We start from the raw sequence: 72,089 nt of genomic DNA, 5'->3' as shown, positions 1-72,089 counted from the left end.
GAAACAAAATTTCAATAAATCTTTCTGGGTGCCTGAAGCTCGCCAAGTCTGTGCAGCATTTGAGCCACGGACCACCATTTGATGACATTCATGTGTGTTCGTGTGCGTTCGTGTGCACGCGTGTGTGAGAGGTGGTCAACTTGACCTTGAATAATTAATAATGTATCATTTCACCTGGGCTACTCTCGAGGAAACGGCAAAATCGAAAACGGAAAAATGCGAAAACGGAAAAATGGCACAATCGAGAAAACGGCAAATTCGAGAAAACGGCACAATCGAGAAAACGGCAAAACGGCACAATCGAGAAAACGGCAAAATCGAGAACGGCAAAACGGCGAAATGCGACAACGGCGAAATGCGATGAGAAATAATGCGATGAGAAATAATGCAATGAGAAATAATGCGATGAGAAATGCGATGAGGAGAAATGCGATGAGAAATAATGCGATGAGAAATGCGATGAGAAATGCGATGAGAAAAGCGATGAGAAATGTGATGAGAAAAGCGATGACAAATAAAGCGATGACAAATAAAGCGATGACAAATGCGATGAGAAATGCGATGAGAAAAAAAGCGATGAGAAATGCGATGAGAAATAAAGCGATGAGAAATGCGATGAGAAAAAAAGCGATGAGAAATAAAGCGATGAGAAATAAAGCGATGAGAAATAATGCGATGAGAAATAATGTGATGAGAAATGCGATGAGAAATAATGCGATGAATAATGCGATGAGAAATAATGTGAGAAATGAGGAAACAAATGGGAAACAAATAAGGAAAAAAATTGGAAACAAATGGGAAAATAAATTGGAAACAAATGGGAAAAAAATTGGAAACAAATGGGAAAAAGAATTGGAAACAAATGGGAAAAGAAATTGGAAAATAATGGGAAAAAAAATTGAAACAAATGGGAAACAAATGGGAAAAAAATTGGAAACAAATGGGAGAAAAAAATGGAAATGAGAAATAATGAGAAATGAGGAAAAAAAGAACAAATCTCAAATTGAACAAAATCTCGAAATGCGATGAGAAATAAAGCGATGAGAAATGCGATGAGAAATAAAGCTATGAGAAATGCGATGAGAAAAGCGATGAGAAATGCGATGAGAAAAGCGATGAGAAATGCGATGAGAAATGCGATCAGAAAAGCGATGAGAAATGCGATGAGAAATGCGATGAGAAAAAAAGCGATGAGAAATGCGATGAGAAATAAAGCGATGAGAAATAAAGCGATGAGAAATAATGCGATGAGAAAAAAAGCAATGAGAAATGCGATGAGCATTAAAAGAAATTGGAAACAAATAGGAAAAGAAATCTCAAATCGAACAAAATCTCAAATCGAACAAATCTCAAATCGAACAAATCTCAAATCGAACAAATCTCAAATCGAACAAAATCTCAAATCGAACAAAATCTCAAATCGAACAAATATCAAATCGAACAAATCTCAAATCGAACAAAATCTCAAATCGAACAAATCTCAAATCGAACAAATCTCAAATCGAACAAATCGAATCGAACAAATCTCAAATCGAACGTCGAACGTGTGTGACAAATCTCACAAATTGAACAAATCTCACAAATTCAAATCGAACAAATCTCAAATCGAACCAAATTCAAATAGGAAATTCAAATAGGAAAAAAATAGGAAAAGAATAAGAAAAAGAAATAGGAAAAAAATAGGAAAAATAATTAAAAAAATCAGAAAAATAATAAGAAAAATAATCATAAATGAGAAATAATAAATGAGAAATGAAATAAAAATAAAAATAATCAGAAATGAGAAATAATAAGAAATGAGAAAAAATAAGAAAAAAATAATCAGAAATAAAATAAGAAAAAAATAAGAATAAAAATGAGAAATGAGAAATAATAAGAAATATCAAATACAAATATAAAAAACAAATATCAAATCGAACAAAATCTCAAATCGAACAAATCTCAAATCGAACAAATCGAATCGAACCTCAAATCGAACGTCGAACGTGTGACAAATCGAACAAATCTCACAAATTCAAATCGAACAAATCTCAAATCGAACAAATCTCAAATCGAACCAAATTCAAATAGGAAAACAATTGAAAAAAAAAGAAGAAAAAGAAATAGGAAAAAAAAAAAAATACAAAAAAAAAAATACAAAATGAGAAATAATAAGAAAAATAACAAGAAAAAAATCAGAAAAGAAATCAGAAATGAGAAATAATAAATGAGAAATGAAAAAAAAAAAGAAAAAAAATCAGAAATGAGAAATGAGAAATAATAAGAAATGAGAAATAATTATAAATGAGAAATGAGAAAAAATCAGAAAAAAATCAGAAAGAAAATCAGAAAAAAATCAGAACAAAATAAGAATAAAAATAAGAAAAGAAATGAGAAATGAGAAATAATAAGAAATGAGAAATGAGAAATAATAAGAAATGAGAAATAATAAGAAATGAGAAATGAGAAATAATAAGAAATGAGAAATAACTAGAAACAAATTTTCAAGACATTTTTCTGGGTGCCTGAAGCTCGCCAAGTCTGTGCAGCATTTGAGCCACGGACCACCATTTGATGAAATTTAGCCTCTCAGAAGGGTCCATTTGGTTACATGTGAGCCAGGTCTCCCCATTGACTTTCAATGGGCTATTTTGTCTAAGTTTATTGCGCATTACGTTGCCACCAACATTCTAATGCTAACATTCTAATACTAACATGCTAGAATGCTAACATTGTAATGCTAACATGCTAATGCTAACATGCTAATACTAACATGCTAATGCTAACATGATATCATGCTAAAATGCTAACATGCTGCTAACATGATAATGCTAACATGCTAATGCTATCATGCTAACATGCCAATGCTAACATGTTAACATGCTAACATGTTAACATGCTAATATGCTAACATGCTAATGCTAACATGCTAAGATGTCTGAGCTGTAAGGGTCCATTTGGTTTCGTTCAGGGGGCGGCCCGGTTCCGGCGAGCCACCCCGCTTCTGAAACGTTCGAGAAATGACAGAGTTACGTGTTTCCCCAATTTTCTCCATTAACTTTCAATGTGTGTGTGTGTGCGTGCACATGTGTGCATGTGCGTGCATGTGCGTTCGTGTGTGCGCGTGTGTGAGAGGTGGTCAACTTCACCTTGAATCATTAACAAAATCATTTTCACCTGGGATATTCTATGCGAATGCAACCACTATTGAAAGTTAAAAGCACACTGACTCAGTGAGCGACATTATGTCCGAACAAATTGCTCTATCGCAAAAAGTAAAAGTCGAATGCGATTTCTGTTTTCGCCGTGAGTGACCCGAGACATTAAGGTACGCCGTGTGCGATCATGGTATTGGTACGATAAAAAATGTGGTTATAAGAGTGAGTTAAGAAATTGTGTTTGTGATGAAAAAAATGCTGACTCATTCAGGCAGTTAACATGGAGTTTTATGACACATTATGATGGTACACCTGTCGCTTTCAGGGCTGTGGTTGTGACATTGGGTGAAAGAGACCCAATATTTTGGCCGTGAGGACAATTTGTTCTGAGATTTTCGGTACAGTCTTCACAGTGGCTTCTCACTCTGAGCCGGTCTCTCTCTGGGCGTGCGACACTCTGCGTAGAGATTTTTGCTCAGACCACACACACTTTGAACTGCGATAGCGGGCAAACCGTGCAACGTATTCGAATTTCTACGTAACGGTATGCCAGAGTAATGTGGCTCCAAAGTAACGTGTCGTTTTCTGTTTTTCCACGCGTTTCCCCATTGACTTTGAATGGGGCATTTTTCGCGTAGTTTATTGCGAATTACGTCGGCACGGTAACCCGAAATGGAAAGAAAATCACAAGCACACCATTCCCAGCCGAGCCGCACGTTTTGATGTATATATTGCGGGGCTTTGGTAAACCGTGCGGCCGGCTATAGAGGTCAAAGTTTCGGAACATATATTAGTACGATAATAATTAAGTATGTGTTGCGGATTTCAACCTGTGTTTCTGCCATTGCATGGCAGGCACCCAGAATTATAAAGTGAAGGGGACCCCCTGCAATTCAAGGGACTTATCCCCTAGTGAAATTTCTAAATAAATACACTTGCAGCACACGATCAAAAAGGAAAGGTCGCACACAAAGTATGTATTTTCATAATTTATATCACCACCCCTGATAGATGTTACATTTTCAATGCCAATGGAATGTAGAGATGGGGGTGGTGGGTATTCTGTGTAACTTCTGTGTAATCATAGGTCATTGCATAGTCAATATTGCGCATAGTCAACTGTTCTTAGTTTTATATTCACCTGAGATCTGAAAATTAAAGTGGCATTTTGGTTTGTGCAACTGTACTTGTACAACTGTAACTGTATGTAGGACTTTTCCACAATTTTACCATAGATTACCAATGATTTGACCAATACATTGTCCAAAGTGCAAAACTTTCAAAACAATTGTGTCTGTGCTTTGGCATTTGTGCTCATACATGTGAATGATATTAGGTGTGCAGGAAATTAAGTCTTTCCCACAGCTATAATGCCAATGTCTTTGTGATTGTGTGTATGTCAGGTAGTGCAGATCCACCCAGAGCGAGGCACTCTGTGTCCAGGGGAGGGCGCTCTGTTTGTCCTCACACTGACTGCCTCTGGTAGCCCAGCCATCTACCAGCAAGATCTCACCTGCCAGGTAACACATGCACACACACACACACACACACACACACACGCGACACACATGCACATGCACACGCACAATACATTCACATTCTTCCCTCCCCTCTACTCCAGATTACCCAGAAGGAAGCTCTAACTCGGTACCAGGATGCTTTGCAGCGCTGGGAGGAAGAGCAGGAGAGACAGCGGAATGAGTTTACCATCACAGAGAAAGACCTGAACGATGCTTCAGGGACTCCAGTAAACAAGGTTCTGCTGTACAGATTTGGTAGATCCTGTAACTGCCAAATGGCCCCTAATGATTCCTTGTTCACTCATTTCTCATCTTCTTTCAGGAACATCCAGTAGTCGTGAGGAGTGAGCTGCCAGTCAGGAAATTCAAGGTGACTCATTTTCATGCATTCATTTAGTTAGTAATTAAAATGCATATATATGCAGACAAATTACTTGAATATGTGTAGGGGAATCTGCATGCATATTGAAGACATGTGGCTCATCGCTAGATGACCTCAGTGTCCATGTTCATTTGGTTTATCTGGTAGTGTAGTGTTTCAAACTTAAGCCCATCACACACCGTCTGCGACCGCCGCGCGTCAAAACAGCCGCCTCCATTATTTTTAATGAACCTATCGCACCCCGGCGGCGTCCGACGCGCGCTGGCGCCGGTGTGTGTGTTGGGCTTTAGACATCATATTGACAATGAATAGAGCAAAGTATGAAAAATATAACTCGGCTTCTTGACCTTGACCACCAAATAGCACCATATATCAGATAACTGAGTTAGAGATCCAATAAATATAATAAATATGTTGTGATTTGACAATGATACTATTGAATCATTGTGGACAGAGTAACATACACAGACAGATAGCCTCATTACAATACTTTCACATTCGCTTCGTCACTCGACCAATAAACACTGTGTAGATGTTGTGTGTATGGCATAATAGCACTGTTTCCCAACACTTCGTAACACTTTTCCCCCCTCTTTTCCTACATTTGTTTTTAAGTATTATTTCTAAAATAACAAGCGTTCCCAAAATCATGAATTAAAAACTGATTTCAATTATAATTTTTTGGAAGAAATTCCCTAAATCAGAAAACAAGCTCACAATGCGACGAGAAGCTTGTAGATCTGGTATTTTTACTAGTTTGGGTCCTGGGCGAACGTCTAATTTCTCGTTTGGGTCTCCCAAAACATTGGGAAGCACTGTTCCTGCCGCGGCCTCTATCGTTCTCTCTCTCAATCCCAATCTCTCTCTCTCACCCCTCAGACTCTTCCCCCTATCCGTTCCAGCAGCAGCAGTGGCATACTGGCGGGTATGTGTGCCAGGCCAACGCGGGCAGAGCGGCGGGCACAGAGAGAAGCGGCAGCAGTATGGCAGCGTCCTGAACCCCCTCGTCCTTCTCTGCTGCATCTGGGGGTGGCGGCACGCTCCCATAGTCTACTGGAGTACCAGAAACTCTTTCCTGACCAGCTCAATAAGCACTATGTCTATAGGTCAGTGGTTCCCAAACTTTTTCATGTCAAGGACCCTTATTTTCATGACACTAATTACCCTGCTGACCTTCATTTGAAGAGATATGTCAGGGACCCCCATGAGAGAAGATATGTACAGCTCTAGCAGTGATTCTCAACCCGTTTCATTTCAAGGACCACTAGTTTTGACATGCATTATTAGTCTACGGACCCCCCATTTAATGGCATTTCTATCTCTGGGACCCACATTTATATTGTTAATATAATAGGTCCTCACAAAAAAAAATGGCAAAAACAATTTCTACTCAGTCTATGTCTCATTGGAGGGCTGTGGGCAGTTTAGAAACCGTCCTCCAGTGACCTCATTAGGCAAACCTCTTAAACCCCCAGGAGGGAAAATCTAAAATATCTGAGTTGGAACCTGAGACCTTGACCAGCCCCATTTACCCGCTGAGAGCTGTTCATGAGGTTATAGATTTTCGTGAGAACGATGGCTTCCATTTTCGCATTGCAACTTTTCAGGACTAGAAAGCCTGCAGTTTCTATTAGCTTGTATCCCCCAATGATGTGCTCATCCCGGCATAGCTCAAAAAGTGTTTGACCTTTTTTTTTAAACTAAAAGTTCAGGCTCTAATAGAGATGGTATTAACTAGTTGGATTAATGTTTCTTCATCAGACCGCCCCAGGATACGTCTCCCTGTAGCACACCTCTCCACACTGCTGAACTGCCCCCACTCACACACGGCCCTCAGAGACAAATCGTCACACAGATACTTGGCTCTCTGCTCAGGTAAACACTAATGCAGACACAGGTAAGTGCGTTGGTGGCCAAAGTTCAGGTTTGACATGTATTTCTGAGGCCTGGGATTAGGTATGGCATCTAACTCAAATTGTAGTAATTTGAATCGAAATGGCCATTGTGATTGGCTGGAAGTATGTGCCATTCTGCACTGCGATTGACTGAGCATCGCAAAACGGGTTATATATAAGTGGCAGATATTCCGAGCTCAAAATTTTAGGCTGGAATGTTCAAGTATAGGTTAATGTATCTACGGTAATAACGTACTCAAGTACGTTTTACTGACAGAGGAAAGACGATAGAGGACAGATCCCGGATCCTCCTTCACATTGGTGAAATGTACCGCATTCAGCAAAAGAAAGTAAAAGAATATCATATCCCCAAACGGTATGGACTAGTTTATATAAACTGAATATCACACCGCATCTCGATTTGCGTGTCCGTCTCTCCTCCAGGAGCGTTCTGGACGACCCGTCCTTCGCTCAGGCTCTAGTGGACGGAGTGTCGGAACCCATCCCTTACTTCAGCCAGCTCAGAGAAATTTCTCTGCCCCACGCCTCAATCTCTTCACCCCCCTCCCTCAGACAAACAACTCCTCCCCCTGCCTTCCCGTCAATCTCTTCACCCCCCTCCCTCAGAGAAACTCCTCCTCCCCCTGCCTCTCCGTCAATCTCCTCGCCCCCCTCCCGTGCCTCCTCCTGTCCCCCATCCGCCTACATTCATCCAACTCCCCCACCTCACTGTGCACCAGAGGGAACAGGGTTTGGGCGGAGGGAGCGGCGCCACACGGTGGCCGGTGGTGTGGGCGTTAAAGGAGGACCGTCGGGGAAGAGGCAGCAGACAAAGAGCATGCCACACATGCAACGTGCACAGAATACACATCACGTGCACGGTCAGCAGAACATAGTACACGTGGAGAATATGCAACACTCACAGTGTACAGAACAGCCGTCACAGTCGATGCAGGAAGACCCTGTGCAGGACAGCATGCGCAAGTAAGCAGGCTCTTTACATTGTTATAATAATCACTATATTTCGTTTGAACAATATGAATCATCCTATCCATAGTCACACCATTTGTATAGTGTGTTGTCACACTGACTGTGTGTGTGTGTGTGTGTGTGTGTGTGTGTGTGTGTGTGTGTGTGTGTGCTCCCCCAGGTCTCGTGAATTCTCTGACCTGTGTGAGGACATCCTCTTGAACACTGTACAGAACATAATGATGGAAGCTTTCCATGGAGAGCTGATCCTTACAGCACGACCCCGCATTATCACCCTGCCGCCTGTTTCTACCAGGTATACACGCACACACACACACACACCTACTTACCTGGAGAGTCAACAACGAATACAGTAGAAACTCAGGAAGAACGGGAGAGTTGCGATGTGTCCATGCAGGTACACGGTTACACATGAATTACGCTGACATCTAAGCTAGGCTGACGATACATTCATGGATTCAAGTTCTCAGTCGCTACGACTGATTTCATTCATTTGGATTCCATAGAAGCGAGCATGTCTTAAATGAAAGCAGTATTGCGCGGTGAAAATATCCGATCTACAAGCAGCAGAGCGACACATTGAGAGTGTGTTGGGCTATTCTTGCTTATTATTTTAAGATTAGAGCATTTTAAGTGGTCAAACTAGCAATATGTTTAGATGCATGTTCCATAAAACTCTGATGGTCTCAAAGCAAGCCTCAATCTGTGATTTCTTCACTTGGTTGGCAATATTTAATACAGCAGGAATAATATTACTATAACGAAATTTTACATAATAGTGCTAATTGTTTACGAAGCAGCCCTAGTGTCGGGGGGGGGGGGGTCCTTTTCACACCGTTTCACAAATCGCACATTAGGACTTGGGCATACGAGGTGTTTCAGTTGTGTGATTCTTTAGCTTTAATCCATGTACATTTCATGTTGTCTACTGCTATGTTGGTTCAGGAGACCACCAGGAGGATTTCCAGAGGAGTGGCTGAGTCAGAGAAGCACCTAGACCCAGCTAGAGTGAACAGTAGGAACCAGCAGGGACTGGACCTCCAGTCTCACCACATATCCAGCCTTCCATAGAGTTCTTAAAGGGCCACTTCACCGCCTTTTCAACCAGATTTAAGTGATGTTTAGGACACAAGAAACACTTTCCTGGGGGTTTTTTTATCTGTGTAATATCCGTTTTTTTGTTTGTTTTTTTACTTTGTTTTTATTTCAGTTTAGGCAACTTCACAGAATTAAAAGCATACATTTTTCTTACAACTGCTTTTTTTCACAATCTCAGCTGCTTCATACTTTCACAGAATATATATATACATTATACACTCATACACACAAAAACTTCACATACATTTACAAGTATTCACCATAAAACAAGGAAATAAAAAGTAGCGAGACAAAAACAACAGAGCGTCGACAACAATGGGAAGTGAACAATACTGAGGACAGCCATGACTGGAGACAGAGGAAAGCTTATGAGGAGCACACCAGAAGGTCTGGGGAGAAGTGTATTTGGTGAGTTGTTACTCGGGATTCCGAAACCTGCTACCTCATTAGTAGAGGCAGTACAGGACTCCATCTTTTACTAAATATGTTTGGTTGAACCTCAGGGCATAAGTAATTTGTTCCATCTGGTAAATGTCCCATATTTTCTCCACCCACATACTGTTTGGTGGAGCTGGTTTTTAATAATATGCGTGTTCATGACGAAAACATTTAGTCCTTCCTGGACTACATGTTGTCTCAGTAAGACAGCCCACATGGGGTGTCTCCCCTCCACAAGTGAACCAAAGCTAATATGGTCATTGTAGGAATTAAAAAATCCAGTCAAACCCACAGACTTATTCTTATTTTTCTGGCCATAGAGTGCACATTTCAAATTGTGCTATACTGTTATCTACTACAAATACTATTAACATTGAGTGATTGCAGTTTCTTCCAGCGGTGAAATGGCCCTTTAGAGCTAGACCAACAGGGAGCTGCTTGTCTTCTGTGAGGACTGGGGAGAATCTCTGGTCAATAAAAGCTGTTCACTGTTCAGCAAATAAAAATACATTACACAGACAATGGTCTATTTCTAGTTCATCCAGTGTACCATTTACCTCGCATTCTCTTTTACTTGCAGATACCTGACATACCTGATACAATAATTGTGTGAATATAAATCTTTCTGTGTACTGTATGTAGTACAGTACCATCTATTTTGTATGTGTACAATCAAAGGGTCAGACGCTATACAGTCTGTGTGTGGGATGTATTTAAATAATATTGTCACACCCCTGTCTTGGGTGAGGGTAGTATGTGACCTTTTGTACCCTTAAGCCCAAACCACACCATTGGGTCACTATGCAACTCCTTGCAACCAACGGTTGTGAACTTGCGAGGAGTTGCATGGCGTCCCATTGGTGTGGTTTGGGCCGTTGAATCACTTGGGTCGACGTGCAACAGGCAAGGCACACAGTTGGGCAGTGTTTTAATTTCCCAAGTTTAAAAAAAACAAGAGGGTTGCTCACACCCAGTTCCTGGCTGGTGCTGGACAAAGGTAGATACAGTGTAAAAGACAAAGAAGTCTGCACAAACAGCTCTGCTCCACAGTGTTTAAACTTAAAAACACTGTCGAGCAGAGCTGTTTGTGCGGACTTCTTTGCTTTTAATTTCCCAATTGACAACGTGAAAGTGCTTCGTGGTTGGACAAAAGTCCTTTCTCTCCATCCACTACCATTAAAATAAGGTGTTTTTCATTTGCTTCGTATTGATATTCTGTGCGTTCAATTCTTATTTTAAACTTGGTGTCAGTAAAAAGGAACATCACAGGTACAGTGTGGTGACTGGGCATATCAAGTTTGTTTTTAGTTTTTTCCAAAAAAACAACAACATAAACTACTGTAGGTGGAACTGTGAGTGAGTGATTATGCACACGCTCACACTCACGCGTCTGTTTTGTGTGTAGTAGTAGGTAGACAGACAACTGTAGCACCTGGCTAGGGTGATTGGGGTCCTTGATAAATAATTGAATACTTATTGTATTGTAACATACATGAAAACACAATGTTTACTGTTGTTTATGTGTTGCCACTATGTGTCACACTATGTACTGCATGGAAAATTTTGATTTCTTGGTTTATTGAATATTATTCAAGACAGTATTTCCTTAATCCTTTTCACAGACCCTTACTGGTTGAAAAGGCAGTGCATTACAACATGGACGACCAATCCAACCGTATGAAGATCTACACAGCAAATTACAAAGAATGAAAACAATAGGTAAGTGGACCTAAGTGGTGCTTATTTTGGTCATGTATGGCTTCTTATCTCACATTCAGTATCAGTATTACAGTACATCAGGGCTCCATGTTATGGTGAAACAATATGTTTATTATGAAATTTCCTTCTATTTCATTCTACTCTTCCATCTGTGTATAGACCATAAGATTGGAACAGTATGTACTTTGCTATGTAACATGGTGTCTATATCCAGTACAAACACAAACAACACAATAATGACTAATGAAGTGCTGCTTAGTTACAAAATAATACTTTGACTTTAATCAATTCAAAATGTAAAAGGAATCTTAAAAAAAGAAAGGGGTAAAAAAAACACAAACAGCATTGGATATAAAGTGCACAGGGACCAAAACATGCCTGCTGTCCTTTAAAATGTTAGAATGATAGAACTAGCTGGACACATAGTGTTCCACAAGATGGTGCTATATACTAACAAACTCCCCTGCATGCCCAGTTCTGTATAAGCAGAACCTTTTCATATTATAGAAACGAGAGTTACATATTATTACAGTCCAAATCAATTATATTTTTCTGTTGCATCCCTGAATGGGAAGAAGCACATACACACATTGAAATCTTTCATTTTCTTCATAAGAAAACCTTCAATTTTCTTAAATGATAAATTTACTTGTGGTACGGTAAGTGATATTTTATGGTTAAAAGAAGAAGATGTTTGTAAAAAGGTTAAATCAGGTTTGTTCAGTAACAGTGATCTCCCTAGCTCTGGGCCATAGCCTTGCTGCCGTGCGATGCCATTAGAGCTATGGACCAGAGATAGGGTCTCCCTGAATCTGCCGTGCAATGCCATTAGAGCTATGGACCAGAGATAGGGTCTCCCTGACTCTGCCGTGCGATGCCATTAGAGCTATGGACCAGAGATAGGGTCTCCCTGACTCGTGTATCCCGACCTGACATGCATTTTCTGTTTAATAAACGCTGGAGAGACATGGACTCCTGTTACTGAACAAACATTCTATAGTAATGAGTACTATCACAATATATCACAATATATAATAAAGAAAATCACGTACCCTACCTTTAACTCCACCAGTCAAAGCATTTACACTGCTCTCGTTAACTACAATCCAATTCAGAACGTTGATACATGATTTGGGTCAAGTTCCTCAAAACGGAACAAATGTCTAGAGAGAGAGAGAGAGAGAGAGAGAGAGAGCAGTAACTCAAGGGTTTTACTTCCCTGTCTGTCTGTCTGCCTGTCGTATATGCTCTCCTAGTCTCGCGTAACTATTCCACAATCTCCGAATGGACTCTGGAACTACACCTCCCGAAATCCAAGTAAGGAAGCTGCAATTTCCGTTTACATTTTATTTTTGAGGGGCACTAGCGCCTCCTATGCCCAGCTTTGTCTGTTTTGTCACACCCCATAGAGATGATTTGATTGGCTGAGCAAAGTACATATTGAGGATAAACGGTGAGGGCAGAAAAGTGAAGAAGGCAAAAGTGATTGGCCGGAATGACATTTGTGAGGATTTGATTGGCTGAAATGTGATGTATGTTAAGAGCGCCCCTCACTTTTTTTAATGATGAATGTGCGTGACTGTAGGAGTCTCCACTTCCGCTTTATCGCTTACTCATGATAGAGACTAATGCTCACCATTGGGCGAACTCATTACCAATCACGGAGTCAATTTTCATTTCTATGCTGATGATACCCAACTATATCTCTCTGTGGCTCCTGATGATCCCTGTGCTTTAGACCCGCTGTTGACCTGTCTGTCTAGCATCAAATGTTGGATGAGTGAGAACTTTCTCAAGCTAAATGAGGATAAGACAGAAGTTCTCATAATCGGTTCTAGTGAGCAGAAAGAATCAATAATAAGCAGACTTGGCAACCTGACTGTAGAAAGTAGCAGTACAGTAAAGAACCTGGGGGTTATTATTGATTCTGAATTGAATTTTAATTCACACATTAATCATGTTACCAAGATTGCCTTTTTTCACCTTAGAAATATTGCACGAATCAGAGCCTATTTGTCCTTGGACGATGCAAAAACGCTAATCCACGCCTTTGTTTTTTCTCGGCTTGATTACTGCAATGCACTTTTTTCAGGACTGCCTAAGAAAACAACTGACAGATTACAACTTGTCCAAAATGCAGCAGCCAGAGTTTTAACTAGAACTAAGATGAGAGAACATATTACTCTAGTTTTGGCATCACTGCACTGGCTTCCGGTTGTTTTTAGGATTGATTTTAAAATTATTTTACTTGTCTATAAAGCTCTCAATGGTCTCGCACCTTCCTACCTACATGACTGCCTGCCTAAATATGTCCCAAACCGCCCCCTAAGGTCTTCCACTGCTGGCCTGCTCGCTTTGCCTAAAAAAATGGCAACTAAAAAATACGGGGAAGCAGCTTTTTGCTTCTACGGGCCGTCGGCATGGAACAAGCTCCCACTGTACATTCGTCAGGCAGCCTCTGTAGACATTTTTAAAGCTCAGCTCAAGACCCACTTCTACAACATTGCTTTTAATTGATCTTTTCTTTTCTTTTTTTATTTTATTCATGTCCTCACTGTATTGCATTACTGCTTGTTTTTTAATGTCGTTGCCTTGCTTTTCTTTTATTCTCCATTGTTCTGTAAAGCACTTTGAGCTGCATTTCATGTCATGAAAGGTGCTATACAAATAAAGTTTTATTATTATTATTACCACTGAGGTGGTGGAAAATAATACAAATATACGGTATCGGTATGATACAAGAGAACTGCCTGTAACTTGTACGTTTTATTTTTGTAGAAGAGGGCAAACTAATATTGTTTATGCCTTTTACTTTGATTGAATAATTGAATGAACATGCACGCCGTAATGTGATTTGATTTGGGTGTGTTCTAAATAAAGTGTTTGTGTTGATTATTGTGTATTTTATTTGTATGTGAAACAATTATTATTGTACTGTAAAAAGGTCTCTTTTCCCTTCACCTTTATCCTTTTTAGTATAATACAGTAGTATTACATTAATACACGATAATCAACACTAACACTTTATTTAGAAGTACACACCCTAATCAAATCATAGTACATCGTACATGTGTGTTGAATCAATTATTCAATCAAAGCATAAATAATATTAATTTGTCTCTTGTACAAAAATAAAACAAGTTAGTTACAAGGCTGCATTCTGTCGCACGTGCCAAGCCATCATTCTCTTGTATTATTTATTTCCCACCACGGAGTAACCTCGCATCTCGGAGGACAGTGTCGGTAGGCCAATTAGAGGCATTAGATATATGCAGTTATAAATAATAGAGACGGCACCGGAATTCTCCTCCCATCCACTTGCATGGAGTTGCTCACTCAGCGCATGAGGTGTGGAAAAGTGGTGGGCTCTGCCCATTTTGGCCCTATCTACGTCATAGAATTACATTCAATTCAACAGAGCTTTCATGAACGCGCCGGGCCGAAAGCATGAACGAGCACCGCGAGTTGTGCGTGCATGCGTCACGTACGACTACGCACCCATAGTGACATAGATGGGCCCAGTGCCCCTCAAGCTGCAGTACCTACTTTCGGCCACCAATGTCCATTTCGTTTCAATCTTTCCTCTGGGTGGCCGCGGCATGGCACCAACATTGGTGCCATGAAGTATGCACAGTAGTGTCCTCCATGTGCTAAGCATGCAATACCAGATCTGGCCACTAGTCCAGGCTTCAATAATCCACCACGCTCCTAGGGGCTTGGTTCTATCTGTGTTCTACACGTCATAATGGATCCTGCAGCAAAAGAACAAGGAGGCGGCTACTTTGTAGTAAAGAAATGCATTGGCGGCGTGAGTGTGGAAGGGAGGCGGCTTTGGTGGCAGTGCAATGACCATTGTTCCGCGGGTGGTGTTGAGTCTCGGCGTGCGGCGCGACATGAGGAGATAGATCTGTAACGACGCGGAGGGTAAGTGTGTGACGTCACTGTCGTGTGAGGGCAGTGTGTGTGTATGGCAGTGTTGTCATGACGTAGCAGTCGTAGCTGTTGACTTTGGCTCCCTTATCCGTGTGTTGGGGACAACTTCTCAATTGTATATACTAGTCCTTACCCGTTGTGAGATATTTGCCCCCCCTTGTGGCCGTGAAGAGTACTGCGCCTGGGTGCGTTTGTAATTGACTAATAAATTAATTATTTGACATTAATGTTTCAAATCGAAAAAAGGGCTTTGTTACGCCCTCCATATTCATATGGTCAATGCCTGTGTGAAAAGTGGGAGTGATTGGTGCAGGCAGTAAGGAGTTACGGCAATGTTTCTGACAGACAGACACACGGACACACAGACATTCGGTTAATTATAGTATGATGATGATGATATACAGAGAGAGAGAGAGAGAGATTGAGATATGATTTATGGATGTAGTGAAAGATGACATGAAGTTAGTTGGTGTGAGAGAAGAGGACGCAGAGGACAGGGTGAGATGGAGGCAGATGATTCACTGTGGCGACCCCTGAAGGGAAAAGCTGAAAGGAAAAGAAGAAATTACTAGTTACTTTGTAGTATAAAACGTACATTAACCACTTCAGCCCTATACCTTTCGGCCATTTGAAAATAGCCGATCTACAAGCTCACAATGCGTTGAAATGGGACATTCTGCATAATGAGTACTTTTGGTACTTTATGTACGTTTTAATACTCTATTGTGCTGATTTTTATTTCCAATGGAAACCTCATAAAAAACGGGGTCGTATTATAATCGGGCTATCGGGGACTAGACTATTTGACATTCAACATTGTTTCCACAAATGGGGGTCATCTTATAATCAGAGTCGTCTTATAATACGGAAATAATAAATATTATTTGTTACGCACTTTATATTTGAAGCCAAATTGAGTGCAAAATTTGAATTCCGGACTTTTACTTGTAACAGAGTATTTCTACATTGCAGTATTGTTACTTGTACTTAAGTAAAACATTTGGTTACTTTTTCCACCACTGCGTAGTAGTATAATAGGTAAGGTTGCTCTGAGTTCATCATGAGGACCATCTGCAACCACTATCACCAGACCATCTCCCTGTGTGTTCTAACCATCTGCATGCTTCGCTGCTACACTTTAAAATCCCCAGCGTTCATTCAACTCAGAGAGTGTACAAATGGACCATTTGTACACTCGGGAGTTGCATGAACTCTCAGGTTTGTGACAGTGTACCTCTTTATGTTTATTGATTTTAACACAGAGACATTCAACATACACATAATATAAACAAACAAGAAAACAGCTCAGACACAAAATTATAAAAATGAAAAAACTGACACATACAAATACATAGTAAGAATAAGAATAAAGGAATTGTCTTCTGGCCATCGATAGTCTCTTAATAAACTGTGTACCTCTTTGCAAATGAGCAGTGTCACCACAAGCCCTCTAGACACACATTGGACAAGGAAGAAAGCTGAGAAAGCCAGAGTTTTCAAACGGTGAGCGGGTCTGACCAGATAAGATCAGTTCTAACAAAGTTACTGCTCTGCCGGTAATGATAATGAATCAGACTGCACAGTCAGCGTGCATGTGGTGTGCGTTAAGTTCCATTTATGATTCGTTGAATGACCTTGTTGCGGGCTATAAAAAGCCAATCTATAAACTCACAACGCATTGCAAATGCAACGCTTGTGAGCTTATAGGTCTTATTTTTGGTCATATGACTGTGTGCACACACACTTGTGTGCACACACAGTGTGTGTGTGTGTGTGTGTGTGTGTGTGTGTGTGTGTGTGTGTGTGTGCGCGCGCACAATGTATACCACACCCACACAATGTATACCACACCCACACAGAAAATATACACCACACCACGATTGGGCCAAATCTAATCTAATAACCCCACGTTCGGCAGCGTTGTTATCATTATGCATTATTGGATGTGATGCATTTGGAAGTTATGTCTGTCTCTGTCCGCTACGAGCTATTGCTGCTGTCAGATAAGTTAAACAAAAAAACAAGAAATATATCTCCCAGGAGTCAGCTTCTCAGCACAATCAAGAAAGGAGGGGGGGGAAAAGAGTTGCCATTCCCAATTGATTCACATACTGTATATTTGTGAAACTTAACAATGGGTTCCCTGGCAGCTAGTGCTATGAAACTCATACCCCCACACATAAAGCCACAATCCAAACTTTGAATTTGAATGCAAAAAACTTTTACAAACATCAATATTGGATTTATGAGGTTTTCACACAAGCCATTTCCAATAGCTGTGCCTCTGTTTGAGGAGGGTTATTAGCTGCAGAGGGGCTGATCTCAGAATCATTTAAAACTTTTAACACGTCGTTATGGTCTGAATGCGTAATCTGCACTGGAAACACTCGACTGTGCCACAGAGGACTGCAATCTTGGACAGCAGCGGAGTGTGTGTGTGTGTGTGTGTTTGTGTGCGTGTGTGTGTGTGTGTGTGTGTGTGTGTGTGTGTGTGTGTGTGTGCGCGTGCGTATACGTGTGTGTGTGTTCACGAAATGTGCACGTGTGCGCACACATCTGTGTGAACAGGAAGCCTGTCATGGAAGCAAGCCTGAAGCATAACGTGAATTCAGAATGGTAACTCATGAGAGTATTTGGTTGATCTGATGAACTAAAGATATACCATAGGCCTATTTAACCTATTAAGAAAGTTGTATGGAAAGTTAATAAGCTTATACATTCTGTAACTCAAAATAAGTCTAGAGTCCACACTAAATAGAACTTCATCAACAATACCTTCATAAACGAACAGCTTCAAAATATAAAACCACAATTCGAACTGGAGATGTCCTATTTGAGGACACGTACGACAGGATCTCTTAAGGTCACCTCCAGGTCAGCCCAGGTCAGAGAGAGAGAGAGCATATGTACTATACATTATACCATAATCTATTCTTTCTGGGTTGAACAGCCACAGCTAAATCCGCAGTGTTAATTTGTGTAAATTTTTACGCATGCAGACTTTACATTAGCGCAGAAGATTTTACTGTGTAGCTGGCAGTTGTCTGGATGAAGTTTGTCTTCATTGCTTGCTGTAACAAGACCATCACTTTACATAACTTCATTTTCTTCTTCCTTTCCCCACAACAGACTTTCCGTTTCTGGACATGTAAAATCATGTGGCAGCGGGCGGTATCAATATGTTATAATAGAATCTCTCTCTCTCTCTCTCTCTCTCTCTCTCTGCCAGTTATGGAGGAATTCCATGAACATTTCTCCTGGGGATTCCAGACATGACTGTGGTTTGTTTTAAAAAGGTTAGGGTCGTCATGTGTTTTTGATTTAGACCTAATTCAAACTCTGCATATAAAATATTACGTCTGATGGGATTTCTAATCATTTTCGCTGATAATCGCCCGGGAATGCATTTCATGGACTTTTCGCGGCACAACAGGCGGAGGCACTTTTCTCGGATTGAAGGAGCGCTTTTTCACTGAAAGCAAAGTCAGCCCATGTGTGGCACAGAGAATATGTGTGTTATGTGAGAGAGGAGGGGAAAGTTAGAGTGAAAAAGAAAAGTAGAGAGATAGAGAGTCAATCTGAGAGGTGCATTCTGGCAGACAGTAGGAATTCATTTCACGCCCAGATGAAAGCAGCGTAAAGTGTGTGTCTAGTGCGTGTATATAGGTGTGGTAGCACATTGGGGTCTAATGTATACTTTGTTGAAAAGATTGTATCTTTGCTTGAATATCAGTTATTATAACTTATAAGTGGCCGTAGCAAATATTCATGTCAAAAGCTTGTCATCCTTCATCAGCAGCAAAATTTCCCACATGCTTTCTTGACCTGAGGTCAAACACGGTCCTCATTCCAGCTGTTTGCTATTTGAGGAAATCCTGATTTGAAGAGCATACCTGCTTACAAGAAGTACACATACTGTAGGTGTGCTAGACAGCGCCCAGGTGTGAATGTGTGTAACTGTACACACAGGTGTCAACCCAGGCACTGGTGGGAAAAAAATGACTTGTGGGTACACAGCCAACTTAACTTAGGTAAACAGAGATTAGATAAATGTCTTTGATTCAACATGCCCAAATGTTAACATTGTCTCACTCCAGGGATGCCAGAGGAAACATCGTAACTATTCGAAAGTTCTGTTGTGCTGTTGTGACTAATTTGTCATGTTTTGAGTTCATGCCCAATTCTTCATCTGTCAGATGTAATTTCCCTATTTCACTACACAATATGCCCTCTCTGTCTACAGTATACTATCATATTGTATAAAGCAGAGGGGGGAAATCCACTGGTGTGGTTTAGACCATCCCAGCCAACATCCCATCAGAGTACTGGGTTTTGGACCCATTTGGCAGAATGCCTTATGAATCCATACAAGCCAAATGCTGGGTCTCGTCAGGGTTGTCTCCATATAGTGCAATGAACCAAAGCCTCGGCATAGAATGAGATAGAAACCCACTGAAGATGCATGTTTACATATCTCGGGCTTGAGCTCTATGATTGAGGTGCCAAAGTAATCTTTTGAGTCATTTTACTTCTATTACTTCACAGTGCTGATCTTAGAGAACTGTTAAGACGTGGCCATTGAGAGAAGGGACTCGACCCAATGAAAACATACGGTGTGGTATAAGGTAATACTCTATCAGACAAGAGCTGGCCTGCTGTTTCTGGCACATCACCAGGCACCTCAGGGTAGAAAGTAACTAAGTACATTTACTTAAATACAGTACTTAGGTACAAATTTGAGGTATTTGTACTTTACTTATATAGTATTTCCATTTTCCAATACTTTTACTTCTACTTTAGTTACTAGTTACTTTGTAGATTTGGATTATTATTACAAAACATACATCAACCACAACATTTCCGACATTTGAAAATTGCCGATCTACAAGCTCACAATGCATCGCATTGCATTTTTACTTTTGGTACTTTTAAGTACATTTTGATGCCAACGCTTTTGTACTTTTACTAAGTAGTAAATGTTGAATAGTGGACTTACTTACTTCTACATTACAGTATTGATACTTTTACTTAAGTAAAAAGAAATTAGTACTTTTTCTTTCTATCTACACATAAAGGTGAAAAACTTGGCATGGGCTGGGCTTTGAACCCATGACTATTTGTGCATATCTGTCCTCACAGGGGACAGTCACCTGAAGGACATCGTTTGTCCCGTCAGTGTCTATTCCCAGCAGACATGTGGCCAGATTATTATAGACAACACATATTCACTTTTTCTAGGTTGGAAGTCAATTGTAGAACGTTTCTGTTCATGAGGGAGGCGTGGAGCTTTCATGGGCTAAGCATACACGTTGAGCAGAACAGTGGTTCTCAAAGTGGGGTCTGAGGACCCCCAGGGGTCCTTAATTGGTTCCAGGGAGTCCCCCAGCTAAATGTGTTAATATTTCATCAAAATCTCTCACTTTAACTCCGGCTATTTCAACAGATTTATAAGCTCTCAATGCATCACCATGTGATCTGTGGAACATTTTTTGAAACATTTTAACAGGGAAAATCTTGTATGGGGGGGTCCCTGGCAAGACATATTTCCAAATACGTATCAATTTGGGGGTCCTCCTTGACATGAAAACATTTGAGAACCGCCATAGAATATGATGTATCCACTGTGTTCAGGCTGATGGCCATCTGGATAGGGGCTGTGTGTGGAGTATCTCTTCCCAGCAGGCAGCTATAGCTGTGAGCCAAGGCCCCAGGCCCAACACCCTGCCGGACTTTGAAATCAGATCTTTATTGTCCATAAAGCCCCAGCCAAGTATGAAGAAGAATCAGACCTCCCTAACTAAACACACTCACCCCAATGGACAGAACCAGGGATAGAGATGGAGAGAGAGAGAGAGAGAGAGAGGGGGGGGGGGGAGAGAGGGGGAGAGAGAGAGGGAGAGAGAGAGGGGGAGGGAGGGGGAGGGGGAGGGAGATGGAGCGAGTGGCAGTGGTGTAAAGTAACTATGTACCTTTACTTAAGTACTGTACTTTACTCCAGTATTTTCGATTTTACTTTTACTCCTACTCCACTACATCTCAGAGGCAAATATTGTACTTTTACTCCATTATACATTTATTTGAAAAATTGTATTACTATTTATTTTGTAGATTTTGATTATTATTACAAACATTACCCACATCAGCTCTATACACATTTTGGACATTTAAAAATAGTCGATCTACAAGCTCACAATGCGTCACATCGCGCTATTTTTGTACATTTGATAAATTGTGAAATGGGACATTCTGCATAATGAGTACTTTTACTTTTGTGCTTTAAGTATATTTTGATACCAATAGCCTACTTTTGTACTTTTACTCTAGTACATTTTGTCCGGACTTTTACTTGTAACCTTTTTTACTGTACTTTTCCCACCCCTGGTGAGCAGATAGTACTAGTACAAAGAGTTGTAGTGTCCTGGTGGTCATGTTCACAACTATGCTCTCCAGTTATATATAGATCAGCAGTGATAACTCAATTTTCATAACTTTCTAACTTTGTTACGGATGCTCCCGTACAGTTCACATAATTACAGTATTATCGGATCATTCTGACCCTCTGAGAGTCTGAGGAATAGAAATGTCTCTGAAAGAAGAGAGGGGGGAAAAAAGATTGGTATGTATTTAATGTGCGTTAATGCTAACTAATTTGTCACTTCTGTTCGCTTCCAAACAACTGGGAGAATGTGGCCAAGGAGAGAGAGAGAAAAATACCCCGTCAATACATGAAAGAGAACAATGCAAACAATGTCACGGATTCCCAAACTTTTCCATGGTAAGGACCCCAGATCTCCATTACCATATATGGACCCCAATAGTTAAATGTGTCATGATTTGATACGGTTTGAGCTTGTAGATCATAATTTTAATTTTTTTTACATCTTTGACAATAACGATAATGAGCAAAATAGGGACATCAGGTCAAACTGGCACAATAATCGTATGAATTGGATTAAAAATGTTCTCTGTATAATTTCTTATAATTTTTTCCATCGTTAGACACAAATAAATATCGCTTTTGATCATAATAAGATAATCAGTTTAAGATGAATGCTGGGCCTGATGTGGGCCAGTAATAGGCCTCTGGTGAAATGTCCCGCGTCGCCCTCCCTCCCCCCTTCCTGGTACCCTACAGCCTACAGCAGCCTCCACTCTGAAACCACTGAGATAAGTAACTGAAAAGGATGCTTGAAATGGAGATGCTTAAAGTGCACATTGGACCAATATGTCAGACTTGACTTTGGTGCTTTGTTACATTGCTCCATTCACATTCTCATCCCCATGCTCTGCGAGATAGAGATTTCCCAGTGATAAAAAGCGTTTAAAAAAATAAAGAAATATTGTAGGCATAAAAGTGGAAATATATTCTACATCCCAGCTCGGCTCATCTCAGTGTAGCCTCGGCAGTTGAACCGAGGTAGCCTGAATGCACCTGGAGCACGAGAAAAGCCTCCATATTTCATCTTTGAAGTTTATTGTTGCAAGCTGAATTACAGCGGGGTACAGTATGTATGGAAGAACGTACTGACCACAACATAACCAGAGGCCCACATCAGGCCCAGCACTGATCTTAAACTGATTATCTGATTAAGATCATAAGCGATATTTATTTGTATCTAACGATAAGCTACCCAGTCAGTTCTGTTGATGAGTGTTTGCAAGTATTTTTGTCTTCTGCAGCATCATATGATGGAGTATTATACATTAGACATGGCAGTGTTTGTCTCAACAAAAGTTAAGGTTTCAGTTCACAGGTCAAATCAATTTAATATAGAAAACATGAATGGGTAAAATACTGCAGGCTAAGAAAAAATAACAAGCCAAATAGTTCATAAGCTATACAGAAATCTAACTTGAAATGTTGAATTGTATGGAAAATACTAAAGACATATTTACAAATTGTAGAGTTTAGTAACAGCATGACCTCGTCCAAACTTCGCTACGGATACTTGGGTAAGTAAATAGAATGTGCATTGTGTGTATGAAGCAGCTGTGTATGATAATATTTGTACAGACAGCATACCCACTTTGAAAGCATATATTTAGCCGAAGATTGTCATACTCAATCAGCGTTGTCCCAGCTGTTGTTAGACCACCAACTCGGTAGAAAATATACAGCGTAGTCCCTCTGGGTTATGGGATATAAGCAGCTGAGAGGCTTGTCCCTCCCAGTGATGGGAACAATTATGTAATTTAAGTATGGTTTATTTGATAGAGTATACAGACAGACTGAAAGGCTAGAAGGGCTTTTGTGAAAATAAGATATTTAAAAACAATGAGGTGCGTGACAGTACCCTGTAAATATGTGACAGTATTTCCAGATATGTTATCAATATATTTTATTTTTGTGTTTCTAAACGCTACATGGATTAAATGTGTTGTGATTGCCATTTGGGACCTCTCTTCTTCTCACTTTGGACCCCTGCGGGGTATGGCAACATGCAAACAGATAAAACAGATAAACGGAGACAAATGTCTGAGGCGTAGTGTTGAAGAACATCGAGTCCTGTATACATATTTATACGATGGCCGCTGGATAATCAATACAGTATTGTGAAAAATATTATCGTGATTCACAAGAGTCACAAGAACAATGTTGGATTATTTTACATGCATAGATGTTCAACTATGGCAGAACATTCATGGTCTTAAGTTTGACTTTTCCTTCACTACTAGCCAGTAGCTAGTAGTAAGTAAGCCAAGAATCATTTAGAACATCCGTCTAACAGTAGAATATCAGGTACACTATAGAGTGCTATGTCTACACAATATGCTATCTAAATGACATAAGTGTAGCCTTTGCATATACGCCTGCAAGGTCGTCGAGGCTAGGGCAAGTGCTACGGTCGGCAAGTGCTGCGGGGTAAGGTGTAGTTCGGGTAGCAACGGGAAGTTCATTCCATAGTTTTGGAGCCAGAAGGGAGAAGAGTCTGGGATGTGTGAAGGTTCTGCCAGCCTCCCGGTTGCTTTGTAGGCCAACAGTGTTTTGTACTCTGTGCGGGCAGTATACACTATACACACACACACCCCCCCACACACACGCGCACATACACACACACACACACACACAGAGATGGATTGGACTGCAGCCTCATGGTAAAAAGCCAATTAATTTGTCTCATTCACAAGCTTTGAATACTGTAAGAAGACACACTGTCTATTCACAGCTTAGTCCATATATCATACATAGATAAATGGTACATAGACCATGTTTCCATATTTTTACAGAACATTACAATATTACAGTTTTAAAATTTTAATTGCATTAGCCTAGCTATTTATTTTCCTCCATAGTCATTACAACATTTCCAAATTGAGCAGTTGATAAGTCAAGGATGTTTGCGTTTAGTTTGTAAATCAATCTTTTCATCAGAGAACATTACAAATATGTGTGTAAAAAGCAATGAAAATTTAACTTTTACAAAGAATTGCGGCACGGTGATATTTAGTGTGTTGGATTATCTATGTCAAAGCAAGTGCACCATACTGAAATTAATGGAAGCCAGTGGCAGACAAACTACTGTACGGTATGCTATGGAAAATGGTTTGCAGCTAAGTATATTAAAAAGTGAGAATTAATGGGCTAAACTTGCCAGACCACCTGTATGGTCCTTGAAATTTTGCTGGGACACGCTAGATCCCCCTCAAGGACCCTGGGGGGTCCCTGGACCCCACCTTGAGAACCACCACTGGCAGAGGCTGCTCTGTGACCTTGTGCTACTTGTGTTACCGCACTGGCACGTTGTGAGGGCGTATGAAGGGGCCCACCAGGGCCACCACCTAACCGTGATTAGGTTCAGGAGCGGAGTGTACTGGGACTGGGGAGGTTTAAGGTGAGGATTTGGAGGTAGGGTGGCATATCTGAATGCCTCCATGATTATAGTGGAACATGACTGTGTTCTTTTGCCTTGTGTGTTACAGTTGTGATTGATTGCATCACTGTGTAGGAACGAAGTGGGATGTCATGCAGAGCTTTTATGGGCGACAGCAGAGCAGAGGTGTTAGATTTCAATGGATGTGCCCTTGGCCAGATAGGTGATAATAATACTACCCACCAGGCTATGTGTGCGTGCGCGCGCGTGCGTGCTCGCACACACACACATACACACACACATGCACGCACAATTGTCTGCGCACATGCATTGGCTTGCATACAAGCGTACACAAATGCATGCGTCCTAGCAACAGTGCAGGCCTATTGTTTATGTGTTGTGTTTCTACCTGTAACAGCCCTATGAGATGATGTTGGTTCTCTTAATGGTGGTGGGTGGTGGCTGCAGACACAATAGTAGTCTCCCTACTGACATCAGTGCAGTGCTGCACACTTTTTTCCAAACAATTCCTCTCGAGGGAGGAGGTGCAGCACGGTGTGCAAAGGGTACAACATGTAATGACTACAGTATGTGTACATTTTTAGACAACTGGCATTAATCAAATTTAAAGAAAAACAAACTAACCCTAACCCCCATTTTTCATCATTGTCCTGAATAAAAGGATGTACCTTGGTGACAACAAGCAGCCTGTAGCCAGAATAGAGCAGATGAAAAGGGATCCAGTGTTTCTTTCATTCCAGCATACCACTTATCATCCGATAGACTATTGGAACATCTCAGAAATGTGTTATCACACACCTGTGCTGATCTCACCTCATTCCATAATCTCTGATTTCGGCTATGGCAGTGTCTGAACCCTGAGTCTGACAAACAAACGCACACACACACAAACACACACATAGGCGCACACACACACACACACACACACACACACACACACACAGTCACACACACACACTCTCTCTCTCTCTCTCTCTCCCCACCCCGCGTGTGTGATATGCGCGCGCACGCGTGTGTATGGGTTTGACTCGCCGTCACCCCTGAAAGCCTAACTTTTCTGCTCCCAGCAGGTCCTCTTCTAAAAACTAATTGCAGTTTCTTTCTCTTTCTGAGTGACAGCGAGGATTTCGCTTTGCCCGAAGCGACGTCACCCCAAGGTGGAAGATGAGTGCATTTTTCCTCCCTCTATGATCCAAGGAAAATACACTCTCGCACAGTGAGTCGCACTGCAGAGACTGTAGTACAGACAGACGCGCGTTTTGACGCCCGGGCTATAGCCTACCTGTGGCCGGTGAGTGTGAAGTTGTGAACCAGAGCGCGTATTATGGACTTCCAACCCCCAGCCAGCGCCAGTATAGACCAACATCTCCCGTGACATTTGTACAGTGCACGTCAACATTAATACAGAACTTTGGTCTCTGTGGAGTCTTTGATTTGTTTTCACTTTTTTTGCCCAAAAGTCTGGCTTCATTCCATCAGCCGCGGGGCTCTAAGTGTCCTCACTGCCAGATCTAAATCTCTGCGCTCTTGGAATTTGGGTAGGCTATTTTGCAGTCAGGAGGGTTTATACTTGCTTTGCGTCACCTCTATTTCTCTCTCAGGACTTCTTCAAAATTCAGCGGTGTGCTCCGATAGTACAGCTTTTAAGGACAATGAACTCGTTAACTACGCATTCGGTCACAGCTTTCTCTCTAGTAACCTCTTGACCGAGTTGACTGATTGATAAGTAGGATGCGCCTGGAAGAAACGGAGTTGGGCACTTGGGTGATTGACTTCTTGCGCACTTGCAGACAGAGCATTATGACTTGGCCGAGTGCTGGATCGTGCAGTTAAGAACCCACCACACACGGATGTCCCATGTTTTTCCACACAAAAATCACCGCATTCGGCGTTGTCTGGGCTGTTAATTTAAAACTTTTTTGGCGAGTCATTCTCCCCTGAGGATTTGCTACGTTCACCGCATCATGACGATTCCACTATCACGAATCCAACTTGCCCTGTTCTTCATCTTGCTCTGCCCCGTAAATATCATTGGACTCTGGTGGTAAGTGGTTTATGTGTATTTACCACGTGTTGGAGGATAGTCCATAATCATAATAATGTCAAATGTGTCGGTTGTCGAAAATGAAAGATTGAATGAATGTTCGGTTAGCAGACGTCCTCTCTCACCGGTCACCGCTTATACTTTAATCACGTTCCCATTGCTTGACCAGACGTTACCTTACCGACATATTTTAATAGTTTAATTTCACCCATATGTGTTGTGGTTATTGTCATTTTGTGTATGTCAAATATTTTTGCTGTCTGTTCAGATTCAAATTCTCCAATGCCATGCATTGGAGAATATTGTACCACTGAGGCAAATGTTTCAAAAAGTAGGCTATATATTGGGATAAAATAAATGAAGTATAGGCTATATGGGCTAAAGAACACTATATTTAAACTGTTTAAGATTAGAAATAGCTTTCACATATGTATTATTGGCTACAGCAGATTCATTTAACAGCAATTAGGCTAAGTAGAAATACAAATAATATTATATTAATATTTTATTATTAATTATTAGTAGCTGTATTAATAATAATAATAATAATAGGGTAATAAAATATATAATATATTGAATATACTGAAAAGTTATTCATAGAATAGAAAATGTATATAAAAATAATAATTCTTATAATTCTCATTATTTATTAGATAAATTTTCTATTCTATGAGTTACTTTTCAATATTGGACAGGATCCATGAAGTGTCACAATTTTATTCCTCATATGTGAGAGAGTGAGAGAACCACATTTTATTGAGTCTGGTTCCCAGGGCGAGAGAGTAAATGATGAGAATTCGGTGTCCCGCCTCTGGTTGAAAAAGTAGAAAAAGTAAAAGTCCCGATCTGGTTACACTGTGTCTGGTCAGTGAGGAGCTGCTGATCTGCATCTCCTGGAGAGAGATGGAGGAACAGACAGACAGACATACAGACAGACACAGAGAGGGAGAGGGAGAGAGAGGGAAGAATTTTAAGTAAAGCCAGGGAACGGAGAGGTTATGAGAGGGGTGAGTCTGAGGAAGAGACTGAGGGAAATAGACAGAGGTGAGACAGAAGTGCAAGAAGGAGAGGAGGAGAGGAGAGATATGAGGAGGGTCAGAGTGAGGAATGTCAGGTGGCCCTGGAGGCACTGTGGATATGTCATCATAAAACAATCCGTTGGGCTGAGCACCGCAAGGTGTGTGACAGTCCGACAGACAGACACCAGATCTGTTGATAACACCCCCCCTTCCTCTTCCTCTCTCTCTCTCTCTCTCTCTCTCTCTCTCTCTCTCTCTCTCTCTCTCTTTCTCATCATCTTCTTTTAACTTTTGTCTTGAAAGATTTCAAGAACGAGCCCTCTCTCTCCCCTGCCCATTTCTGAAAAGTAATGACGTTTGAATATAAGCTTTGTATTATTATTTTTTACACCAGTGAATCGTCGTCCTACTGTTCATTCATAACCCAGTCGAGGTCAGTGGGGGTAGCGGTGTCACTGAGGTTGTGTGGGTCTACTTGTATGCTCTAGCACGCATCGCAAATGCTCAAATTATTAGTATTACTGTAAGTACTGCATGTCTCAAATGGGTTGAGTTAACAGACTTAAATGAAATCATTCGTTTGTTGCTTTGTGCAAGCAATAGTGTTGTGGTTGTACCAGGCCTGTATTCATGCCATTCTACAATTCCTTTGTGCTCCAGTTGGTGATTTATGCTGATTTTGTAATCCAAGGAAAATTGTTAAAATACAAAAAAAATGTATGACCATTGTAACAATATGTTTCAATATCACCACCTTAATCCTATATTCATCAGGTACATACAATGACATTTAGGCAACTTGATTTAACCAATTTAAACCTGGCATCCCTATTTTGGCCATGTCAAAGGCAAACATTTTCAAAATGGTTAAATCTCAATAATAATAATAATAGGTCCCTAGGATAGAATCATTTGACATGGGGAGGGGGTAATGGGTCAATATGGAGGACTGCAATATTTACCTATTATCTTACCTGTGTTTCCGTATGCGACAGACGATCAATCATTTGCATTAATTGTTTTCAAAAAGCCAAAAAAGTTGTAGTGTAGGAAGGGAGAGGGAATCAGAATGGAGAGAAAAGGAACTGCAGTGGTACATCTGGTACCACAGATGCACATCATTATTAGGGGTGGGTATTATGGGTGTAACTCTATAACAGCGATACGATAACGATACGATACATGGTTACCTTGATTATATTTAAACACACCTTGACATGAACACAGAGAATACACACATTCTTCGATAGACATGCAATATGGAATGGAGTAAAAGTAAATATTTTCCTTTTTTCTTCTTAAAATTGCTAAATACAACTCACAAGTATACTTGATACTATGATTCAATACCAATTATTTGCATTGCAAAACGATACAAAGTCAAACCACTGGTCAAACGATACGATTCTTGCTGTTTAATATTGATAATATACTTCTAATTCTTGAAATTAAAATCGACATGTTCATTTTAGTTACATCTATTCACCGTCCAGGGAAATAGTACTTAAACGCTATATTTAGTTGAGCGCAAGGGCCCTATACTAGCCGCCCTCCTGTTTCACTATACACTAAATATCCTTGCCAAAAATAAGCGATCTACAAGCTCACAGTGCATCACAATGCAGATCTGCTATGTTCACTGAAGTCTGCCTCAGAATAGGGATGCTAGGGGTTCAAGTGGGTAAAAACAAAATGGTACAGGAGAGTGACATCAGTCTTGGTAAAATAATTCCTTCCTTTGGAAGGGATAGATTCTATAGGGAAGATTTATGTGCTCATCATCATCTCTCCTTGTTAAATTCCCAGTTTGACACCATCACTTAAGTTGTCCCACAGGGCAACGTTATCCGATATGGTTATAGTCTGTAAAAGCTGAGTTTACACTGCCTGTTTCTATGGAATCACATCAAACACCTTCAAGGATTTGGTCTACTCAGCCTGGCTGGCTCGCTGGCGGACTGATTTGTCTGCCTGACTGACTGACTGACTGACTGACTCACTAACTAAATGATTGACTGGCTGGCTGGCTGGCTGACTGACTGGCTCACTCAGTTATTCTCTTATATGCTGTTGCTTACGTACGCACGCACCATGCACGCACGCACGCACACACACACACCCGCACGCACGCACACACACACCTCACACACACACACACACACACTCACAGACACACCCCACGTCAGACTCTGGTGCAGCTGGGGTAAAGCCACACCTGTAGGTCAGTCCCCAGTCTGCCAGGACAATGATGCTCTCTGTTGAAAGCTGCTGGTCATACCATCATACATCTCTCTCTCTCTCTCTCTCTCTCTCTCTCTCTCTCTCTCTCTCTCTCTCTCTCTCCCTGCCTCTCCATTCTCTCTGTCTGATATACACTGAATACTTATCATCTAAAGACACATTGTCATTGAGAGGAGAGAGTGAGCAGGGGAGAGAGGGGGGGGGGGGGGGGGGGGAGATGAAACACTGGTAGATACTGTCCTTTCAAAGCCTTTGCTGATTAGGGACTTCTAATCACTTGGCCTGGGAGTAGAGAGGAGAGCACCTCACTGGAGGGTGGAATGCCTTTGCTCTCGTATACAACTTGTCACCACGGCACTCAGGAGGGCCATCTTCACGGTGTGTGTGTGTGTGTGGTATAGTGCAGACTTGGCTGGCAGCCTACTTGGAGTGTGCCACAAGCCCACAGGTGTACTGATCTCTCCCTCTGTAGTGTGTGTGTGTGTGTGTGTGTGTGTGTGTGTGCGTGCGTGCACGTGTGTGTGTGCACGTGTGTCTGTGAGTGCGTGAACACATTTACTCATATATGCATGCAAGCAAGCGTAGGAGATTGCAGATTAACCATGAGCCATTCATGCCAGATGAGTTTGAATTGACACACACACACGCACGCACGCACACACGCACTCACAGAGCCAGGATTGCCGTCGTTACCAGCAGAACATCACTTGGATATAACAGATCTTATCCGCTCAGCTTCACTAGAAAAGCATGTGAAGTTACATTTCTAATCTTTCTCCACGCTGACTCCCCAGCCTCCCCGTTCCATTATTTCTTCTTTGTGTCATTTTAGCCACTCTGTTTCTGTTGTGTTTAAGTATGTTTCTGTTGTGTTTAAGTATGTTCCTGTTGTGTTTAAGTATGTTTCTGTTGTGTTTAAGTATGTTTCTGTTGTGTTTAAGTATGTTCCTGTTGTGTTTAAGTATGTTTCGGTTGTGTTTAAGTATGTTTCGGAATGTTTTGCAGCCGTTCTTAGGTTTGAACAAAGCATCATGCGTAACGATATTGAATAGTGTGCTTTTGGAGTTATGATGTTTAGCGAGGCATGTCATTAAACAAAGTTTTTATGACAGGTTGAAAGTGGTTAAGTCTAAATAACACTTAAGACTAATAACCACATTAGATGAAATCATCCAGGTTCTTTCTGCCATTTCCTGAAAAGTTACGGTTTTGGACAAAGCCAGAAGGTCCCCCCCCCCCCCCCCGACATTGGATATAGCCCAAACTGGTCAAATCCAGAGAACAGAGTGAACAAACAGAGAAGGGTAGGGCGAGAGAGAGATATAAGAATAGAAAAAAAGAGGGAAGAGTAGAGGCACACGAGAAAAGAAGGGGAAAGGAGAGAGGAGCGGGGGGGAGACAGTCTAATCAAGACCAGAGAGATGGGAACAGATAAAGATTAAATAACAATGTGGTTTTGGCACTAGCCAGGGAACTGAATTAAATGTTTGTGTACGTGTGTGTGTGTGTGTGTGTTGTGTGACACAGACCGCTAAATGGCCATCATAGTGCAAAGTTGCAAACCGTGTACATGTGTGTTGTCGTTGTGCGTCGTCGCAAGTACATTATTCTTTGTTTATGTGCAAGAGTGACTATGTGTGTTGGTTTATGCATGTGTATGTTGTACAATGTCACGCAGCAGTCATTGTATTAAGTGTGAGTATAGCAGCATATGTTCGTGTGTCGCACAGCAGTCATTGTATTAAGTGTGAGTATAGCAGCATATGTTCGTGTGTCGCACAGCAGTCATTGTATTAAGTGAGTACAGCAGCATACAGCATGTGCAGACTATACAGTGCATGTGTCATTGTATTCAGTGGTGCAAACTACTGCAAAGTAACTAAGTACTGTACTCATTTTGAGGTATTTGTAACTTCCAAATATTGTACTTTAAATACTCCACTAAATTTATTTGACAACTTATAGTTACTATAGTTATATTTTTATTATAATTACAAAATATACAGTAACCACTTCAGCCCTATATACATTTCGGCCATTTGAAAATGGCACATCTACAAGCTCACAATTGAGTACTTTTTCCACCACTGATTAAACGTTGAGTCCTGGTAGAGACCGCAGCTCTGTGCCAGTGCACTGCGATCCAGAAATCACCACACTACTTAACAGTATGTTCTTTATGTTTCCTCTCCTCCCCAAAGAATTGCTCCTATTTGTAAGTAGTTTGTCTTGTTTTTTGCTTTGATCTTCATATTTATGTATCCTGTTTTCCTCATTTTCTCTCTCCATCTCTCTTCCCTATCCATGTACAGTATGTTTCATTTCAATATGGGGGGGGCGACGACGACGACACACTGTACAACGAGTCCCAAGTTAAACCCCCGACCCTGTGGTTCCCCCCCCCGGGAACTTTTCAGAAACAAAAGAGCGAGCCCACAATTATTTTCTTGTCTAAGAAACATTCATAATACAAAAAGATCTGACTATAACAAATCATTGAAGCGCAAAAAAGTATCACTGTATTGTTTGATTTGATTTATTCAAATGTGCGAAATCTGTACGAAACTACAGAAATACCAAAACAACATGTAATGGTCGGGGCCCATTCATGGGTCACAGACCAATTTTCAAGGGTTTACGACACGAGTAAAAATACCATATTATTTTCATACAATAAAAAAATAATAATTAATAAGTAGTAATTATTTCACTTATATTTGTTATTCTTTTTATTTATTTTTATATATATATATAATTGTGTTATGTTAAAACAAACAAATTCCATAAATTAAAAAAAACAACTATATATTAAGAACTAGTGAAAATAGCCGATCTACAAGCTCGCAAAGTTGTGCACTTGTAAATCTGCTATTTTGACTAATTTTGGTCCCGGGGAGAGATAAAAAGTTTCTTTTTTGTGCCTCAGTCCAACCCTGTGATTCCACTCACTCCACTGAGCTGACTGCCTCAGCTCTGGAATCATGAAAAATCGGCTTCTCTGTTGAAAAAGTGATTATCCAATCAGCACCTTGGGTGGGACTAATGCTCTTGTCAAACAATGTCAAGCTGTGCACTGGAACCAAGGATAACAAGACACAGCTATCAAGTCTGTCCTAAGTCGAGTAAAAATCACCAGCACTCTGCTTTGAAAGTATTTATTCAAAGGGGAGATAATTTTGTGTTGTCAACTTGGCATGGCGAATGGTGATGCATCAGTGTCTACTTAAAATGACGTCAGATTAAGCTGGTCTCTAGTGATTGGTTATGGACAATCAAATCCCCCTCCCACATGGAAATTGATTAGACTAGATAATAATAATTAATATATATATATATATAATTTTTTCCAGGTGAATTATAGTGTGTGATATGAAATGTGAGCTTTCCACAGTAATCCTTAATCATATTCCATCATATTCAAGGGGGTTTGTATAGGGACTGTGACCAGCTGATGGTTGTTATGTTGCTGCACTGTCAGGTCTACATCTATTCATGGGTGTCAAATGTATTCCTACACCTGCCATGTTGGGGACTAACACTGGTGTTTCAATTTGTCTGATTGGTGTAGAACGAATTAATTTGTTTGCAACATCTGTCCCCATGGCAGGTGTGGGACTACATTTGAAACCCAATGAATTCTAAGATATCCTACTATAAATGCGCTACGTCTCTGTCTGTCTGCGTTGCACGTCTCTGTCTGTCTGCGTTGCACGTAACTCGAGAACCGTTTGCCCCACCGACTTTGACACACGCGTTCCACAGGGAGTGCAGTGCCCGGTATCAGCCAATTGATTGCCATGGCAACCCCACACCTGCCAATTGATTAATTAACCAGTCCACTTTTAACAGTCAGTTTGCACTCTTCACACACAGGCAGACAGACAATACAGAGATCTCCATGTGGGACACAGACAAACAGTTAAAATGGGTGCTATGACAATGGGTATTGATACTACAGAGATCTCCATATAGAGTATGGGCACAAAAGGGACACAGACAGATAGTTTAAACGGGTGACAACGGGTAGTGTGTGTGTGTGTGTGTGTGTGTGTGTGTGTGTGTGTGTGTGTGTGTGTGTGTGTGTGTGTGTGTGTGTGTGTGTGTGTGTGTGTGTGTAAAACCAATTAAGGTATTGTGAATTAATAATCTCCACTGTCCCTCCTGGCTAGGGGATACGTCACGTGTCCACAAGTCTATGGAGTGGAACTAGCCAATCGACTGCATGCAAGCTATCCATCTGGCATATATGGGATCTACTAATTACACTCCTGTCCTTACGGCACAAGCCGGCCTGACAGGGAAATGCCAAAACGTTAAAATTAAAAAAGAAAAACACTACCGTCTACCACATACTGTAGCCCTATTGACTCACTCACACACAGACAGAGAGAGAGAGGAAGGGAGAGGGAGAGAGAGACCATTCAGTTATACTGTAGCTCACATCTGAATCAGGCCAAGATATAAACATGACAACATACCCTGTGCACCTACTGTATGTCACACGTCCACGCACAGTTGTGGCTTATTCCAAACGTGTAACCACGGTTCATACGGTTGGAGGTTTACATTAATTAGTCAACTACTACTGACTACATGCACACACCAGACAGATAGTCATAGAGAGTGAGACACAGAGAGGGAGAAAAGAATATTTACACACAAAAAGTGTCATTATTTGGGCCCTGCCTTTCTGCCAGAGATTTGCAATCCACTGAGTGCGCCATTGTAGTATTGAGTCAGCAGGGGTGCATACATTGGTTAGACATACTAACAGTCTGACAAGCATTAGTCCGACAACACCGTCGCTACCAACATGCGTGGCCGGTTACAACTAACATGTGGCAGGTTAAACCTAACCGTGAGGTTAGGTTTAGGGTTTGGGTTTTTTTTTTGGGTAGGGTGTCGGACTGTTGAGGTGTCCGTGAGCAACACACTGAACCCCTAACTAACTGCTCCAGGTGAGCATGTTGCTGCGATGCATGGTGTCCTCCACCATTGGTCTGTGAATGTGCTTGTGAATGGGCAAAATGCATTGTATAGCCCTGCATTGTGTCATGTGTAGTCCATTTACCATTTACTCTGTGATCCTGCGTGGAGAATGACCTGCTGAATACTACACTCATAATGATCTCATATGATATGAGATATGAGCGCTCCTCTTCACCTCTGCATTATGGAAGTGTGGAGGAGTGCTATATGGGGAGTGTTGGATCTACAGGTGGCTTTTTAAATTCGATATTATGTAATACCATATTATCGTGTGTTAGGGTTAGGGTGTGTGTGTGTGTATGTGTGTGCGTGCGTGCGCGTGCGAGAGAGAGAGAGAGAGAGAGAGAGAGAGAGAGAGAGAGAGTGTGTGACAGACTGCTGAGAGGATCAAACAACAATACATCCATGTGAGCATGTGTGTACTGTTGTGTGTTGTATATGAAAGACATGCATTGTTGTGAGTTTATTATTGTTTGTTTACATGCTGAGAGTAAAGTGGTATTTTATTTGTGTTTGCCGTAATCCAAAAGTATTCACACTGGGGTTAAAAAACGTACGACGCAGTGTATAAAGTAGGCTATAATACGAGGTAATTATACAAAGCAGAAAGTAATGAGTTTGACTATACTAATTACGAAACTTGCCATGTAATGAGTAGACAATTCAGTAGCTGGCTACATTTTAAAGTAATCTGACCAACCCTGAATATCAAGGAGGCCATATTGCTTCCAGTATAGCTACCTGGCACCCATACAATATAACAGTTTCTCTATCCGCCTGGCGCAGTTTCAGTAGTTTTGATCTGTCACTGCGTGCGGTCAAGTTCATCCATTGCTGGAGAGTTATATCTTTATAAAACTGTTGCTTTGTTTGTGAATGTCAGAAACAGTATTACTATGGATGGAGTGAATCATATTATTTATAAATTAATCATTACAAAATTGGCTCATGTAGCCACAGCTGACAAGGACACACATCAGATTTAGAATGAGTTTTGGGTTACAGTGTGCTGCTGATAAAACTAGCTACATAAGGTCCCTGCCGAGACTTCATGGTTGGTCACTTCTGTGATTGTTCGATGGTGTTGTAGAAAGACGCTTCTTTTTTATTTTATTTTTATTTTTTATCCCGTGATTTGTGTAACCCTTTTTTTTCACTCAGTGTCAGTGTCGACCTTCTAGCTGTGAGACTAGAAGGTCCTGTAGAAAGACGCTTCTGACATGATCTTTGTGGGGGTTAATGCCATAAGCACATTGTTCACCAATGCATCAATGTGGTCTGCACCTAATTAATGCAACATCATATTGACGTTGCGAGTCATATTGGGATCAGTTTTGATATGTGTCCGATACTGACGCCATTGTAAAGCTGCAATGCGTACCTTTTACAACCCACCCGGGATTCGAACCCATGGTCTCCTGTCTGTGTGAGGGACTGAACATCCTACTGTGGCAATCCCTGCTCGTACAGGCCCACGGGAGATATTGCACTTAGGAGCTTCAGGCAGTACTACTTGTCAACCACGTGACACACAGGGTATAAATGTCTCAACGGAAGAGTAGGGAGAGCACCTCTACCCACTGCAGATGTACTACTTAGGCTATATTGTATTATAATTTTAGCATGAACATTAGTGAAGACCAATTATATGAAGATAGGTTGAAAAGTGGTGAAGTGGTCCTTTAACACAGTGGTTCCCGAACTTTTTCATGTCAAGGACCCCCAAATTGACACTAAATAGCCCACGGACCCCCCATTTCAAAAGATATGCCAGGGAACCCAATAAGAGAAGACTTTTATGGTGGCAGTGATTTTGAACCAGTTTAATTTCAAGGACCCCCAGTTTGACATGCATTAGTCTACGGAATAGCATTTCTATCTCTGGGACCCCAATTTATATTGTGAAATCAATGCTAATTTAACTCTGAGAGCGTACAAATGGAACCATATGGACCCGTTAGGGTCCATTTGGTTCCATTTGTACACTCTCAGAGTTACAGACCCATAAAGGTCCATTTGGTTCCAAATTATCATTTAGCTGGGTCCCCCCTGGAACTCCCTCAAGTACCCCTGGGGGTCCCCGGACCCCACTTTGGGATCCACTCTACCATACAAATTGGTTAAAAATATCATTTATTTAATTAAATAAATGATTACCAATATATCGTGCATCCCTAATACATTACAACCATGTCTTATTCTCTCAGTGCCCAGTGTCAGATGAAAATCCAAACACTTGATGATCATTACATGCCACAAATTCCTGCGAGATTACCTCTTTCTGTGTAACTGATCGAGTTTGTCTTGGTGCACATGCATGGCAGACAGCAGCATTGCTGTGTCCTTTTCTTTTGTGCCATTGTGGACCATGGCCATGTTTTCAGTCTTGGAAACAGGAACCACTAGCATGAACCTGAGAGCTTCCATCTGAGGAAATAATCCCTACACTTCTTAATTTCTTTGTCAGTGGTTCTCAAACATTGTCTTTGTGTACGCTAGGCCGGCCCGGGCCAGAACCACTGCTTCTGGTTGTAACCTGGACTAACAGGCAGTTGGCTATTTCATTCACAATTGTGAATTTAACAAACAAATTCATAGATTCAATGATATCATACAGATGGTTAATCTAAATAGTTTGACTTATTTTCTTACGCAATTTTACATTAGAGGGGGCATGTCTGCGGAATGTTCTCCTTTTTTCCTATCCCTCTCTCTCCCTCTAGCCTCCCTCTCACTCTGGTGTCCCAGACTAGCTCTTGTCGTGACTGTTTTCATCTCTAGCATACTTTAGGGATTAAGGACGAATTAAATTCACTCGTTTCGTGGGTGGACAAAAAAAAGACAGACCCAGGGCAGCGCAGTGCTGTATCTGTGGCATCATGTGACTTATAATGAAAGCGGAGGTCGTGCTGGGCAAACACTTTCAATCTGTCTTGGCTCTGCACCCTTGTGTCCTACACAGTAAAGTCCTGAGGATTATATATTATATATATATATATATATATATATATATATATTATATATGTGGTGCAGTTTTTGAAGGGAACTGCACCTGGAAAGGTGTCTAGATGTGTCCAAATAAGGGGGAAATTGTGGAAAAATAAAAACCATCATCTACTCAATGCAAGTGCAATAGTTTTAATACGAGCCAAGAGTGCATTTGTTTTATATATAATCTATCTAGTTTTATATCTTTTTGTGCTGCTTTTTGAGCATGTTAATAATGTTTGTCAGTATGTTTGTCTTCATTCTTACATAAAGGCCTACTGTAGTTTGGTAGAAATCACAGTGTAGCCTATTTGTCTGTCTCTTGGTGTTTGCACACTGATACATTTTTTCGGCCGATTATATCCGTTTTTTCGCAGCTGTCTGTCTAGTGGAGTCTAGGGTGTTGGTGACAGGCTGCCAGCTAGTGATAGCCTACTACTTTCAGATACGCAAAACGCAGCGAAAAAAGAACGCAACCGTGTGCAACCACCTTAAGAGTCATCTACAGTTCCAGCGTTAGATTATGTCAGTGAAATCAGCAATGTCTCAACGCTTCATAACTCTGCCTTCTGTATAGAGATGCAGGTGAAGTAAACAGAACTTACAGCAAGCAACATTGCAATAATGAGTACCATAACCACTTAAACCCTATTAGACTTCTTTGACCGGAGTCCCCCAGGGGTTTATCCTTGGTCCACTCATTTATTTCCCTCCTACATCAAAGGTTTTCAATTTTCATCAAGGTCCATTATTTATTCTGCATTTGATGACATTTAGCCTCTCACAATCCAAGTTGTTGTTGTTTTTTTCCAAAATTCCATGTTGTATGGATGTGGTACCACATAATAGAAATAACAGGCAAACTAGACTTCTTATAAATTAAGTAATGCAGATGTTTAACAATATTGAACTCTTAATTTCAAGAGTTTACATTTCACGCTCTATAAAATGGACCAAATGGACCCGTTTTAGTGTTAAAAGATCTACATTATAAGTGTCCATTTGGTTAACAACTCTCCATCATTTAGCTGGGGACCACCTGGAACCCCCTCAATGACCACTGGTGGTTGAAAACCACTGTTCTAGTACACATGAACACATCTCTTTGATGAAAATAGCCAATCTACAAGCTCACAACATGACGCATTTTCAAGTGCCATTTTGCAAAATGTTCGCCTTGCACAGAACAGGGATGCCAAGTGATTAACAAAGTAAAACTAGATTTTGTTTAAGATAACCAAATACACATTAGCAATATTGAATGCATTTAAATCAATAACTTAAAGGTGTACAAAACAGTAAAGCAGCAATAATATATTCCTTACAATTATTTGTACGAATACAGAATTTTAACTACAGTATCTGAGCTGTCATCTGACTGGTTGACACAGAGTCTCTGCGAACAATTACTATTTGTATAATATTGCCCCTTTATCTAATTGTATCCACGCCTATCTCTCTCTCTGTCTATTTTGGGACTTTTATCTTCAGGATTAGTTCATGCGAGACAGTGTTTTGGTAAGGCTCTCGGTCATATCGGTGGCTTTACAGTAGATCCCGCTTGGTGTTTTGGTTGGAGACTGTTTAACCACACTGATCACGATGGAGAGTTTTGACTGAGAGACTTTGCATGAAATGGCTAAACAATATCTTTATAGTGTGTGTGTGTGTGTGTGTGTGTGTGTGTGTGTGTGTGTGTGTGTGTGTGTGTGTGTGTGTGTGTGTGTGTGTGTGTGTGCGTGTGTGTGTGTGTGTGTGTGTGTGTGTGTGTGTGTGTGTGTGTGTGTGTGTGCGTACGAGCGTGCCTGTGCGTGGCTGAGATGAATGAGAGCTTTAGTGTCAATTATTGTGAAACAGGAAGACTAACTTAACCACTGCATGATTCCTATCTAAATGGTGTGTGTGTGTGTGTGTGCATGTATGCGTGCGTGCGTGCGTGAACTGTACAGCACCGAACCAAAGACACATTATATTGTGCAGTTGTTATTGAATTGTATTTTGTACTGCTATTTCCATTGTTATTTTCTTGCTTTTCCTCCGGCCATTTGTCTTATATACTAGAATTTCGCCGCCCTTCGGGTGGCTCATCCTAGTTACGTTGCAGCGCAATGTGAAGAAGGAAATTGCGGGATTTGTCAGCCTCCACATGTAGTAACGGATGGCTACACGTCGTAGACACGCACGCGCACACCCTGGGTAAATAGTATGTGTACTGTTTTTTGATTGATTGAAATATTTATTAACAGTTTGTAGAATTTACAGTACATTTTAAGCACAAACTCAATACAAAGACTGTTAACTGTGAGTGGACGACCCAATTAAGCATTACACTTGTTTACAACAGGGTCCACATTGTTCAATTCATCAAAACATTTAGAGACATACAAACATTTAGAGACATACAAATAGACATTTCTATGTAGCTAAAGAACAGAACAGGAATTCATCATATAGGAAGCAAAAAAGGGAAAAGATACATTATACAGTGAGGGGAAATGGGGGGGGGGGGGGGGGTGGGGTGTGGGGATTCAGATTTTACAGAGGCCAGTTTCGAATTGCAGCCATCCGTAGGTGCCCTTTGAGAGCGGTTTTGAAGGAGTCAAGGGATTCACATGTCTTAATGACTGTTGGTAGGGCGTTCCACATTTTGGTGGCATAGGAGCGAAAATAATTTAGTCCCTTGTTTGTGCCGAATCTGGGTTGTACATGGTTTGTTGCACTCCCTCTGGTGTTGTGGGTGTGGACTTCGTTTACATTAAGGAAGTATTTAGACAGGTACATGGGTATCTTGGTGGTGTATCGAATCTTGTGGACCAGACCCATTGCAAGATGCTGTACTCTGTCGTCGACCCTAAGCCATCCCAGCCTGTCAAAGTGGGCAGGGGTGAGGTGGGTTCGGGGGGTGAGGCCAAGTAGGAGCCTGACCAGTTTGTTTTGGGAGGTCTGGAGCCTTGTTTTAAGGGCCTTTGAGGTGCTGTGGTACCAAGAGGTGGATGCATAGTCAAAGAAACCTTGTACGAGGGCTCCTGTTAAGGTCTTCAAGGTGTTTTTGCTGACCAGTGAGGAGATCCTGTAAAGGAATCTTGTTCTTTGATTGACTTTTTTGATTACGTTGGTGGCCATTTTATCACCGGAAAGATTGGCCTCCAGGATGGAACCTAGGTAGGTAATTTGATCTTTTCGTGTGATAATATTGTCACCCACTCTATCCAAGAAGCCATCTGCCTTGCTGAGATTACTATTTGATCCGAAGAGGATGGATTCAGTTTTTCCCAGGTGTAAGGATAGTTTGTTATCAGCGAGCCAGGTGCAGATTCTACCGAGTTCAGAGCTGAGGGTCTTTTCAACCTGCAGTTTGTTCCTGTCCGAGACCAGCAGTGCTGAGTCATCTGCGAACAGGAACAAGTTGCAGTCACAAGCTGAAGTCATGTCGTTAACATATATTAGGAACAGTAAAGGCCCCTGTATGCTTCTTTGTGGGACGCCACAGCTCACTGGGAGGGGAGGGGACAGTGTTCCGTTCACCTCCACCATCTGTTCTCTCCCCTCCAGGTAGGATTGCATCCAGCTCACTGATGTGCTATCAAAACCAATAGCTTTAAGCTTGTTAACCAGTATGGAGTGGTTCACGGTGTCAAAAGCCTTTTGGAGGTCCAGCATGACCATGCCGCAGTATTTTCCAGCGTCCACCTCGTGTTTGATGTGGTCGCTCAAATAGAGGAGGCATGTGTCAGTGGAGTGGGATGTTCTGAACCCAGATTGGAACTCGTACAGTAATGTATTAGTGGCAAGATACTTTTCAACCTGTTCATAGACTATTTTTTCCATCACTTTCGAGATGGAGCTTAGAATAGAAATAGGGCGGTAATTTACTCCCTTTTTTGTACAGGGGGGTTACTTTGGCCAGTTTAAAATCTTGGGGGACCTGTCCCCTGAGTCTCTGAGAAATTTGGAGGGAATATTGTCATGGCCAGTGGCCTTGTGGGGTTGGAGGGCACTCAGTTTTTTAAGTACCTCCTCAGTTGTTACCATTGCCATTTTAAAATCATCTTTACAAACACCTAGGTTTTTGTAGAAGGCTTTGATGTGCTCTACACCAAAACGCCCCGAGTGGGAGGGCAGTTTGTTAACCAGCATTGTTGCAATGTTTGTAAAGAAGATGTTCAAGTGGTTTGCTACGTCAAGCTTGTCAGTGATGAGGGTGTTATTCGATTTGATGTTTATGTTAGTAAACCTGGTTTTTAGTTTCTGACCACAGCCTAGTTGGTTGTTTAGTAGCTTCCAAAGCTCCCGAGGGTTGTTTTTAATTTCCTCGGCTTTATCATTGATAAAGTTACTTTTTGCTGATTTGGTCATGGCAATAACACCGTTTCTTAGCTTGTTACATTGGGTTTTTAGGATGTACAGTTTAGTTTGGAGATCACTGTCGAAGCGCTTGGCTAGCATGGACTTGCATTTAAGAAGTTCAGAGCATTTGTTGTCTCTGGTTTTCATTGCAGTCAGTATGTCCGAATTCATCCATGGCTCCGAGCGGGTTTTGACCCTGACGGTTCTCAAAGGAGCCATGATGTTTAGTACTGATGTAAATTTGGTTTTAAAGCCAAGCCATGCTTCTTCGACTAGTGAGCTCCTGAGCACACCGGACCAATCCAGACTCTCCAGTTCAAGGTTAAAGGCCTCCCTAGAGTAGGTTTTGAGGTCCCTAGATATAACTGTTTTGTGACAGTCAAACTTTTGTTTTTGTTTTTTGCGGGTACAGAAAATCATAAAATTATCGCTAAGCCCACATGCAATAACCCCTTTATTACCCCCTGTACTCGCGCACACACACACACAGTCACACACACACACACACACAGTCACTCACTCACTCACTCACTCACTCACAGTTCAAGTCCCCCGCCCCCGTTACGTCCACTCTGTGAACCCATGTGTCTGCAATGACACTGATGCAAGGTTACTATGAGTCCGTGGTGGGACTGGGAAATAATGCTCGGAAGAACTTGGCATCCGATTATGCGTGTTGTGCCCGTTTTGTGCCGATGAGATGTACTGTAGTGTGTGTGTGGCTGGCCAATCACAGCTGTGTTGAGCGGCTAGCTAATAAGGGCTCTGTGTTGCGCGTGGAGAATTGTATAGGTTAGTGTGTGTGTCTGTGGTGTAGCTGAAATAGGTGGTGAGAACATGACGGGGATGTTGCACAGCAATCGGTGACCCCTACATTAAGCTGTGTCCCTCCCAGCATGCAGTGCGGGGGCTATGGCGGGGCTAGGTGTGTGTTTTGGGGGAAATGTATTACATTTGGGTATTACACGCAAGTCTTTGATGCAGGTCAGCCACGCACATTGGTGCGGGAGCCGAGGGTGTTTTTTCACGAGGTCCCGGGAGGCTGGCCGTGCTCCGTGGCGTGTGGTCGCGTCCGCCGAAGTGTGCAGCATTGTTGCAATCCTGCCCTGAGCGGGTTTAGGATTGTAAAAGGGATGACATACAGTACATACATAATCTTGAATTCGAATCTTGTACGAGAGTTTGTGGGTCCAGAATGATGCAGTACAACTGTGGTGGTTTGAAGCCAAGCCCTTATGATTATCTATTTGCCCTGAGCTTGAGGTGCACCACTGTGATTCACTGTGTATGTGGTGGAAAACTTGTATGTCCAAAACTGTTAACAAAACTTTCCCGGAAAATATACTAAAAAGCTGTGTTCTAATGGATCCAATGTTGTTATTACTAGGTCTTGTTGACACTTTCAATATGTATATAAAAAAATCAATCACCTTGCACTTTCACTTCAAAAATAGCAAAAGAAATATAGCAGATCTACAAGCATGACATTGACATTTGGAGATACAAGGTTTCTGCCCGACGGCAGCAATTTGCTGGAGACGTTCCACAACTCCCCTCTGTGGTTTTATTTTATTGTCTTCAGTGAGATGGCAACAAGGACGAGAGGGCAGGAGATCATGGGAGAGGCAGGGGAGAAGGTACGTACGGCTGGGTTTTGAACGCAGGCCAACAGGAGTACAGAGTACATCTATCTCCAAAGTTACATCAGAGCTCATCTATCACCATTATCAGGGAGAATAGAAGAAATTTGAATCATAGTTTTCTTTCTTTTTTTTGCTATCTTACAATGAGAGAGAGAGAGGGAGAGAGAGAGAGAGAGAGAGAGAGAGAGTCTTAATTAATTGGGGTTGCTGATGGCAGGATCTTTGACATACAGTACAGTGATGCAATGAAGTTATATCACGGAGTGATCTTATCCAGAGTTCTTCTGGCCCTTGTCTTCTATCAAAATGACAAAACATATCTTATCATTGCCACAGATGCATCTAGAAGAAATGGGATAAGCAAATCAGAGAAAGGCACAATTTAGCTCTTGACTCTTATTAGAGTTGAATTGAGTAAATCCTGATTTATACTTCGTCGTACGATGGTGTCACTTAATAACAAGAGCTCCTCACATAGGAACAGTGAGATTTAGGTTGAAAATCGGTCAAGGTTGCCATTCATCATCTGGCCTAAGTGGGTTTGTTGTAGCCTGGCTAATAAGTCAGACACAAATCTGCCGTTTATCCAGGCTAGGTTTGTTGAGCACACTTTCACCTGCTTGAGCATTACGTTGACTATATATTCAGAGCTGTGGAAGATAGAAGGTGTTGTTTGGGTTAATATCTATCTATCTAATATCCAAATTTTCCACACAGTTTCACAGTGGGTGCAGGCATGCTTGTTGACTAAAGTCACAGAGTACCATTATTGAAGCTTTATGCTTAACTGTCTTAGCTACAAGAATAAAAGTCCTGCATGTGTGACAGTTTGTCTTTTAAAAATCCAAAGCATATGTCAAATATATTTTGATCTCAGATGTCTGTGTCTGACTGGTACTCTGTCTCACTTTATGACGGGATCCAACACTGTGTCTCTCTCTCTCTCTCTCTCTCTCTCTCTCTCTCTCTCTCTCTCTCTTTCTCCTCTCCTTGCGGAACAAAACTTGATACTGAATGCTCAGTTATTTTATGTCTCTGCACCTCCCATTGTTAAAAAAACACTCTGTGTGTGTGCACGCACGCACGCACGCACACACACACACACACACACACACACACACACACACACACACACACACACACACACACACACACACACACACACACACACACACACACACACACACACACACTTTGTCTCTCATTCACAGATCGCAGTATTCCATTTTTATCACTGTCTCTCACTCACACACGCACACACTCACACACACGCCCATCCTTGATGACAGTGGTGGATAATCAGTGGTTGTCATGTGGGAGTGTGTGTGTTGTTAAGTACCGTAGGCTACCTGTACCTGCTAATTTAGCAGAGATTGCTAGGAACAAAAATTACATCTAACACATGGCAACTGTCTGCTGTTGCTATACCACACACACATACACACGCACTCACGCACGCATGCATGCACGCACGCACGCACGCACGCACACACATACATACACACAGAACATCCACTTCTGGCTGCTTCTGGGGCTGTTTCCATAGAGACGCTGTCAATACACTGTCAATAACCAGTATACAGAGGCTGATATGCTGTAAAGCCCAGAGTGTTCATTCAACTGTGAGTGTCCACTCACATACTGTAGGTACAAATAGATACATGATCTCTAGGATTTGTGTGTGTGTGTGTGTGTGTGTGTGTGTGTGTGTGTGTGTGTGTGTGTGTGTGTGTGTGTGTGTGTGTGTGTGTGTGTGTGTGTGTGTGTGTGTGTGTGTGTGTGTGTGTGTGTGTGTGTGTGTGTGTGTGTGTGTGTGTGTGACGTAACTAAGTACATTTACTTAAGTACGGTTTTGAGGTACTTTTCTTGAGTATTTCCAATTTCTACTCCACTACATCTCAGAGCCTAATATTGTACATTTACTCCACTACAATTATTTTGAAAACTTTAGTCACAAGTTACTTTGTAGATCCTATCCCGTTTGTGATTTTCATGGACAGGATCTCGAGGCGAAGTCGTGGTGGAGGGGGTATACGCCTCGGTGAGCTAAAGGTTGCTTCACTGCTTTTTGCAGATGATGTGGTCCTGATGGCACCAACGGAGGTCAATCAAGACCTTCAGCTCTCACTGGACCAGTTCGCAGTCGAGTGTACGGCGGCTGGGATGAGGATCAGCATCTCCAAATCTGAGGCCATGGTTCTCAGCAGGAAACCGATGGATTGTGCAGTCCGGGTAGGGAATGAGACAGTACCCCAGGTGAAGGAGTTTAAGTATCTCGGGGTCTTGTTCACGAGTGAGGGGAGGACGGAGAAGGAGATCAGCCGGGGAATCAGAGCAGCAGGGCGGTATTGCAGTCGCTGTACCACACTGTTGTGACGAAAAGAGAGCTGAGCCAGAAGGTAAAGCTCTCTGTCTACCGAGCAATCTTTGTTCCTACTCTCACCTATAGTCATGACGTGTGGGTCATGACCGAAATAATAAGGTTTTGAATACAAGCGGCCGAAATGAGTTTTCGACGGGTGACTCGCATCTCCCTTAGAGATAGAGTGAGAAGTTCAGTCACACGAGAGAGACTCGGAGTAGAGCCGCTGCTTCTTTGCCTGGAAAGGAGCCAGCTTAGGTGGTTTGGGCATCTGGTTAGGATGCCGCTCGGGCGTCTCCCTAGGGAGGTCCTCGAGGCGCGTCCCACTGGGAGGAGACCCTGGGGCAGACCAAGACGCAGTTGGAGGAAACACATTGACTCACTGGCCTTGGAACGTCTCGGGATCCCCCAGGAGGAAGTCACTAATGTTGCTCTGGAACACAGCTGTTGCCCCCACGACCCGACTACGGACAAACAGTTGAAGATGGATGGAAGGATAAATCAATGCTATTGAACCACCTTTACATCTGTGACGGGTAAAAAAAATATTTAACCAATGAAAAAAACCCCCGCTTCAGACAAAACCTCTTAACTCCATTGGACCATCAAACTGTCTGCTAAAACAGCTAACTCCACCACCTCTCCCCCTCTTATGCAACTAATTGACAATATATAAAGTCAAATACCAACTTTGATGAGGCAGTATTGCATCGTTTTAATTTCCTGAAAAATTTATATTTTTCATTTCCTGAAGATTGAACATTTTGGACTTAAGGTGGTTTCTTCCCAACAGCAGAGATATCATGGTTCATGTCATGGGATGATTTGCACCCCACTCCTCCTAATCTTCAAGACAAGATGAATTTATTAGAATGGATTACAGGAAATCCATAACGGTAATCCACGCCGCCCGCTATTATCATAATGTTGCGCAGACAGTGATAGCAGTACTTGGACAGAAGGATCAGCCGTTTCCATGACGTACTTGGCCTGGTGTTAGGGTTGTAATTAATGGTGTTTTGATTCAATCATAGATAATGCTGACATGTTATCCTCCATATGAATGTCGTTAGCTTTATTAAAGCAATTGACGATGTGTGTGTGTGTGTGTGTGTGTGTGTGTGTGTGTGTGTGTGTGTGTGCGTGTGCGTGTGCGTGCGTGCGTGGGTGTCTCTTTGTGTGGGTACAATTTATTTTATTCTTGTGTATTAAAAATCACACCCGTGTGAAGTGAGGGGCGCTCTAATCATCGTACCGTACATCATCATCAAGATTGGTGGTCCCTTATTGGCCAAGTGTTCCCACCGACATACATACGCCTTTGCTCAGACACATTCTCTGTTCATACATACGCCTTTGCTCAGACACATTCTCTGTTCATACATACGCCTTTGCTCAGACACATTCTCTGTTCATACATACGCCTTTGCTCAGACACATTCTCTGTTCATACATACGCCTTTGCTCAGACACATTCTCTGTTCATTGTCAATGGCATTTTTTACGTTTGTTCAGATAACACAAACATTAAAGCTGTATATAGGAAAATTGTAAATTGTGGTGTACAACAATAATGTAGCTATAAGATAGCAAATCTACAAGCTTACAGCACGCTGCAGCGTGAGTCGTTGTGAGCTTGTAGATCTGCTTTGTTACAATAAATAGAATAAATAGTAATAGTGTGTTAATTGTAATAGAGGCAATAGTTTGACATAATGGTGATATTGATTTGAAGTCCTATTGCCTGGCCCTGGGCAGGACTTTCCAGTGAAAGAGCCAAGGTCCTCTTTCCCCATTAAGAGCTGAAGTAAACAATTTATCCCAATGGTATACACTCATCCATCAGAGCTGTTGAAGAGGTTATGGGCCCTTGTTCATCAAACCCCAGAGAGAAAAGCCTTTTATTCCATTATGTTAATATTTGAACTACTTAAGGTTTATGTGATTTGTCTCTCCACATTAATCACCTTTAAAATTGGCCCATCATAATACATTATACGTATTGTTGCTGTCGGGCAGAAAAACGGACGAAGAAGACACTTTTTCAACAAATTCAAATCCACCATCTTTGAACTTCCAGTCGGGACTCGGTAGGCCAATCAGACAGGCACTGTAAACGTTTGTTTACTCATGCCAATAAAGCTCATTTGGATTTAATTGGTAAGTGCCGCTTAAAAAAAAGAAAATTGATCTTCTGTTTTTACCTCCGGAGACTCCTGTCCAGGACAGGCTTCAGATGCGGCCTCCTCAGGAGACTTGGCTCAGATCTGAACCCATTTTACCAAATATCAACATTGAGGATATTTAGTCAAAATTGTCTCTTTGTCCTTAAGCTTTCCTCTTCTCTTCTAACGAGCTACCATTGTCTCTTCTGTTGTAGGGCAGTGGGCAGCCCACTGGTCATGGATCCTAACAGTATTTGCAGGAAGACAAAGCGCCTGGCGGGGAAGCAGGCGGAGCTTTGCCAGACTCAGCCGGAGATCGTCAGCGAGGTGGCCAAAGGTGCCAGGTTGGGCGTCAGAGAGTGTCAGTACCAGTTCAGGTACCGCCGGTGGAACTGCACCAGCCATAACAAGTACTTTGGCAAAATACTGCAGCAAGGTGAGCGTGTGAGCGAGTACTGGCAATGCTAATGCCATGTTGTGATGAATACACAGTATAATCCTCAGTTTTCATTTCAACTACTTAAACCTTACTTACTTCATTGACCGCGGGAACCTTTCAGGGGTCTATACTCGGTCCCTATCCCCCCACATCAATTCACTTCACACAACACATTGCGAGCTTGTACATCTGTTATTTTTTGGTTTATTTAATTGTGATTAAATAAACCATAGGCTTGTTGCCCCATCTAGAAACCGCAAATATCCCACTTCGCCATAGGATTGATTGGCGTAATAGAGAACATATTTCTAGCATCAAGAATATGGCTCTTGTCAGCACTCTTTCCTAAATCTACTGCTGTGGTTATATAAACCTCCACTCTTTTTAAAGAGAGTGTCATCTCCCATTCTTCGCCGACGTGTGCTTTTGGATCTGAACCCATGACCTCGGGACCACAGGCTGCCGGCCTTACGTCAACTTGAGGTCGGTTCCCTGTCTGGTCACGGTACGACAGACAAGGGCAGCTGTTGTATTTCAGAGCAGACATATTCACACTCGACTGACTCCCTCCTCTTCATCAGATGGCCCGCGTGCGCTCCGAATGATCTTCTGAAATTGCCCTCTCCCTTACCATCTCCCCCTAAGATCTCTTTAACATCATCCTCCAGCTCTTTGAAGTCTGTAATATAGCTAATGTCGGGTCATGGCTCGGTCTTCTGCAATTACTGTGTTGGCTTTTCTCTCTGGTATGAGAATGTTCATAGAAGAAGCTGTCTGTCGGTTCCATGAGCAGAATCACAGAGGACCAGTTCACTGTGTCCATATAGCAATGTGTTTTGTCAACAAGCAGAGAAGGTCCAGCATTCAGTGGTGGAAAAAGTACTCAAATGCTTTACTTAAGTAAAAGTTTCAATACTGTAATATAGAAATACTACGTTACAAGTAAAAGTCAGCAGTTCAAAAAGTACAAAGGTATTGGCATCAAAATGTACTTAAAGTATAAGTAAAAGTACTCGTGCAGAATATCTCATTTGACGTTTTAAAATATTTTTGAAATGAGCAATTCAGTCAGGATGGAATATAGAATACAGAATGGAATATATATTGATTGTCTCCACCAGGCCGAAGGCATGGGGAGAGAGTATGTTTTATTGTCTCCACCAGGCCGAAGGCATGGGGAGAGAGTATGTTTTATTGTCTCCACCAGGCCGAAGGCATAGGGAGAGAGTATGTTTTATTGTCTCCACCAGGCCGAAGGCATAGGGAGAGAGTATGTTTTATTGTCTCCACCAGGCCGAAGGCATGGGGAGAGAGTATGTTTTGCACTCCGTCCGTGTGTGTGAGTCCGTGTGTGTCTGTCCGTCCGTCCGTTACCAGCTAATCTCCGGCACCGTTAACCCGGTCGGTCCAAATCTTGCATGTACACTCCCTGGATGACAACGATGAACCTCTGCCCCACATTTTCCAGAACGGCCTGTTATAGCGCCACCAGGAGGCCGACATTTGAATTTTTTTATTTTATATTACTCCTCCAGATTCTGTCCACAAATCCCACAAATCGTTACACACTATCTCTATAGTCATGTGTTCAAGACGGATCTGTCCGATATTTAATATTCCATCCTAATTGGCTAACATTGGCTTTCAAAGTTAGCAGGATTGGCCCGTTTTGAACAAAAAGCCTCAAATCATGAACGCAGCGTGCAATTTACGTGAAATCTTTCCTACTAGGCTGAGGCACCTCTGCCCTAGGTTAGGTACCCTCACAAAAACATGCAGTAATCCTGGTCTCTAAACTACCTCCCCCTGGCCAGCCGGGGCGCCTGATGGAGGGGAAAGGAACTGGTCAGAATAACGTGCTACGTCCGGCCGGGGAAACTCCCCCCTGTCAGGTGAAAAGAAGCAGCTTGGACTCCTCATGCATAGAAGGAAGCATGAGGTCAGTCCGCTTCCCCCCAGGTTGGCAGAGGAAGTGTAGCGCCCAGGATTACATTAGATAATTGACACTGGGTAAAAAAATTGGTTGTAAAATTGTGGGATAAAAAAAATGTAATTAAAAAAAAGAAAAGACGCAGCTTAGACTCCTAATCACCATTGAAGGAAGCATGAGCTCAGTTCGGGGCTCTCCCTATGTTGGCAGAGGGAGAGTAGTGCCCAGGATTACAGATTAGACAATTGGCAGCGGGTGAATAATGAGTGAATAATTGTGGGACAAAAATATAATGGTAAAAAAAATGTTATTGAATACCTGGTGCATGTATGTTGCATCCATCGCGTCTGCAATTGGTTTTACCAGAAGGTGAAAGGTGGCAGTGCTGTTGTTGATAATATCCAATCCTGGGACAGAAACGGTTTGCAATATACAGACATTTGGGCTCAAGCTCATATTGTATGTCATGACTTACATTTGTGGCCGGTCTTTCTGGATCAAAAGTACTCACATTTTGTGCTTGAGTAACAGTAACAATACTGCAATATAGAAATACAAGTAAATACTATAATTCTGACAATGTCTGAATGTCTGAATGTGTGTCTGTCTGTGTGTCACTGTGACTGCCGTAGCTCCTCACTGCATGCACCAATCACTCCCACTTTTCACACAGGCATTGACCATAATAATATGGAGGTCCCTTTTTCCAATTTAACACACTAAATTAATAATGAATTTATTAGTGAATAAAAAATGTGAAAACGCACCCAGGGCGCAGTATACAAGTATTTCACTACAGGTAAGGGCTACTACAAGTTAAAGTCCGGAATTAATTTTTTTTTTTTTTTTGCGGCTTACGCCTTTATTGATTTTTTAAGGGATAGAAAGTAGGCTGACAGGAAACGGGAGAGAGATGGGGGGATGACATGCGGTAAAGGCCGTGTCGGGTCCGGGAGTCGAACCCGCGGCACACCGCGACTGGATCACCAGTCCGGTGCCCAGACCGTTAGAAAGTACTCTTTATGCAGAATGTTTCATTTCAAGTTTTCAAATGTTTAAAAAGTCTTTTGACAATAGCCGTTGTGAGCTTGTAGATCGGCTTTTTTTAAATGGCCAAAATATAAATATATGCTGTAGGGCTGAAGATAATGTATGTTTTGTAATAATAATCAAAATCTACAAAGTAATTAAGTATTGGAAATTGGAAATAATCAAGTAAAGTAAAAATAGCTCAACATTGTACTTACGTAGTACAGAAGTTTAATGTACTTACGTATAGTTACTTTACACCATTGGCCATAGCCACGCTGTAACCCATACCAGAGGAGAGCTGTAATCCCCTGTGGTTCTGTGGTAGCATGACGTGCTCTGTCTGGCCGAGGGGCCAGAAATATTGATGTCGATATACCTTATAAAACTGGTAATTTTATAAAGGTTGTCCCAAGAATGTTGATTACAGTATCCATTCTTTCAACTGTCCTATAGCAGCCATATACTGTATCACATTGTGAAATGGCGTTTAGGATTGTAACGTGTCCATTCCACAACCACTATATATACCTGGAAGTCCATTATTTCCTTTATAATCCCAGTTTGCCAATTTGACCAGTTTCCATGGGTCACTTTTATTTCCCTGTTTATTGACTAAGGAAGGCTGACCACAGCCTAACTTGTGTAAACGGTTGTCCACCAACGACCAATCACATGATAGCGTGGGTAGATTTACCAGTTCTCGCTACAACATCATTGGCTCTGTAGCTCGCAGTCATTTAAACTCAAATCAACGAACCCCCAGTTACAATGTGGTTGTTGGCGCTCTGGGTGCAGAGTGAGGAAAAAGGTTAGGGAAAAATACGAGTATGGAAAACAACGCTTCTTTCACAGTGATTTTTAAGTGAGTGGAGTTTCACAATACATTATTTTCTTCCACTAACGTAAAATAAAAACCTACGCTGCAATGAAAACAGGACCACTACACAGTACACACTAGGTTGGGTTCTACTGACTATCTGCAGCAGTGACAAGATAACACCTGGCCATCCAGTTGAGGCTTCTTAGTTCAACGAATAGATATAGATAGACAACAAATTGATAGGAAGACAAGACATTTATGCATACAGAGAGGGAGAGAGACATACCAGAGCAACACACACAGACACTCACACATGCCCAAACACACACACACACACAGCGCACACACACACACACACACACACACACACACACACACACACACGGCAACAATCTGCCAGTAGAAGACAGAGAAGCAATTAATCATAAATTCCTGCCTGTCTATAAGAAGCCAAAGTGCAGTTTTGTTTTTGAAACCTTCGCCCTCAATTACCTGGATCTCTCACTTAATGGCCGTTTGTCATTAATACAGTTGACGGCCAAAATAAAGAAGTGCCAACATAAAGTGTTTTTAATAGCACGTGTAAAGACTTCACCTGAGAACGAGAACGATCGCTCACGATGGCTTTGTATGTACTGGCATTGACCTTGCTCAGTAAGGGGTTGAGTGGACCTAAGCCATGCCAGGCAAATGCAGGCCGTCAACCTCAATATTCTTTATGTTATTTTGCCTATACTTTAGGCAATGATGGAAAGTAACTAAGTACATATACTAAGTACTGTAGTTAAGTACAATTTTGATGTATTTGTACTTTACTCAAGTTGAGTATTTCCAATTTCAAATAGACTACACTACATCTCAGAGGCAAATATTGTACTTTTACTACTTAACTGATTTAACTGGTTTAGTTACTAGTTAATGTGTCGCAATGCAATGCATTTTACATTTTGAACTTGTGAAATGGGACACTCTGCATAATAACTACTTTTACTTTTAGTCATTTAAGTACATTTTGACACCAATAGTACATTTTTGACTTTTACTTCTAACGAGGTAGTTCTATATTGCAGTATTGATATTTTTACTTAAGTAACAAATGTGAGTACTTTTTCCACCACTGCTCCTGGGTTATTTTATCTATATTACTGTAGTCTTTCTTTCTTCTTCTTTTTTTAACCTCTTGTAATAATGTGTTGTCATCATACAGTATCATTCATACTGTACTGTAACTTAAAACCAGAACTGAAAGCAAGGGTAAAGATTGATGATCATAATGATGATAATGAGCATATTGATTCTAACTCAAATGCAACAAAGAATATAATATAGAGTCTTTTCTTCACACCCCTAAGCTGTTATAGAAGTTAATATAATATAGAGTCTTTTCACACCCCTAAGCTGTTATAGAAGTTAATTACGGTAGAAGGTATTCCCGTATTTTGTCCCAAACCTCAAATTCTATTTATTTTCACAAGGTTTTTGGTACGAGACAGTGATGAGTCATCTCTATAGACAGGTTTGGTCCGTACGGCACAACCTGGCTAGCTGAGACATCCTCTTCTCCTTCTGCACAAAAATATCCTCAGGCTTATTTCTCCCTTTATGCAAACATGATGTGAACCTCAAGACGTATATACGTATAGTTGTATGTCCGTGTACTTCAGTGCTGCCACTATTGATTACTTCTTAGCGATTATATTAATGATTAAGTAAATAACTGAGAAGCGTGTTTTTGAAATATAAAAATAAATGATAAAACAACAAACCGATTAACCACTATTTCATCCTTCATCTCACATTTGTGTTTTGCAAAAATTGTTAAAATAGCAGATGAGCTCACAACGCTGCGTTGCACCTTGATGTGAGCTTGTAATCTAGGATTTTATAGCAATGTTTTTAAATGTTTCACCTGCAATGCCCAAAATAGGGATTGATTACTAATAGATTACTGATCGATTATCTTATCAAACACATTCATTGGCTGACTTTGAAGAGAACAAGGACTGTAATTTGGTAATTTGTAGCACTCACGTTGCGTGTTTGAAGGAAGGAGATGTACTGTAACTAACAGATACAGTAAGATCTGTTGTAAGACATTGAGGATGTTTTAGGCTGTGGAGACGGTGCCTGTGTTTGCTTACAGTATGTGAGAGCGAGAGAGAGTGAATGAAAAAGAGAAAGAATGACACGCACGGCTATGAATGAAGAATGGCTGGACGGACGGACATGTCAATACAACGACAACAAATAATTCTGTGTACGTTTTCCCCTTTTTTTCCCCCAATTAAACGTATTAAACTTATATTAACCTAATAGCCCAGTTTCTAAAGGAGATTGGATTTCTGGTGTCTTGTCAATAATTGGTAGTTATTACCATCCTCGCTTTGATCTCAGCTGTGTTCAAATAACATAATGGAGCCCGAAGCCAAGTCATGACTCGAGTGTGTGCGCCAGCTGAGAGGGAGAGAGAGAGAGAGAGAGAGAGAGATGAGCTGAGCTGCTTGTGAAAATCAAATGAAGGATGAAGGATGTTTGTTGCTGCGTGTGTGTGTTGTGTGTGTGCGTGCGTGCGTGTGTGCGTGCGTGCGTGCGTGCGTGCGTTTATATGTAATCCAATACGGTAGTAGAATAAACAGCAACTCCTTCCCTGCGGTGTGAACAAGTGGTTGCAGAGTAATTAAGCCAGTCATCACCTGTGTCAAAAACAGAATAAAAGAGGAATTTATCTGCTCTTTCTTACAGTATGTGAGCATAAATCATACAGCCACAGACAGACAACTCACACACTACCGTGCAAACATGCATGCACACTGCTGAGAGACTCCTGCAACATGCACACTTTCTCTCTCTCTCAGTCACACACACACACACACACACACACACACACACACACACACACACACACACACACACACACACACACACACACAACACACACACATACACACACACACACACACACACACACACACACACACATAATGCACACATGCACGTACGAACACACACATAAAGTAAACACACACACAACCATGCATGCGCATGCACTCATAACCTGCCACCAAATAGCAAGCACAAACTAATTAATTTATCACCTATACTGTATACACATGTCAACTTGTTTTGCTATGAATTGCTTGGCTGGTGCTGTAGCTTGGCAAAGAGGGCCAAGCTTTTGAACTCAGATGACAATTAAGCAAGGTTCAAAATCACTCATTTGCTTGATCAAGTTTGTCTTGTGTGAATGTGCACCACCAGGGTCACTGGAAAGGTCAGTTGTCATTGTAAATTAGTGAGTGAAACGATTAAAAAAAGATCTGATCAATAGAAATGGCTTCTAGTAACACTAATTAATTTCCTTTCCTCAACCATTTTTATGTTTTTTGGGGTTATGTGGCTTGTTATATCATGACATACTTTGTTTCAGTTGGAATGCAGCATGGATTGTACATGGTACAGTAGGCCTATACTGCATATCTCTATGGCTTTGTGACGCATACATGGATTATAAGGGCTTCCCTGTCCCGATTATAAAGAGCACAGCAATATGGATGTATTGTACAGTATAGCTGGTACAAACAAGTGTATGCGTTTGTGCCTGCATGCGTGTGTGTGTGTGTGTGTGTGTGTGTGTGTGTGTGTGTGTGTGTGTGTGTGTGTGCGTTTCCTAGTTAAATAAAATGTCCTGATTCTCACAAGAGCAATGGTTGTGTTATGGTTAACAACATATTTTTGTGGAGTTAGGCGTACAATTAGGAAAATTAATTAGGAAAGGAAAAGCCACAAGTAAAGTAAAAATGTCAATGGCAGTAAAAAGTCTATACTCTTATATTAGTGCGTGTGTGCATGCTTTTGTGCGTGCGTGCATGAGTGCATGCGTACGAGCCTGCGTGTGTGTGTGCATGCGTGCGTGCGTGCATGCGTGAAAGAGCTCACTTCATGTGCCTTGTTTATATGTTTTTGTTTCTGAGCAATTGTGCATGTAATGTAAGCATGCACAGTGTGTGTGTGTGTGTGTGTGTGTGTGTGTGTGTGTGTGTGTGTGTGTGTGTGTGTGTGTGTGTGTGTAGACAATCAATCACTCAGCATTATTTACACCTTTCAGACAAGCAGCTGTACTGTAGCTCCTGGATAATCATTACCCTACACAGGTCATAGTGTTCCACAGTGAAATATATAGGAATTCCAGATCAAAGCATATTCGCGAAATCAAACATGCATGCACATGTGCTCTGAAAGTGTTCAAACCACTCCAATGTACAGAGCTGAAAAATGTGTAAATACATAAATCCGCAAAGACATCCTAAAAGTTATGGATTGGGACAGGCTGGTGTTCAGATACATTGTTATTGATCTGCATCCTGTTGTAAACAAGTGTTAAATGCTTAATCATGGTTCGTCAGCAAAGTAACAGTTCTTGTATTGACTTGTGCTTTCGTTTGAAATGTACCCATTCTGCATACTGTGAAATAATGTCAATCAATCAATCAATCAATCAATCACACCTGCTAAATAACAAGTGGTAACAGAGATCTTGTTAATGCCCCAGTGACAGTCCCACAGTAAAGTGGAGGGAGTGTACACTTTGACTTCATTCACCCAATTTAAACCAGCCCACTCTGAAGACTTACGTTCCTATGAAGCATTCAACCACTGTGACTCGGGTTGTAACTATGGCGATTATTGTTGTTCTTAGCCATTTTTCTATTGATTCATTTTAGATTATTTGATAATGGAGAAGTGTAGTGCAATTGACACTGACACATTTTTTTAACCAAACAATAGCGGCTTGTAGATCTGCTATTTCGGCTATTTTAGAAAAAGAAATGAAACTGTATGGACATTTTTCAACATGGAAACTATTGACAATTATGCAAAAATAATTATGTTTATCTCAAATAATTGTAATTATGCTTCTTGTAATTATTAAATGATTGTGACAGGCCTACTGATCGTCATCACAATACATATTTCTGTGTCTTGTGTGTCTGGGCCGATGTTTGGTTGTTTTCCAGACTTCAGACCCGGATCCCATACATCATTGCCTGAAAGGTTGAGTATTAAAATAATATTTGCTAATTCCAGAAGTTGGGCCCTTCTGGCTGTAAGAGCAGACCTAGACAGGCCCAGACACCCGCTGTGGCAGAGAATTTGTTTGGAATTCATGTCTCAGAGGGGGAAAAAAAGACAGAGGGGGGCCTCAAATCTTTTTGATTTCTAATACCTTCTTTTAACTCATACCCCGGCCATACCCTTCTGTCTGTCTGTGTTCCTGTTTTTCAAACTTCCTCTCCTCTCTCTTTATCCCCTCCCTCCCTCTCTCTCTCTGTCTCTCTGACTCTCTCTCTCTCTCTCTCTCTCTCTGTCTCTCTCTCTCTCTCTCTCTCTCTCTCTCTCTCTCTCTCTCTCTCTTCTTTCTCTGTCGTTGTCTTTGGCCAATGGATGAGTGAAGTAATATTTCCATTGCATCGCATAGGAACAGGATAGGAGGGCATTGGAACCATATTAGTCAAACCCTCAGGTGTTACCGGGGCAACAGATATCACCATCATCAACATGTTTTTATTTTTATTTTTATAATGTCAACATTATTTTCTAAAACAATATGTCCATTGTCTTTTGATGTGTGTATATGTCTGGGTGTTGGGAGGGTACCACAGAACTGGTATGATCAACATGGGCTTTGTCTTGTTTTCTTTCTGACCACAAAGAGCTTTTGTGATTAAAAACGCTTGTCATGTCCACTCATACACACACTCAAATAGGATATGAATCTCAGCTGTGTGCATTCACTGTCGGGGACGTTACAGTAACAGTTCTCCCCACAACGTACGTTATTTTTATTTTTTTTAAGATATTTTATTGATGGGTTACAGTAATTACACAGGAAAGGGGGAGAGAGACGGGCTATCAGGCTGGATTACCGGCCGGTGCCTGGACTGCTCAGCCGCGGCCCAGGCCACAACATACGTTATTTAGTGACACGTGTTGGTGTTAATAAGTGCTCTGTCCAAGAGGAACATGCAGAAACGTCCTTTTTAAGAACATGAAATATATTCTTTCAAGCAGAATGGCAATAGGTGTGGTCTGACTGAGCACAACACACACACACACACACGCGCCTACGCACACACACAATTTTGACTATACTGGAGACATCTTTGGGTGTTGGGGTGTACAGCTGGTATTGATATCATGGCATGCTTGTGTGTGCAGGTCTCGTCGCACGCCACCCATTTTGTGTGTGTGTGTGTGTGTGTGTGTGTGTGTGTGTGTGAGTGTGAGTGTGCGCGCAGGAGAGTGCAAGCGAGCGACTGGCCCTAATGAATCCCATTCACTGAATCATGCGATATGGAGTTGGCAGTGTTGATGGTGGTGACTGCACGCTCACCGCCTTCCAGCTTGCAGAAATAAAAGTCATTCACTTCAGCTCCCACACAATGGCCCACTAAGTGCCTGCACACACACACGCACGCACACACACACACACACACACACACACACACACACACACACACACACACACACACACACACACACACACACACACACACACACACACACACACACACAGTACCCAATCCCCCCTAGAGCCATCTATCTAGGCAGAGCTCTGCCATTGAAGTCACCGAAGGCACCGATTGTTCCCACTGCTTCCTGATAGAATATAAAACCAGAAAATGTTTCCAGGCAACAAATACACTTCCAGCCATGTACGCTTGGCTGTGTCTTAGGCTAATATTGAAATCTATAGCTGTGGACCAACGTTCAGTTCCACACATTTAATGGATCTGAATCCAAATGAGGTTTCACACACCTCCGTGTTGCAAGCTAGTTTAGTGAAGTCATTTTTTTGCCATGAGCTGAGCTGTTGTCCTGTTTACACACACGTCTGGTTTTGGCATCAAAAGTGGATATAGGCCTATAGAAATAGTGGATCTACCAGTATAAAAGTAGAATTGTACACCTTTAAGGCTCCTTGCCATGTTCTAAACTTTAGCAAGGAGCAGAGTAGCAGTTAAATACTTTAAATCTAAAGTATTTAACTGCTACTCTGCTCCTTTTTTTTCAAATAAAGAATAAATAAATCAATAACTGAGAATAGAGTTGTGTGGACCCAAAGAGGAAGAATGATGTTGAAGCCACGGGCGAGGACAGAGGATCAATTTGCAGTTGTGGTTGGACTTGCCTTTAGCCAGGAGTGCTAAGCCCTGCACCAGAAATAAACCCACAGCTGTGGTGGTGGTGTGTGTGTGTGTGTGTGTGTGTGTGTGTGTGTGTGTGTGTGTGTGTGTGCGTGTGTGTGTGCGTGTGCGTGTGCGTGTGCGTGTGCGTGCGCGTGCGTGTGCGTGCGTGTGCGTGCGTGTATGCACATGCGTGCGTAAGAGAGAGAGAGTCTAAATTGGTAGCCCTCACAGATTTTTGAAAAATAGCAGATGTACAAGCTCACACTCGCAGCGCTGCAAGCTTGTATATCTGCTTGGATGTATGGGCTGTCAAGGCCAGGAAGTAGTTTTTTGCCACTCAGTAGTAAGCTGTTCCCGCATAACTTCCGGGTATATGATGATGATGACACACGCCGCATACCGCCTATACACAGATTACACTGAGGTCATGATAACAGACCATTGAGAAAGACCTGCTTTGATCTCACTACCATCTGACCGGACAGGTGTATGACTGAATAAATATAAAGGTCTTTACTGAGACTGGATTGTGCATACCAAAATATTGGTATTGCCATGGTATATTGGGTGTTCCTATTCCTATCCCCACTTAAACAAAAACACACAACCACGCTGTCCTCCAATGTGCGTTATATATTCTGATATCGTTATTATTATTAGTATAACTACTACTGCTTATTAATGTAAAATGTTCCACAGCTGCAAGTTTTAAGCCCTGATGATATCACAGATGTCACCACTGTCTACAGCAGCGCATTTTGCTTCATGCCATTTTTTATTTTGATTTAGATTTATATATTTTTTGCATTGATTCATCAATATATATGAAGAAATATCTATTAACAACACGCTTCTCGACAATTATTCAATTGATTAATCGCTAAGAAAACTATACTGTAGATAGTTGCAGCACTACACCTGTGTGCTCAGTAGAGGGCAGGCTTCTGCCTCAACCTCTCCATGTTGCCCATTGGAAGGTTTGGCCTGATGGCCATGCTGTGAAAGGTCATGGTGGTCACAAGGCAAATAATGTACTTTTGTAATGTAATGTATTATTACAAAACGTACCACTATACATTTCGGCCATTTGAAAATGGCCGATCTACAAGCTCACAGCTTGTAGATCTGTAACGGAGTACTAATACATTGCAGTAATGATACTTAAACTTGAGTAAAACATTTGAGTACTTTTTCTACCACTGCCTAAAATAGCTGACCTATACAGCCCCACAATGCATCACTCTGCGGACTTGTCCTATATAAGCTTGTAGATCTGCTCTATTAGGTGAGTGATACGACACGTAACCAAGTACAAATCAGGCATATAACACGATGCTTCCCAGATCTCAAAGCTCTCTCTCTCTCTCGCCACTTGTCTTACAGATATTCGGGAGACGGCGTTCGTCTACGCCATCACGGCGGCGGGCGTGACCCACGCGGTGACGCAGGCCTGCAGCATGGGAGACCTCCTGCAGTGCGGCTGCGAGGCGACCCGGAGCAGAGCACCTCCACGACCCCTCTCCTCCTCCAACCCCTCCACCACCTCCTCCTCCTCCTCCGCCTCCTCCACTGGGGAGGGGGTGAAGTGGGAATGGGGGGGCTGTGGAGATGACGTGGAGTTTGGCTATGAGAAGTCAAAACAGTTTATGGACGCCAAGAGGAGGAGAGGCAAGAGTGACATCAGGGCTCTGATTGACTTGCACAACAACGAAGCGGGCAGGCTGGTACGCGTGATGATGTCACCCATTCATTCATTGGTTATGTTCAGTGGTTCCCAAGCTCTGTTTTGTGTGTGTGTGTGTGTGTGTGTGTGTGTGTGTGTGTGTGTGTGTGTGTGTGTGTGTGTGTGTGTGTGTGTGTGTGTGTACCGTGAGACCAAGTCCAGGTGTGCCTTGGGATTGTGTGATAACCACGCATTGTTATTGCAATATATAAACAATACAAAGTTATGAATCATTTATTTATTTTTAATATCAGTACTTTGCGCACTCAGTTTACGAATACAAAGGGAAATTCTATAATAAAAATAATAAAATCAATGAAAACATTTACATCCTGGACAGTGAACATTTAAGTAAATAAAAATAAACATATTCAGGGTGATAAGAGTGTTATAGAGACTATTTTGTATGGATATAAATATAGGTATATCTTGAGATTTTTACTGAAAGTTTGATCAGCCTACAACCTGAGAAATATTTGATATTGAATACGTGGCATATGGAAACTTAGTTGGCGCAGCCATAGTGCAGAATATTGAGCAGTAATAATTCACTGTTCTATACTGTAGGGTTATAGGAACAAAAGCATTGCTTGTCTTATGGAATGCTCCACCGTTGCACCAAGATCCAAAGGAGAAAGATATCGCCTCCAGCTAAATTTGTGTAGTGCCGTAAACCGATATTCGAACAAGAATCAAGTTTCTGAAACACAAAAACACGAGCGTGCCACACATTTTGTCTTCAAGCCTCCGAGGCACATAGCTTCTAACATTTCCCCGGCCCTTGTTAAAGTTTAAAGTTGCTCTTTGTTACTCGCTCTACTCTCGTGTATTTACACGGAGTGAATTATGGCCAGGACAAGTCAACTACCTATTGAAAAAGAGGGGCGATATAGGAACCTTTTTGGCTGTCTTTTTTCCTGAAGACCATATGTCCTTTTTAAGAAGTTAATGACATGTTATTGGGAATGTCTTCCATCTCTCATTTGCTTTAGAGCTGTCAACCATGGCTGGCCCCAGTTTGTTGCACACTCCTGCAGAAACGCCAATACTCATTCACATGTCTCCACACAGAGAGAGAGAAAGAGAGGGGGGGGTAGTTGCACAAAAGCGTGATTAATACATCGGTAATCAAAAAATTGCCGATCTACAAGCACACAACGAGCTTGTGGATTGGCAATTTTTGGTGCGCGACACAGCACACAGCTGAGTATAATTCAGGCGAAACGGTTGTGATGCACCCGTCTGCTGGGGTCAAAGACAGGTAGACAGGAGGAAGGGAGGGGGAGGAGAGGAAAGGTGGAGAGGTGGGGTAACGTCCAATTATAGCATTAGTGTGCAGCTATTTGAACAAAACAACAGAGGGAACGTGCTGCACGACGAGCAGTGGAGCACTGTGGAGGAAGAAGTACTCAAGTACTGCAAAGTCTGCAAAGTAAAAGTTCAGCACTTGAGTAAATGTACTTGGTTACTTTCCATGCACCACTGACGACGAGGCACACTTCTTAAAGAGGTCTGGAAACAAGTGTGCTGCAGTACGTGCATAAGGTGTGTGAGTGCACATATTTGTGTGCGTGTGTATGTGTGTGTGTGTGTGTGTGTGTGTGTGTGTGTGTGATGGGTTAATTATGTGCAGTATATAAGTGAATGATCTGTTGTCAAGGCTTGTTAGATGTAGGAAGGCCTGAGGCAATATGGAAGGAGAGGGGGGTTGGGGGGGTTAAATTCCTTCTGAATAGCGTCTACTTTTATCTCACCTATCTATCTATCTGTGTGTGTGTGTGTGTGTGTGTGTGTGTGTGTGTGTGTGTGTGTGTGTGTGTGTGTGTGTGTGTGTGTGTGTGTGTGTGTGTGTGTGTGTGTGTGCACTGTCACTGTGTGTGTGTGTGTGTGTGCGCGTGTGCACTGTCACTGTGTGTGTGTGTGTGCGTGCGTGCGTGTGTGCGTGTGCACGTGTGTCAGTGTCTGCATGTGTGCCAGTGTGTGATATATCGCAAAAACACGACTATAAATTACACCTTTAGTGCACTATTTTTCATTTGTCATAAGCCGCATTGCTTCATTCTAGTGACTGAATTTCCTTTTCCTCTTCCCTTTCTCTCTCCCTCTCTCTGTCTCCTCTTTCTCCCCTCCACCTTTTTACTCAACCCCTTTCCCTTTATTTATTTTTTCCACCTCCTCATCCCCCATTATCTTACCCTCCCCTTGTGCCACCCCCCCCCCCCCCCCCCCCCCCCACACACACACACACATACACGCCCGTCCGACCCACCAATCAGGCGGTGAAGCTCTACATGCGGACGGAGTGCAAGTGCCACGGCCTGTCGGGCTCGTGCACGCTGCGCACGTGCTGGAAGAAGATGCCACACTTCCGTGAGGTGGGCGACCGCCTGCTGGAGCGCTTCAACGGTGCCTCCAAGGTCATGGGCGGCAACGACGGCAAGACGCTCATCCCCGTGGGCCAGAACATCAAGCCGCCCGACCGCCAGGACCTCATCTACTCGGCCGAGTCGCCCGACTTCTGCCTGGCCAACCGGAAGACCGGCTCGCTGGGGACGCGGGGACGCATGTGCAACAGCACGGCCATGGACGTCAGCGGGTGCGACCTGCTGTGCTGCGAGCGGGGCCACCGGGACGAGACGGTGGTGTTCGAGGAGAACTGCCTCTGCCGCTTCCACTGGTGCTGCGTGGTCCAGTGCAAGAAGTGCTCCGTCCGGAAAGAGCTCAGCCTTTGTCACTGAGTAGCAGAACCCCACTACCCCCTCATTCCGTCCCCACCCCACCACCCTCCCCTCGGGCTTGAAGGTAAAGAAATACATGAATCAGTTGAAATGGTTTCGCCTCAGCAGGGGGTTGGGATTCAACCCTTTTTTGCACCAGATAAGATTAGTAAACCTCCTGAAAATGTTGCTGGTTTTCAAGTAGTTATTGACCTCTCTGTGTGGTCAGTTCATTTTTAGACGTAACATTTTCCTGAAAGACGAATAGAGGAGCCAGTCAGAGGAAACAAAGAAAGAAAGTAAAAATGGAGTGATGTTGTTACAGTCCTGCACCTACGACATTGAAATGGAGGTACTCGTATTTCTTTTCTTCAAATAGGACCAAAGAGACATGTTTAAAACGTTTAAAATGCACCTTCCAAGTCAGTGAACGAGCAACAATATAACGGTGACAAAACAAAGAACTGTGCTTGAACAGTTTGGTGCCAGTGTCTTCTGTATATCTACCAATTCAAACAGCAGACAGTGAAAATGACCTTGAACTGAGGTCAGACTAGAGCTGTGTTTCATATTTCACGCTACACTGGGACTGCTGATTTACCTGGATTGTGAAATTCCTATAAATTCATTTTACTGGCCGCACGCCTAAACGCAAAAGAAATAAAGAAAAACATTCAACACAACATAAGGCGTTGTTGTGTCTTTATAAGCCTCTGTTTTGACTTCCCGGATCTAAATCGGAATCTGTTAAAACAAAGCCTTGACAGCTCTAGCACCCCTTTCCACAGAGACAGCTAGAGTTTGCTGTAGGAACTAAAGCCACCATCCATGTGTGGCTATCCCATTACATTCAGCCCACTTTGTCTTTCCAAAGACACCCTTTGAAATGCTGTTAACTACAGTATGTCACCTGACAATGCATCATCAACTGACATGGGAGGTTGTCCAACTTGCTTCCTATAGGGAAACACAAAGAGTTGCCGCAGGTCTTGCTGCATCTGTACTGTTGAATAGTATAAAATGGCTATAGGCTACATGGGAATGGCCAACTGGGACTTTTGAGAAAGCCGTTGTGTTCCAGAAATGTAGTTGGCGCCACGTTGAAATTGAACAATGTGGCTTTTGCTGATGCCATAAACGAATGCTTGCTGTAAGGCATAGGAAGTTGCGATTGAATTGTCATGACATTAAGAGAGACAAAAAGATTCTCTGCAGACTGGAGCTCAATGCAGAGCCGGGGTTACAGCTTGGCCCACGAACATTTTATTTTTTATTTAACCTTGTTTTAATTTCTGCAGCTACTTCCCTCCCGCTGCCACGGAGCAAAGAAGAAGACATGGAAAACAATCTGTGATTTTCACTTTAAACCAAATGTTTTGAGGTTGTAATGGGAGCATCCTTCTATACCACAATGGTGTATGTCTCACAAACACATATAATAAACCATATGGAGTGAATGTTGAAACTACAGTTTCAATGTCCATCTCCCCCATGTATCAAAGCGAAGCGCTTCTCAACCTCACCATACTTGGATCCGCTGTTCCGTCTTTAGATTTTTATCCACTGAAAATGTATTCCACTTACAGGAAGGAAAGGCTCCACAGCGAAAGCTGGTTTTGTTTAGTTTTCCTACTGCTGTGTCAAAAATGTATGAAAAGGGAAGTTTTTGGTCACATTTATCGCATAATGGAGGACACAATCAACACCATATGTGGTCGTGGAGTCAACCTGCCAGCGAAGACTGTTATTTATACAAAGATACGATAACAAGACTCACAGCGCGCCGCCCCATTCCATCTCTCTCAAAAGCACTTTGGATACGGCCGCTGTGAGCTTTACAGTAGCGTTCGACTGTTCTTTTATGTTTCAGCCTTATTTCTAAGCAAAGATAAAAGCAAAAACAATTTTTACACAACATTCGATACCAAGAAAAGATTATGATGTATTTTATCTTTTATGATATACAGGGCTATTGTAATAATGCACTTTCAACATTAGCTTTTGTGTAAGGTGTGTGTAAGGTGTGTGTGTGTGTGTGTGTGTGTGTGTGTGTGTGTGTGTGTGTGTGTGTGTGTGCGCACATACGTGTGTGCACGTGTTTGCGAGTGGGGTGTACGGATGGCCAGTCATCACCGTATCCTTTAACTGACAGTAACTTCATACTTTGGTGTATTTTTCAGTTGTCGTTCGATGTTTAACTACATTATGTTGGTTATTGAAAGCTCACTTTTCATCTCTGACTTTGTCTAGATTTTCTTTTGTATTGTTTTTTGTGGGGCAGATAAGATCATGTGGTTTGGTTGCTTGTTGACTCAGGGGAGGAGAGGGGATAGAGTTAAACTCATACTCCATCGCAGCACGGTGTCACTTCATGCCAGCAAGAACATTTTCAACAAGACAGGGTTTAATGACAGCGTCCATGTAGACTTAGGACATTATGTGGCGAGACTATTTTGTCAGTCATCGATTTCAGTCGTCTATAACGATTCTATGATATGACTCCAAATTTGGGCGAGGTTGACAATAACAACAATAATATATAGACTATATATGTGTGTGTGTGTGTGTGTGTGTGTGTAAAACGAAATGGAGGTACTGGCAGCGTGCACAAATCATTTTGCACTGATCCGTTTGCAAGATTAGCCGTGGACAGTCTCACAGACAGACCCTCTTCTAGAAGACACTGCCCTTCGTATAGGAGCCACACTGCAATGACCAGTTCTTGTCAACAAGTGACACAATATAATATATAACACAATATATATATACAAGTATACATTTGACTTAATCCTTAAGCCTCCCTCCAACATGATAGATTCGTAAAAGTTGGTTCCCCATAATAGACCAACATCATCTCAGTTATCTTACAGGGGTAATAGCAGACAATCTAATTATACCAGACAATGTTACTATACTGCTTCAAGTTGCTCCATTTAGCCTCTTGTCAGAGTCTGTATACTGTGTGTTCTTTTCTTTTCAGATTCACATCCACCTACTGTACCTTTTACTGTACAGATATGGTTTGCATGTCCCTAAACCATGTTGTTGCTAAAGATAATCGATTATCAAACAACAGTGAGAAAAGGATACCACCATACTGAATGCTTAATCTTGTTAATGCTAAGTTACGAACATATTCCCCCCGGGACGTTATCTGCTAAGTAAGTACGAACATGTTCGTACCTAAAGCTTGCCTTTACACCAAATATGAATCAGCTTTTAAAATTGGCCCGGTTGCTAGGCAACGCCTCCGTCACCCCCAGCACCAGGGTCTTTGCACATGGCCCCCATAGACTGTACAAAATTCATTGACCCAATGAAACATGGTGTCATGATTATGAACACTCTGAAGGTGCACAAGATGATTTTGTTCATTGACCTGGCAAGTCGTGTGTCCACATATGAAATCAGTCATTGTGTCTGTGTAGCACAGTGTTTCCCAAATAAAACAAATTATAACTGTATACAATACACTGTATAAAAATCAGTGTGAAGTGAGGGGTGCTCTTATGTCATTTTACAACATCGAGGATGTATTATATTTTGGGTTATTTTTCACATGACCCATAAAGCGGGTGTGCAACCCAAAATGGGTCACATTTGGGAAACACTGGTCTCGTTCGGTCGAGTTTATTCAAGCATGCCCCAGGGTGGTTCTTATTCTGTCCAGGTTTGGTGGACAGAAACCCCCATGCAGAACACACCGAAACAGACAGTAAGACAGGGGGAGAATGAGCTGTACTTTACTACCAATATGGTAGCTTTTATGAGCATACGTTTCCATGCCAGAGTGATAGTTAATATTATTACCCTGACAGTTGTTATATACTGCAAACCAGCCCTTGGCCTGTGTCTGCCTCAGCTATGTTAGGTCCTGTGTTCAAGCAACCACCTGTTCCAATGTTAGCGAGTTCAGATTTATTTAAAGACACGCACTGTTCAACGTTTGTTTCCACTCTCATGCTCTTTGTTTCTGTTTTGTATTTTACAGAATTCACTTCAATATCTGGATGTTATACGGCAATCTTCATTATGCATTAGTTAGACTGACCACAGTTTGAAACCAAACGTGTTGAAATAAAGGGTTCTTTTGTTGTGGTCTATCTGCATGTCTGTCCATCTGTCTGTGTCTGCATGTGACGTTTACAATGCATTTTGCATTAGTATGAAAATGTACAAATAATACAGAGTAGGAGGAAACCTGAAGTATACTGTACAAAATGTGTAGCTCTAAAACGGTCAATTCAGAAAAAGAAAAAATACGTTTTAGTTCAAATCAAAACACAGGAAAAAAAAAACTCCATTGAAGCTCTCATATCATCCCATTGAGGATCAGAATCTCTTGTGTTAGCCCGAATGTATGAAATGCGACCATCCTCATTTACAACTAAATTTGAGCAATAAAACAACACAAGCTGACACTAACTAATACATATTTTTGAGTGGTGCAACCACTCCTATAGACAGCTATGTGTGTGTCCCTGTGTCCGAGCACGGAAGTAGCATATTGTCACCACCAAGTGTCACTGTTGTGCAGAGTGTCACTGTTGTGCAGCCTAACACAGACAGAGGCCAAGGAGGAGAGCTAGTACAGTACAGTACAGTACAGTACAGTACAGTACAGTACAGTACAGTACAGTACAGTACAGCACCACTCACTTCAGACGGGTCTGATTTTAAAAGTGGCTTGACACCGAATTAGATAGCCTATCATTTGGATATTAGACTTGGCATTTGAATGCCAAGTTTAAATTGTTTAATACTTGTGTTTAAATATAGCTGGGGGGCTTATGGGGATATTAATCAACTCCATACTAAATTTGGTCTTTATCACCCTGGAAGAGCAGCCACAAAAGAGAGGTTTTAAAGATATACTGACCTTCCTAAACTTTAAACATTTATACTCTTGTTTTATATTATATCACTTTTTCCTCCCCTCTTCCCTTCCAGACAGTGCAGTGCAGTGTGTTGTTCTATGCGCCTGATTTCACACAGGGCACGGGGCTGAGCTAGTCTTTCACCTCAATGACCATTTGCAGCTAACCAGATCTTTTCCACACCTCCGCCTCAATTAGATCCATTTGCCACTCAGCAAAAAAGAGGTGTTGTTTCGAGTTATTTACGCTATTGAAAAAGAAAAGGAGAGGGGGAGGAAGAAAAGAGAAAAAAAGCTGCCTGTATTAGAGCTGTGCATGCAAGTCGACACAAGTTCATATTTTCCAGGAATTCGTTGCATGGTGCTGCTCCGTAGCGGAGTGGAGCCAGCAGAGAGGAAGACCAATGATGGGACACTCAATTGGCTGCTTTGAGTTCCTTTCCTCTCTTCTCTCTTATCTCCTATTCTGTAGCTCCTCTCCTCCACTTCCCTTCTATCCAGTGATGTAAAGTAACTATTAAAGTACATTTAAATGTACAATTTTGAGGTATTTGTACTTTACTTGAGTATTTCCAATTTCCAATACTTTCACCACTACATTTCAGAGGCAACTATTGTACTTTTACTCTCCTACATTTATTTGAAAACTTTAGTTACTAGTTACTTTGATTATTATTACAAAACATAGGCCTACATTAACCACTTTAGTCCTTTCGGCCATTTGAAGATAGCCTATCTACAAGCTCCTACGCTTGTAGATCTGCTATTTACAGAAGATTTTGAAATTTTGAAATGGGACATTCTGCATAATGACTATTTTTACCTTTGGTGACTTACTTTCTGCATCTATTGATAGATACGAAGTGAAGATTGACAGGAAAGAGGGAGAGAGAGACGAGGGGAGACATGCAGCAGGGGTCGTCATGAACGGGACTCGAACACGCGACACGCTGTCAGGCCAGAGCCTACTGTATGTGGCATGTGCCTAAACCACTAGGCCCCTTTAAGTATACATTTTGAGTCCCGACCCAGCCCTTTACTTGCAATGGTGGAGTATACATTGCAGGATTGATACTGCAATGTATACTATTAAATAATTGAGTACTTTTTTCCACCACTGCTTCTATCCCCTTTCTATCCCCTGTCCAGTCCTCTCCTCTTCCCCACTGTCCTCCACTCCTCTCCTCAGCTCTCTAACCTGCCACCAGAGCGGACCGTCTGCGCTCCATGGGCACAGCCAGAGAAAATAGACAAGTGAGCCGATAGATTTATGAAGGCATTGGTATAAATATAGCCGCCTGTCAACATCTGCACGTGTACATGCGCGGGTAAATCTGTGTATTTGCAAGTGAACGCATAATATGCATGCAATGTGAGTGTGCAAGTGTGTTCCTGCATGGCTCTGGCTTGTGTGTGTCTGTTTGTGCGAGCATTAATATGGGAGTGCATTTCTGTGAGGGCCCGTGTGTGTGTGTGTGTGTGTGTGCCGTGCGTGTGTGCGCGAGTGTGTGCGTGCGTGTGACTATGTTTGTGCATGTGTTCTGTATGTGTGGCCAGGTTAAAGTGGTGGTACTTTTCCACATGTCCGTATCATAGAGAACACTGCCTGCACAGTCCAATCACTAGTGTGAACAAATGGTACCAAATGGACCCTTGTGACCTAACCCGTTGGTATACTTTGTAGTGAAATGGACACTGGGGATTTTACTGTGTGAGGAATGCAGCATCGTTCCATCTTGGAAATGAGTCTGCCTTCGATTGCACTGATTGTAAAACACGCATGCACACACACATGCATCCACATTAAGAAACACAGACTGAAGTGCATGCATATATATATGCATGCACTTCCACAAAAATACACACACAGACCTCCATGTGTCCAGTTATGTATTGTATCATACCATACTGTACTGTAGAGATACACAGAAACATACATGTGTGTGCACACACGCAAGCACACACAAGCAAAGCATTAATGAGGGTTTGCTATATTGTTAATGTGGTCATTGATATGCACCGCATTATTATAGTATTAGCTTTTAATGGGCAGTTGCTTTTGTTTGTTGATTATAATATTTTGTTTTGTTTGTTTATATATAGTATGCCGAGATACAGACAGACAGACAGACAGACAGACAGACAGACAGACAGACAGACAGACAGACAGACACACACACAGCCAGGAGATGGGCACGTGAAAGTGAGAAATGGATCGAGGGGCAATGAGGGATAATAAATAAATGAAGAGAGAGAGACAGAGAGAGAGAGAGGGAGAGAGAGATCTTACGTGTAACCCGACACTATAATGTCTTTCTATGTATGTGTGAGAACTCTTCTGAGATCCTCCATCAATCTACTAGTGAGATGTTGCTTACTTTAAGAGCACATCCACAACTCGGCTCTGTGTGGGGTTTCATCTGATAGCAACCACTGTAATTATAGCGGGGGCAGACAGACGGAAAGAGACAGAGACATGTTTAATCCAGACCCTAAAGTGAAGCAAAGTTACATTTTGAAATGCGCTCCAAAAATGTACTTTTCAGGACAGACAGATAGATATGCACACACGCATGCACCCACACGCACACACACACACACATGCACGCACAGTCGCACACG

The 72,089-nt window shown here is 41.9% G+C and overlaps 2 protein-coding genes across 2 annotated transcripts in view; both read left to right on the top strand.

Annotated features, from left to right (window-relative positions):
• Nucleotides 1–8,921, top strand: part of cfap65 (cilia and flagella associated protein 65) — a gene marked incomplete at its 3' end in the record, with an annotated part of 34,821 nt that extends 25,900 nt beyond the window's left edge. Inside the window, exons 28-35 of the mRNA XM_083776728.1 lie at nucleotides 4,541–4,657; nucleotides 4,759–4,884; nucleotides 4,980–5,027; nucleotides 5,919–6,145; nucleotides 6,801–6,914; nucleotides 7,379–7,918; nucleotides 8,085–8,219; nucleotides 8,870–8,921. Of these exons, the coding sequence (XP_083632854.1) occupies nucleotides 4,541–4,657; nucleotides 4,759–4,884; nucleotides 4,980–5,027; nucleotides 5,919–6,145; nucleotides 6,801–6,914; nucleotides 7,379–7,918; nucleotides 8,085–8,219; nucleotides 8,870–8,921 (1,359 nt within the window). The remainder of the gene's footprint in view (nucleotides 1–4,540; nucleotides 4,658–4,758; nucleotides 4,885–4,979; nucleotides 5,028–5,918; nucleotides 6,146–6,800; nucleotides 6,915–7,378; nucleotides 7,919–8,084; nucleotides 8,220–8,869) is intronic.
• Nucleotides 8,922–26,289: 17,368 nt separating this feature from the next.
• On the top strand, nucleotides 26,290–66,603 carry wnt6b (wingless-type MMTV integration site family, member 6b). Its single transcript, XM_083776583.1, has 4 exons — nucleotides 26,290–26,989; nucleotides 48,959–49,179; nucleotides 61,535–61,875; nucleotides 64,151–66,603. Exons 1-4 carry the CDS (start codon nucleotides 26,910–26,912, stop codon nucleotides 64,610–64,612), a joined length of 1,104 nt encoding a protein of 367 aa, XP_083632709.1. The 5' UTR covers nucleotides 26,290–26,909; the 3' UTR covers nucleotides 64,613–66,603.
• Nucleotides 66,604–72,089: the final 5,486 nt, after the last annotated feature.

The sequence above is a fragment of the Protomyctophum parallelum genome, assembly GCF_964188405.1.
Source record: "Protomyctophum parallelum genome assembly, chromosome: 11".
NCBI lineage: Eukaryota > Metazoa > Chordata > Actinopteri > Myctophiformes > Myctophidae > Protomyctophum > Protomyctophum parallelum.
This window is presented reverse-complemented; position numbering and strand designations above follow the sequence as displayed.

Excerpts from the sequence above, each read along its gene's own strand:
- wnt6b (XM_083776583.1), top strand. The coding sequence starts at position 26,910 with ATGACGATTCCACTATCACGAATCCAACTTGCCCTGTTCTTCATCTTG. Across the intron at positions 26,990-48,958 it reads AATATCATTGGACTCTGGTG|GGCAGTGGGCAGCCCACTGG; the intron begins GTAAGTGGTTTA and ends CTTCTGTTGTAG. Across the intron at positions 61,876-64,150 it reads ACAACGAAGCGGGCAGGCTG|GCGGTGAAGCTCTACATGCG; the intron begins GTACGCGTGATG and ends CCCACCAATCAG.